A 72,089-nucleotide genomic window follows, 5' to 3' on the forward strand; every position below is an offset into this window, starting at 1 on the left:
CCGCACTCGTGAAGGTGGTAAATTACCTTTTAATGGCGTCAGACCAAGGCTCTGCATCTGTCCTCGTGCTCCTAGACCTTAGTGCTGCTTTTGACAACATCGATCAACACATTCTTTTGGAGAGATTAGAATCCCTAATTGGTCTACACGGACAAGAGTCCAACACCATCATTAAGTTTGCCGACGACACAAAAGTGGTAGGCCTGATCACCGACAACGATGAGACAGCCTATAGGGAGGAGGTCAGAGACCTGGCCGTGTGGTGCCAGGACAACAACCTCTCCCTCAACGTGACCAAGACAAAGGAGATGATTGTGGACTACAGGAAAAAAAAGAGGACTGAGCACGCCCCCATTCTCGTCGACGGGGCTGTAGTGGAACAGGTTGAGAGCTTCAAGTTCCTTGGTGTCCACATCACCAATGAACTATCATGGTCCAAACACACCAACACAGTCGTGAAGAGGGCACGACAACGCCTCTTCACCCTCAGGAGACTGAAAAGATTTGGCATGGGTCCTCAGATCCTCAAAGAATTCTACAGCTGCACCATCGAGAGCATCCTGACTGTTTGCATCACCGCCTGGTATGGCAACTGCTTGGCCTCCGACCGCAAGGCACTACAGAGGGTAGTGCGTACGGCCCAGTACATCACTGGGGCCAAGCTTCCTGTCATCCAGGACCTCTATACCAGGCGGTGTCAGAGGAAGGCCCTCAAAATTGTCAAAGACTCCAGCCACCCTAGTCATAGACTGTTCTCTCTGCTACCGCACGGCAAGCGGTACCGGAGTGCCAAGCCCCCCACCCCATCCTTTTACGCTGCTGCTACTCTGTTAATTATTTATGCATAGTCACTTTAACTCTACCCACATGTACATACAGTGGGGAAAACATTTATTTAGTCAGCCACCAATTGTGCAAGTTCTCTCACTTAAAAAGATGAGAGAGGCCTGTAATTTTCATCATAGGTACACGTCAACTATGACAGACAAAATGAGATTTTTTTTCTCCAGAAAATCACATTGTAGGATTTTTTATGAATTTATTTGCAAATTATGGTGGAAAATAAGTATTTGGTCAATAACAAAAGTTTCTCAATACTTTGTTATATACCCTTTGTTGGCAATGACACAGGACAAACGTTTTCTGTAAGTCTTCACAAGGTTTTCACACACTGTTGCTGGTATTTTGGCCCATTCCTCCATGCAGATCTCCTCTAGAGCAGTGATGTTTTGGGGCTGTCGCTGGGCAACACAGACTTTCAACTCCCTCCAAAGATTTTCTATGGGGTTGAGATCTGGAGACTGGCTAGGCCACTCCAGGACCTTTCACTGCTATGCGGACGACACACAGCTGTACATTTGGATGAAACATGGTGAAGCCCCAGAATGTCCTACCCTGGAAGCCTGTGTTTCAGACATAAGGAAGTGGATGGCGGCAAATGTTTTACTTTTAAACTCAGACAAAACAGATATGCTAGTTCTAGGTCCCAAGAAACAAAGAGATCTGCTGTAGGATCTGACAATTCATCTTGATGTCTGTCCAGTCGTCTCAAATAAAACTGTGAAGGACCTTGGCGTTACTCTGGACCCTGATCTCTCTTTTGATGAACATATCAAGAATATTTCAAGGACAGCTTTTTTCCATCTTCGTAACATTGCAAAAATCAGACACTTTTTGTCCAAAAATGATGCAGAAAAGCTAATCCATGCTTTTGTCACTTCTAGATTAGACTACTGCAATACTCTACTCTCCGGCTACCCAGATAAAGCACTAAATAAACTTCAGTTAGTGCTAAACACGGCTGCTAGAATCTGGACTAGAACCCCAAAATGTTTATCATATTCCTCCAGAGCCTCTCTACACTGGCTTCCTGTTAAGGCTAGGGCTGATTTCAAGGTTTTACTGCTAACCTACAAACATTACATGGACTTGCTCCTACCTACAGTGCCTTGCAAAAGTATACATCCCCCTTGGCGTTTTTCCTATTTTGTTGCATTACAACCTGTAATTTAAATAGATTTTTATTTGGATTTCATGTAATGGACATACACAAAATAGTCCAAATTGGTGAAGTGAAATGAAAAAAATTACTTGTTTCAAAAAATTCTAAAAAATAAATAACGGAAAAGTGGTTTGTGCATATGTATTCACCCCCTTTGCTATGAAGCCCCTAAATAAGATCTGGTGCAACCAATTACCTTCAGAAGTCGCATAATTAGTTAAATAAAGTCCACCTGTGTGCAATCTGGGGAGAAAAAAAAAATGTATGCACTAACTGTAAGTCGCTCTGGATAAGAGCGTCTGCTAAATGACTAAAATGTAAATGTAAATGTAAATCTAAGTGTCACATGATCTCAGTATATATACACCTGTTCTGAAAGGCCCCAGAGTCTGCAACACCACTAAGCAAGGGGCACCACCAAGCAAGCGGCACCATGAAGACCAAGGAGCTCTCCAAACAGGTCAGGGACAAAGTTGTGGAGAAGTACAGATCAGGGTTGGGTTATAAAAAACATCTGAAACTTTGAACATCCCATGGAGCACCATTAAATCCATTATTAAAAAATGGAAAGAATATGGCACCACAACAAACCTGCCAAGAGAGAGCCGCCCACCAAAACTCATGGACCAGGCAAGGAGGGCATTAATCAGAGAGGCAACAAAGAGACCAAAGATAACCCTGAAGGAGCTGCAAAGCTCCACAGCGGAGATTGGAGTATGTCCATAGGACCACTTTAAGCCGTACACTCCACAGAGCTGGGCTTTACGGAAGTGTTCAGAAAAAAGCCATTGCTTTAAGAAAATAATAAGCAAACATGTTTGGTGTTCGCCAAAAGCCATGTGGGAGACTGCCCAAACAAATGGAAGAAGTTACTCTGGTCAGATGAGACAAAAATTGAGCTTTTTGGCCATCAAGGAAAACGCTATGTCTGGCGCAAACCCAACACCTCTCATCACCCCGAGAACACCATCCCCACAGTCAAGCATGGTGGTGGCAGCATCATGCTGTGAGGATGTTTTTCATCGGCAGGGACTGGGAAATTGGTCAGAATTGAAGGAATGATGGATGGCGCTAAATTCAGGGAAATTCTTGAGGGAAACCTGTTTCAGTCTTCCAGAGATTTGAGACTGGGACGGAGGTTCACCTTCCAGCAGGACAATGACCCTAAGCATACTGCTAAAGCAACACTTGAGTGGTTTAAGGGGAAACATTTAAATGTCTTGGAATGGCCTAGTCAAAGCCCAGACCTTAATCCAATTCTATGGTATGACTCAAAGACTTAAAGATTGCTGTACACCAGCGGAACCCATCCAACTTGAAGGAGCTGGAGCAGTTTTGCCTTGAAGAATGGGCAAAAATCCCAGTGGCTAGATGTGCAAAACTTATAGAGACATACCCCAAGAGACTTGCAGCTGTAATTGCTGCAAAAGGTAGCTCTACAAAGTATTGACTTTGGGGGGGTGAATAGTTATGCACGCTCAAGTTCTCTGTGTTTTTGTCTTATTTCTTGTTTGTTTCACCCAAAACAATATTTGGCATCTTCAAAGTGGTAGGCATGTTGTGTAAATCAAATGATACAAACCCCCCAAAAATCAATTTTAATTCCAGGTTGTAAGGCAACAAAATAGGAAAAATGCCAAGGGGGGTGAATACTTTTGCAAGCCACTGTATCTCTCCAATTTGGTCCTGCGTACATACCTACACGTACGCTACGGTCACAAGACGCAGGCCTCCTTATTGTCCCTAGAATTTCTAAGCAAACAGCAGGAGGCGGGGCTTTCTCCTGTAGAGCTCCATTTTTATGGAATGGTCTGCCTATCCATGTGAGAGACGCAGACTCGGTCTCGACCTTTAAGTCTTTCCTGAAGACTCATCTCTTCAGTAGGTCCTATGATTGAGTGTAGTCTGGCCCAGGGGTGCGAAGGTGAACGGAAAGGCACTGAAGCGACAAACCACCCTTGCTGTCTCTTGCTGTCTCTGCCTGGCCGGCTCCCCTCTCTCCACTGGGATTCTCTGCCTCTGACCCTATTACGGGGGCTGAGTCACTGGCTTACTAGTGCTCTTCCATGCCGTCCCTAGGAGGGGTGCGCCACTTTGTTCTTGGCTTTTTTACGTTACACTCGACTTGAGTGGGTTGAGTCACTGACATTAGTCACTTGAGCCCCCTATCCGGTTTTGCGCCCCCTCGGACTTCTGCGGTGGAGGAGATCTTCGCGGGCTGTACTCAGCCTTTTCTCAGGGTAGTAAGTTGGTGGTCTGTTGATATCCCTCTAGTGGTGTGGCGGCTGTACTTTGGCAAAGTGAGTGGGGTTATATCCTGCCTGGTTGGCCCTGTCCGGGGGTATCGTCGGACGGGGCCCCAGTGTCTCCCGACCCCCCCCCCGTCTCAGCCTCCAGTATCTATGCTGCAATAGTCTATGTGCCATGGGGCTAGGGTCAGTCTGTTATATCTGGTGTTATTCTCCTGTCTTATCTGGTGTCCTGTGGGAATTTAAGTATGCTCCCTCTGGTTCTCGCTCTGTCCCTCCCCTCCCGGAGGACCTGAGCCCTAGGACCATGCCTCAGGACTACCTGGCCTGATGACTCCTGGCTGTCCCCAGTCCACCTGGTCCTCTCTCCCTCCCCTCCCGGAGGACCTGAGCCCTAGGACCATGCCTCAGGACTACCTGGCCTGATGACTCCTGGCTGTCCACAGTCCACCTGGTCGTGCTGCTGCTCCAGTTTCCACTCTTCTGCCTGCGGCTATGGAACCCTGACCTGTTGACCGGACGTGCTACCTTGTCCCGGACCTGCTGTTTTCAACTCTCTCTCTCTCTCTACCGCACCTGCTGTCTCGACCTCTGAATGCTCGGCTATGAAAAGCCAAGTGACATTTACTCCTGAGGTACTGACCTGTTGCACCCTCTACAACCACTGATTATTGTTTGACCCTGCTGGTCATCTATGAACGTTTGAACATCTTGAAGAACAATCTGGTCTTAAATGCCCATGAAATCGTATAATCTCCACCCGGCACAGCCAGAAGAGGACTGGCCACCCCTCAGAGCCTGGTTCCTCTCTAGGTTTCTTCTTAGGTTCCTGCCTTTCTAGGGAGTTTTTCCTAGCCACCGTGCTTCTACATCTGCATTGCTTGCTGTTTGGGGTTTTTAGGCTTGGTTTCTGTATAGCACTTTGTGACATCTGCTGATGTAAAAAGGGCTTTATAAATACATTTGATTGATTGATTGATTGAGTGTAGGCTTGACATTCGCTGGACCAGGGTTCGGGTCCCTGGTTGGGGCTACCCCCCCCCCAACTTCACAATAATCTAATATAGTTAAATATTTCTTTGACCTGGTTGACCACGGTCAGAGACACCTGTTGGCTCCCCCTGCTGGTCAAATCAACCGAGGGGGAAGCTTCACTCATGGCAACACAGAGGCTGCATGGTGCACTACTTTAGACCAGGGATCACACTCTTAGAAAAAAAGGTGCTGTCTAGAACCTAAAAGGGTTAATCGGCTGTCCCCATAGGAAAACCCTTTGAAGAACCATTTTTCTTTCCATGTAGAACCCTTTTGGTTCCAGGTAGAACTCTTCTGGGTTCCATGTAGAACCCTTTTCACAGAGGGTTCTAAATGGAACCAAAAAGGGTTCTACCTGGAACCAAAAAGAGCTACCTGGAATCAAAACAGGTTCTCCTATGGGGACAGCCGAATAACCTTTTTGGAACCCTTTTTTCTAAGAGTGCATCAGTCACCCAGTCAGCCAGTTAGTCAGTTAGTCAGCCAGTCAGCCAGTCAGTCAATCAGCGACCCACTCATTCAGCCATCATGCCAATAGTCCATGCTGAAAGGCATGTCTGTCTGGCAGTTCCTCACTCCTCTTGAGCAGAATAACAAGAGCAACAAAACGCTGACACAGGGTTCTGACAAAGGGGTCTGAGACAGGGTTCTGAGACAAGGTTCTGAGACAGGGTTCTGACACAGGGTTCTGAGACATGGTTCTGAGACAAAGTTCTGAGGCAAGGTTCTGAGACAGAGTTCTGAGACATGGTTCTGAGGCAAGGTTCTGAGACAGAGTTCTGAGACATGGTTCTGAGACAGAGTTCTGAGACAGGGTTCTGAGACAAGGTTCTGAGACATGGTTCTGAGACATGGTTCTGAGACATGGTTCTGAGACAGAGTTCTGAGACAGGGTTCTGAGACAAGGTTCTGAGACATGGTTCTGAGACAGGGTTCTGAGACAAGGTTCTGAGACAGAGTTCTGAGACATGGTTCTGACAAAGGGGTCTGAGACAGGGTTCTGAGACATGGTTCTGAGACAGGGTTCTGAGACAGGGTTCTGACACAGGGTTCTAAGATATGGATCTGAGACATGGTTCAGAGACAGGGTTCTGAGACAGGGTTCTGAGACAGGGTTCTGAAACATGGTTCTGAGACAGGGTTCTGAGACAGGGTTCTGAGACATGGTTCTGAGACACGGTTCTGAGACAGGGTTCTGAGACAGGGGTCTGAGACATGGTTCTGAGACATGGTTCTGAGACAAGGTTCTGAGACAAGGTTCTGAGACATGGTTCTGACAAAGGGGTCTGAGACAGGGTTCTGAGACAAGGTTCTGAGACATGGTTCTGACAAAGGGGTCTGAGACAGGGTTCTGAGACAGGGTTCTGAGACATGGTTCAGAGACAAGGTTCTGCCCTGCTAACACCACACCAATCAATACTGAACCAACGCCAGAGGACCGTTCCCCCTCCCCAAAATGCCAACCAACCCCACACTGATCAATACCTGACATGAAAGTAAAGCAACACCACCATCTCCTATATGCATCCCAAATGGTACCCTATTCCCCTTTATAGTGCACTACTGTTGACCATGGACCAGAGGGCTCTGGTCAAAAATAATGCAGTAACATTGGAAATAGGTTACCATTTGGGACGCGCCCTCCTCATCATTCCCTGTCCATCACAGGCTGGCTGTTGCTCCCTCCTCGTCATTCCCTGTCCATCACAGGCTGGCTGTTGCTCCCTCCTCGTCATTCCCTGTCCATCACAGGCTGGCTGTTGCTCCCTCCTCATCATTCCCTGTCCATCACAGGCTGGCTGTTGCTCCCTCCTCATCATTCCCTGTCCATCACAGGCTGGCTGTTGCTCCCTCCTCATCATTCCCTGTCCATCACAGGCTGGCTGTTGCTCCCTCCTCATCATTCCCTGTCCGTCACAGGCTGGCTGTTGCTCCCTCCTCATCATTCCCTGTCCATCACAGGCTGGCTGTTGCTCCCTCCTCATCATTCCCTGTCCGTCACAGGCTGGCTGTTGCTCCCTCCTCATCATTCCCTGTCCATCACAGGCTGGCTGTTGCTCCCTCCTCATCATTCCCTGTCCATCACAGGCTGGCTGTTGCTCCCTCCTCATCATTCCCTGTCCGTCACAGGCTGGCTGTTGCTCCCTCCTCATCATTCCCTGTCCATCACAGGCTGGCTGTTGCTCCCTCCTCATCATTCCCTGTCCGTCACAGGCTGGCTGTTGCTCCCTCCTCATCATTCCCTGTCCATCACAGGCTGGCTGTTGCTCCCTCCTCATCATTCCCTGTCCATCACAGGCTGGCTGTTGCTCCCTCCTCATCATTCCCTTTCCATCACAGGCTGGCTGTTGCCTTGCACTTTTTCAGACTATAGTTGAAGTCACAATACTGGATTTGTGATGACTTGGTAAAACTAATAAGTTTCCACTTTTTCAAATGCCACCCATGTTTTAACTGAACTATACTGTGGCAGGTAGCTTAGTGGTTAAGAGCGTTGTGCCAGTATCCGAAAGGTCGCTGGTTCTAATCCCCGAGCCGACTAGATGAAAAATCTGTCGATGTGCCCTTGAGCAAGGCACTTAACCCTGATTGCTCCTGTAAGTCGCTCTGGATAAGAGCGTCTGCTAAATGACTAAAATGTAAATGGTTAAAAAACTAAAGTCTCGCGGCTCTAACTTGAAATGTTCTCCCCAATGCTAAAGGTCATCTGTATCAGGAGATAATAGTGGTAGTCTGTATCAGGAGATAATAGTGGTAGTCGGTATCAGGAGATAATAGTGGTAGTCTGTATCAGGAGATAATAGTGGTAGTCTGTATCAGGAGATAATAGTGGTAGTCTGTATCAGGAGATAATAGTGGTAGTCTGTATCAGGAGATAATAGTGGTAGTCTGTATCAGGAGATAATAGTGGTAGTCTGTATCCCAGACAGGGCTCTGGTAAAAAGTAGCCTTCCTCAGCACACTCCCCCCCCAGTAGCCTTCCTCAGCACACTCCCCCCCCTTTCGTCAACTAACAACTCGCACTTGACTTTTTCCCCCCTTTCTAGCTCTGACTTTGCTGATAGCTACTTTATTGAGGAAAAATGTACTTACTACGACTGTGATATGTCGTTGTCCCACCTAGCTATCTTCAGATGAATACTCAGCTAAGAGGTGGAGTATTATGGTGTCAGCTAAGAGGTGGAGTATTATAGTGTCAGCTAAGAGGTGGAGTATTATGGTGTCAGCTAAGAGGTGGAGTATTATGGTGTCAGCTAAGAGGTGGAGTATTATGGTGTCAGCTAAGAGGTGGAGTATTATGGTGTCAGCTAGGAGGTGGAGTATTATGGTGTCAGCTAAGAGGTGGAGTATTATGGTGTCAGCTAAGAGGTGGAGTATTATGGTGTCAGCTAAGAGGTGGAGTATTATGGTGTCAGCTAAGAGGTGGAGTATTATGGTGTCAGCTAGGAGGTGGAGTATTATGGTGTCAGCTAAGAGGTGGAGTATTATGGTGTCAGCTAAGAGGTGGAGTATTATGGTGTCAGCTAAGAGGTGGAGTATTATGGTGTCAGCTAAGAGGTGGAGTATTATGGTGTCAGCTAAGAGGTGGAGTATTATGGTGTCAGCTAGGAGGTGGAGTATTATGGTGTCAGCTAAGAGGTGGAGTATTATGGTGTCAGCTAAGAGGTGGAGTATTATGGTGTCAGCTAAGAGGTGGAGTATTATGGTGTCAGCTAAGAGGTGGAGTATTATGGTGTCAGCTAAGAGGTGGAGTATTATGGTGTCAGCTAAGAGGTGGAGTATTATGGTGTCAGCTAGGAGGTGGAGTATTATGGTGTCAGCTAAGAGGTGGAGTATTATGGTGTCAGCTAAGAGGTGGAGTATTATGGTGTCAGCTAAGAGGTGGAGTATTATGGTGTCAGCTAAGAGGTGGAGTATTATGGTGTCAGCTAAGAGGTGGAGTATTATGGTGTCAGCTAAGAGGTGGAGTATTATGGTGTCAGCTAGGAGGTGGAGTATTATGGTGTCAGCTAAGAGGTGGAGTATTATGGTGTCAGCTAAGAGGTGGAGTATTATGGTGTCAGCTAAGAGGTGGAGTATTATTAGTGTCAGCTAAGAGGTGGAGTATTATGGTGTCAGCTAAGAGGTGGAGTATTATGGTGTCAGCTAAGAGGTGGAGTATTATGGTGTCAGCTAAGAGGTGGAGTATTATGGTGTCAGCTAAGAGGTGGAGTATTATTAGTGTCAGCTAAGAGGTGGAGTATTATGGTGTCAGCTAAGAGGTGGAGTATTATGGTGTCAGCTAAGAGGTGGAGTATTATTAGTGTCAGCTAAGAGGTGGAGTATTATGGTGTCAGCTAAGAGGTGGAGTATTATTAGTGTCAGCTAAGAGGTGGAGTATTATGGTGTCAGCTAAGAGGTGGAGTATTATGGTGTCAGCTAAGAGGTGGAGTATTATGGTGTCAGCTAAGAGGTGGAGTATTATGGTGTCAGCTAAGAGGTGGAGTATTATGGTGTCAGCTAAGAGGTGGAGTATTATGGTGTCAGCTAAGAGGTGGAGTATTATGGTGTCAGCTAAGAGGAAGTGGAAGTGGCGCACCTTATAGCCAGGTACATTTCTAAGGTATTGAATCGTTCAGAACTAACCTGCTCTGGGGCAGGCTAACTCAGGGCCAACTCCACTAACCTGAATGGAGTGTCTGAGCTGCAAGTTGAGGACCAATGAAATCAGATTCCCTCCCTCTTGCAAAGATTGCGTCATCATCCCCTTAATTTAAGAAAGATTTTAGCATGTAAATATTGGTGGAGCAAACCAAGATTTGCCCCACCAAGCCAGCAAAGCCACTACACAACACAACACTAAACAATACATTAATTGCACTATAACGCTGACAAACGGAGCCCACAAACTGTTAGGGCCTCCATAAAGCTGTCCCAACAGCAGAGCTTTCTTTTCAGCACCATGGAGTGAATCCTTACCACCGCTACACCTGGCTATCAGCGGAGCCTTGTCTGGCAGCGAAACAGTTCATTCAGCCTCATTTACTGCCTTTAAAAAAAACATAGCTGATATGGCTGACTTGCTTAAACAAATGTGGTTTCTACTGACAATTGAGATGTACAAACTATCGCATAAGGGGACGACAAGCGGATAAGAAGCAATCCGTAATTTCGATGAAGACATTCATGAGCGAGCTAAGACGGAGGTAGTCAATATAACTATTTGTTCAGCACTTTTGAAATGTACAGCGACAAAATTCAGAACATGGGCCGTTCTTACAGTGTTCTCCCTGTACACCAAGTCAGAACCGTAGGATAAATAAAGGGGGCATATAAGCAGACAATGAAAGCTCTTACAATATTCGATGATGACATTTCTCTAAAACAGACTATACTGTATTCTACATGTGCACCACCAAGTCAGAACAGTAGGCGAAATTAAGAGGGGAAATTACACCAAATTATTAGGGTGAGACACATGGGCTACTAACAGCTTCCTACACAACATACACTTAGTATTACTTTCTTAGCTACAGTATACAGTACCAGTCAAAAGTTTGGACACACCTACTCATTCAACAGTTTTTCTTTATTTTTACGCTGGGCCAAACCCTCCCCTAACCCAGACGACGCTGGGCCAAACCCTCCCCTAACCCGGACGACGCTGGGCCACCCCTCCCCTAACCCAGACCACGCTGGGCCAAACCCTCCCCTAACCCAGACGACGCTGGGCCAAACCCTCCCCTAACCCGGACCACGCTGGGCCAAACCCTCCCCTAACCCAGACGACGCTGGGCCAAACCCTCCCCTAACCCGGACGGCGCTGGGCCAAACCCTCCCCTAACCCGGACGACGCTGGGCCAAACCCTCCCCTAACCCGGACGACGCTGGGCCAAACCCTCCCCTAACCCGGACGACGCTGGGCCAAACCCTCCCCTAACCCGGACGACGCTGGACCAAACCCTCCCCTAACCCGGACGACGCTGGGCCAAACCCTCCCCTAACCCGGACGACGCTGGACCAAACCCTCCCCTAACCCGGACGACGCTGGGCCAAACCCTCCCCTATCCCGGACGACGCTGGGCCAAACTCTCCCCTAACCCGGACGACGCTGGGCCAAACCCTCCCCTATCCCGGACGACGCTGGGCCAAACCCTCCCCTAACCCGGACGACGCTGGGCCAAACCCTCCCCTAACCCGGACCACGCTGGGCCAAACCCTCCCCTAACCCGGACGGCGCTGGGCCAAACCCACCCCTAACCCGGACCACGCTGGGCCAAACCCTCCCCTAACCCGGACGACGCTGGGCCAAACCCTCCCCTCCCCTAACCCGGACCACGCTGGGCCAAACCCTCCCCTAACCCGGACCACGCTGGGCCAATTGTGCGCCGCCTCATGGATCTCCCGGTCACAGCCGGCTGTGACACAGCCTGGGATCGAACCCGGGGCTGCAGTTGCACTTAGCACTCATTGTTGAATTTGCGATTTCCAACTTGTTGTGTAATGTTTATGTCCAATGGCCGATGAGCACCGATACGTTTTATCTATAATTTCTCTTCATATGGCAAGGATTGAAAAGGATTTGCCAGTAGATTGTCAACGTGATTCATGATGATGACTGCTTGTCTCGCTTGCTAGCTAAGATTTTGAAAGTATGATGTTGACATGATCAGTCCAATCAAAGCTACGGTAGATATAACGTCATTTTATTTGTGGCCAATGACCTTGAGCCTTCTTGGACGGGCACTTCTAATGTAAGTCTATGGCAGCACCCAAGGGGCTTGAATTTTCGAGCTCTCCCTATAGATTTTGCGGTGATGTAGTGTCCCTATGAGTGACAGAACTGAGCCAATCACGGCGCAACTAGAGAACATTACCAACCCCTACGCTCTGTATTTTCCACTGGCTGCCCCTCCACCACAGAAAGCACTGAGCTGGCTGCCCCACCACCACAGAAAGCACTGAGCTAGGCTGAAACACCTGCATTTTGGAGTTGCTTTACTCAAGAAAGCAAAAAAGAGACCTTTTTATTAACTCAATGATTATTTATTTTTTACATTGTTTGCAAACTGATATGTGACAAGCAATAATACCAAAATAACATGCAAAACAGTCAACAATAAATAAATAATAATAATATATATATATTTTTTTTAGCTAAACAGGTGGGGCTGAATGACGCGTCACCAATGCGACTGATTAAATATTTTATTAATCAAATGTTTTTTGTGTTAAAAAATAGTCAAATATTAAAATACCTATCAAATTATTGAGTAATGACAGAATGTATTGGAAACTTCAAGCACAGTACTGACCTGTACTCTTCTTTGCCCACTGACAAAGAAATGATCAGTCTATCATTTTAATGGTAGGTTTATTTGAACAGTGAGAGACAGAATAACAACAAAAAAATCCAGAAAAACGCATGTCAAAAATATTATAAATTGATTTGCATTTTAATGAGGGAAATAAGTATTTGACCCCTCTGCAAAACATGACTTAGTACTTGGTGGCAAAACCCTTGTTGGCAATCACAGAGGTCAGACGTTTCTGGTAGTTGGCCACCAGGTTTGCACACATCTCAGGAGGGATTTTGTCCCACTCCTCTTTGCAGATCTTCTCCAAGTCATTAAGGTTTCGAGGCTGACGTTTGGCAACTCGAACCTTCAGCTCCCTCCACAGATTTTCTATGGGATTAAGATCTGGAGACTGGCTAGGCCACTCCAGGACCTTAATGTGCTTCTTCTTGAGCCACTCCTTTGTTGCCTTGGCCGTGTGTTTTGGGTCATTATCATGCTGGAATACCCATCCACGACCCATTTTCAATGCCCTGGCTGAGGGAAGGAGGTTCTCACCCAAGATTTGACGGTACATGGCCCCGTCCATCGTCCCTTTGATGCGGTGAAGTTGTCCTGTCCCCTTAGCAGAAAAACACCCCCAAAGCATAATGTTTCCACCTCCATGTTTGACGGTGGGGATGGTGTTCTTGGGGTCATAGGCAGCATTCCTCCTTCTCCAAACACGGCGAGTTGAGTTGATGCCAAAGAGCTCGATTTTGGTCTCATCTGACCACAACACTTTCACCAAGTTCTCCTCTGAATCATTCAGATGTTCACTGGCAAACTTCAGACCGTCCTGTATATGTGCTTTCTTGAGCAGGGGGACCTTGCGGGCGCTGCAGGATTTCAGTCCTTCACGGCGTAGTGTGTTACCAATTGTTTTCTTGGTGACTATGGTCCCAGCTGCCTTGAGATCATTGACAAGATCCTTCTGTGTAGTTCTGGGCTGATTCCTCACCGTTCTCATGATCATTGCAACTCCACGAGGTGAGATCTTGCATGGAGCCCCAGGCCGAGGGAGATTGACAGGTCTTTTGTGTTTCTTCCATTTGCGAATAATCGCACCAACTGTTGTCACCTTCTCACCAAGCTGCTTGGCGATGGTCTTGTAGCCCATTCCAGCCTTGTGTCGGTCTACAATCTTGTCCCTGACATCCTTGGAGAGCTCTTTGGTCTTGGCCATGGTGGAGAGTTTGGAATCTGATTGATTGATTGCTTCTGTGGACAGGTGTCTTTTATACAGGTAACAAACTGAGATTAGGAGCACTCCCTTTAAGAGTGTGCTCCTAATCTCAGCTCGTTACCTGTATAAAAGACACCTGGGAGCCAGAAATCTTTCTGATTGAGAGGGGGTCAAATACTTACTTCCCTCATTAAAATGCAAATCAATTTATAACATTTTTGACATGCATTTTTCTGGATTTGTTTGTTGTTATTCTGTCTCTCACTGTTCAAACAAACCTACCATTAAAATTATAGACTGATAATTTCTTTGTCAGTGGGCAAACGTACAAAATCAGCAGGGGATCAAATACTTTTTTCCCTCACTGTATATACTGACCTGTACTCTGATTGTCTCTATGGGTTATATACTGACCTGTACTCTGACTGTCTCTATGGGTTATATACTGACCTGTACTCTGGCTGTCTCTATGGGTTATATACTGACCTGTCCTCTGGCTGTCTCTATGCGTTATATACTGACCTGTACTCTGACTGTCTCTATGGGTTATATACTGACCTGTACTCTGACTGTCTCTATGGGTTATATACTGACCTGTACTCTGACTGTCTCTATGGGTTATATACTGAACTGTACTCTGACTGTCTCTATGGGTTATATACTGACCTGTACTCTGACTGTCTCTATGGGTTATATACTGACCTGTACTCTGGCTGTCTCTATGGGTTATATACTGACCTGTACTCTGACTGTCTCTATGGGTTATATACTGACCTGTCCTCTGACTGTCTCTATGGGTTATATACTGACCTGTACTCTGACTGTCTCTATGGGTTATATACTGACCTGTACTATGGCTGTCTCTATGGGTTATATACTGACCTGTACTCTGACTGTCTCTATGGGTTATATACTGACCTGTACTCTGACTGTCTCTATGGGTTATATACTGACCTGTACTCTGACTGTCTCTATGGGTTATATACTGACCTGTACTCTAACTGTCTCTATGGGTTATATACTGACCTGTACTCTGACTGTTTCTATGGGTTATATACTGACCTGTACTCTGACTGTCTCTATGGGTTATACTGTATACTGACCTGTACTCTGGCTGTCTCTATGGGTTATATACTGACCTGTACTCTGGCTGTCTCTATGGGTTATATACTGACCTGTACTCTGGCTGTCTCTATGGGTTATATACTGACCTGTACTCTGACTGTCTCTATGGGTTATATACTGACCTGTCCTCTGACTGTCTCTATGGGTTATATACTGACCTGTACTCTGACTGTCTCTATGGGTTATATACTGACCTGTACTATGGCTGTCTCTATGGGTTATATACTGACCTGTACTCTGACTGTCTCTATGGGTTATATACTGACCTGTACTCTGACTGTCTCTATGGGTTATATACTGACCTGTACTCTGACTGTCTCTATGGGTTATATACTGACCTGTACTCTGACTGTCTCTATGGGTTATATACTGACCTGTACTCTGACTGTCTCTATGGGTTATATACTGACCTGTACTCTAACTGTCTCTATGGGTTATATACTGACCTGTACTCTGACTGTTTCTATGGGTTATATACTGACCTGTACTCTGACTGTCTCTATGGGTTATACTGTATACTGACCTGTACTCTGGCTGTCTCTATGGGTTATATACTGACCTGTACTCTGGCTGTCTCTATGGGTTATATACTTACATGTACTCTGACTGTTTCTATGGGTTATATACTGACCTGTCCTCTGGCTGTCTCTATGGGTTATATACTGACCTGTACTCTGACTGTCTCTATGGGTTATATACTGACCTGTACTCTGACTGTCTCTATGGGTTATATACTGACCTGTACTCTGACTGTCTCTATGGGTTATATACTGACCTGTACTCTGACTGTCTCTATGGGTTATATACTGACCTGTACTCTGACTGTCTCTATGGGTTATATACTGACCTGTCCTCTGACTGTCTCTATGGGTTATATACTGACCTGTCCTCTGGCTGTCTCTATGGGTTATATACTGACCTGTACTCTGACTGTCTCTATGGGTTATATACTGACCTGTACTCTGACTGTCTATGGGTTATATACTGACCTGTACTCTGGCTGTCTCTATGGGTTATATACTGACCTGTCCTCTGACTGTCTCTATGGGTTATATACTGACCTGTCCTCTGGCTGTCTCTATGGGTTATATACTGACCTGTCCTCTGGCTGTCTCTATGGGTTATATACTGACCTGTCCTCTGGCTGTCTCTATGGGTTATATACTGACCTGTACTCTGACTGTCTCTATGGGTTATACCCTATACTGACCTGTACTCTGACTGTCTCTATGGGTTATATACTGACCTGTCCTCTGGCTGTCTCTATGGGTTATACTGTATACTGACCTGTACTCTGACTGTCTCTATGGGTTATATACTGACCTGTACTCTGACTGTCTCTATTGGTTATATACTGACCTGTACTCTGGCTGTCTCTATGGGTTATATACTGACCTGTACTCTGACTGTTTCTATGGGTTATATACTGACCTGTCCTCTGGCTGTCTCTATGGGTTATATACTGACCTGTACTCTGACTGTCTCTATGGGTTATATACTGACCTGTACTCTGACTGTCTCTATGGGTTATATACTGACCTGTACTCTGACTGTCTCTATGGGTTATATACTGACCTGTACTCTGACTGTCTCTATGGGTTATATACTGACCTGTACTCTGACTGTCTCTATGGGTTATATACTGACCTGTACTCTGACTGTCTCTATGGGTTATATACTGACCTGTACTCTGACTGTCTCTATGGGTTATATACTGACCTGTACTCTGACTGTCTCTATGGGTTATATACTGACCTGTCCTCTGACTGTCTCTATGGGTTATATACTGACCTGTACTCTGACTGTCTCTATGGGTTATATACTGACCTGTACTCTGACTGTCTATGGGTTATATACTGACCTGTACTCTGGCTGTCTCTATGGGTTATATACTGACCTGTCCTCTGACTGTCTCTATGGGTTATATACTGACTTGTCCTCTGGCTGTCTCTATGGGTTATATACTGACCTGTCCTCTGGCTGTCTCTATGGGTTATATACTGACCTGTCCTCTGGCTGTCTCTATGGGTTATATACTGACCTGTACTCTGACTGTCTCTATGGGTTATACCCTATACTGACCTGTACTCTGACTGTCTCTATGGGTTATATACTGACCTGTCCTCTGGCTGTCTCTATGGGTTATACTGTATACTGACCTGTACTCTGACTGTCTCTATGGGTTATATACTGACCTGTACTCTGACTGTCTCTATTGGTTATATACTGACCTGTACTCTGGCTGTCTCTATGGGTTATATACTGACCTGTACTCTGACTGTCTCTATGGGTTATATACTGACCTGTACTCTGGCTGTCTCTATGGGTTATATACTGACCTGTACTCTGACTGTCTCTATGGGTTATATACTGACCTGTACTCTGACTGTCTCTATGGGTTATATACTGACCTGTACTCTGACTGTCTCTATGGTTTATATACTGACCTGTACTCTGACTGTCTCTATGGGTTATATACTGACCTGTCCTCTGACTGTCTCTATGGGTTATATACTGACCTGTACTCTGACTGTCTCTATGGGTTATATACTGACCTGTACTCTGGCTGTCTCTATGGGTTATATACTGACCTGTACTCTGACTGTCTCTATGGGTTATATACTGACCTGTACTCTGGCTGTCTCTATGGGTTATATACTGACCTGTACTCTAACTGTCTCTATGGGTTATATACTGACCTGTACTCTGACTGTCTCTATGGGTTATATACTGACCTGTACTCTGACTGTCTCTATGGGTTATATACTGACCTGTACTCTGACTGTCTCTATGGGTTATACTGTATACTGACCTGTCCTCTGACTGTCTCTATGGGTTATATACTGAACTGTCCTCTGGCTGTCTCTATGGGTTATATACTGACCTGTACTCTGACTGTCTCTATGGGTTATACTGTATACTGACCTGTACTCTGACTGTCTCTATGGGTTATATACTGACCTGTCCTCTGACTGTCTCTATGGGTTATACACTGACCTGTACTCTGACTGTCTCTATGGGTTATATACTGACCTGTCCTCTGGCTGTCTCTATGGTTATATACTGACCTGTCCTCTGACTGTCTCTATGGGTTATACTGTATACTGACCTGTCCTCTGACTGTCTCTATGGGTTATATACTGACCTGTACTCTGACTGTCTCTATGGGTTATACTGTATACTGACCTGTACTCTGGCTGTCTCTGTGGGTTATATACTGACCTGTCCTCTTGACTGTCTCTATGTAGTTAGTTACAGTATACTGTAGTTTACTGTAATCTACACTACTGAACTATACTGAACTGAACTATACTGAACTATACTGAACTGAACTATACTGAACTGAACTATATAGTACTCTACTGTTTATACCCACTCTATATCCAGTCCCATTTGGCTGGAGACGTCCCATATGAAGGGCAGATACACCAGAGACATGCGGGGGTTTGGGAGAGAACCATGGCTTTGTACACTTGGTCCTTCCTGTTTCCTGTTTACTAAAACAGACCATTTAAAATAACATGACAACAAACACATTAAACATAAAACATTTATTTCTATACAAATATGGCACATGATCTGTACAGAAATCTTCTTCCTCCAATATTTAGTTTATGAGAGGACCAGTACCGGCCCAGCTAGCACAGAGCGTTGGGATGTGGTTCTGAATGGGTCTGCCATCCACGGATACGTTTCATCTGTTGCATATTAAGTGACAGACAAGAGTTTCAGACAAACAAAAGCTACATCCTCTTCAAAGAATTCAATCAGCCGTTTAGTGTGAGGGGGGAAAATCTAGTCAAGGCATTAAGGCCTTCATAACCAACTCCACCTTTAACATCTCATCATACAACCCCTCCAGGCTCTCCTACAGCGGTTCAGGATCAAACTAATGGACTGGTGTGTGTGTGTGTGTACGTGTGTTTAGTAGGGTTAAATGTCTGTCAAACCCCCTGCTTTTAGAGCTCTGTGTGTGTGTGTAGTTGTGTGTGTGTGTGTCTGCGTCGGTCTGTGTGTCTCAGTGTGTCTCTCTCAGAAGGTGCTCTGTAGCAGACAGTGACAGCCGCAGCCTGTAGGACATTCGTCCTGTGTTCTGAACCACTCCATCATGTGGGAGGTGTGTCCCCCGTGACCGCAGCTCAGACAGAAGTTAGAGGAACCTCGTACAGCCACGTGACAGATGGCACACTGGAAGGTGAACCGCTTACACACAGCACACTGAGTCCCCCGCGCCTGGCTACGACAATGGTAGCAGTACACACCAAACTCTGAAGAGAGAGGGGGAGGAGGAGAGGGGGTGGATGGAGAGAGGAGGGAGGAGAGGGGGAGAGGAGGGAGGAGGAGAGAGGAGGGAGGAGAGGGGGTGGATGGAGAGGGGAGGGAGGAGAGGGGGAGGAGGAGGAGAGGGGGTGGATGGAGAGAGGAGGGAGGAGAGGGGGAGGAGGGAAGTTGGAGAGGAGGAGGAGGAAGAGGAGGAGAGGGGGTGTGGATGAAGAGAGGAGGGAAGTTAGAGAGGGGGAGGAGGAGGAGGAGGAGAGGGTGTGGATGGAGAGAGGAGGAGGAGGAGGAGGGGAAGGAGGAGGAGGAGGAGAGGGTGTGGATGGAGAGAGGGGGGAAGTTAGAGAGGGGGAGGAGGAGGAGAGGGGGAGGGTGTTGATGGAGAGAGGAGAAGTTAGAGAGGGAGGAGGAGGAGGAGGAGGAGGAGGAGGTGGAAAGGGGGAGGATGTGGATGGAGAGAGGAAACAAATGGAGTCAGTTCAGATTCAATTCAAAGCTCAGAGTTTATCTCTATCGATGATCTCTCTCAGTGAAAATATAACTCTTCGGGCTCGATTCCTCCGTATCGCGGGAGTTCAGCGCTATAGCGTGATTTAAATTTAAAGGCAATGTTCCCGCTTTTGCGAAGACTGCATTCACGGTAAACGCTCCATATGTCAGCTCAATCGTAAATTACCATTCCATTTTAATTGTGATATAGCGGTGAACTTCCGCGATACGTATTGAATGGAGCCCTTCCTTTCTATCTGAGGGGTTTATTATAGAGTTGGGGTCAATTCCATTTCAATTCAGTCAATTCAGGAAGCAAACTGAAATTCCAATGAAATGTTTTCTCATTGAGAAGCGTTGAGCAGAATTGGAATAGAAAGGCCTGTTTATTTCCTGAATTGACCCGACCCTGGTAAACTATCTATCCAGGAGACTCACCGATGCCTTTGTGAGGTTCAGGAGGACAGGAAGTGAACTTGAGGACCTCTGCTCTCTTTTCCTTCAGACCCCAGCGATGGAGGATCTCCCCGTAACACTTCTTAAAGTCATCGAACTGCAGCGTGTTCGCCGGGTCCAGCAGCCTGGGAGGAGAGAGAGAGAACCATACATCTAGAGCACTTCTGCCCTATGTTCCTATTGCTGCTGGTTTACAACTGGTCCTAGGTAAGATGGCCGACATTGCTGTTCCATTCTGATGCAGACATCAGCCTCTCTGTTGTTCCACTGCATGTCTATGAAGAACACATTGGGTTGTCTTTTATATGTGTTTTCTAACATCTAATTCCGGACAACTCAATGACCTTTTATTCATGTCGTGCTGTTCCCTCTCTCGCTCGCGGGGGTCTGAGTAAACCTGGTTGGCATAGCGATAGTCGTCAGGCGAGGATTCCCCCAAGGGAGGGACGTGTTCCGGGTCTCGACCTGATGAGACAGAGAGAGAGATCTCCGTTTTACACTGATGTCGTTGACGCTGGGTATCTATGGAGAATATCAGCAGATTTGACTGTATGTTCCTCAGGCCAGCTGCAGGTTAGAGTCAAATCATGACTCTCTACAGGCGCCCGAACCATCCTGAAAGGGGACTGGTGATGATAACTTTATTCCCTATACAGCACACCACTGTTGGACAAAAATAGCACACTTCATTATAGGGAATAGGGTGCAGGCTCTGACCTAAAGTAGTGCACTAGATACACTATATACACAGCAGTATGTGGACACCCCTTCATATTAGTGGATTCTAATAGGGGTGCACTATATATACAGCAGTATGTGGACACCCCTTCATATTAGTGGATTCTAATAGAGATGCACTATATATACAGCAGTATGTGGACACCCCTTCATATTAGTGGATTCTAATAGAGATACACTATATATACAGCAGTATGTGGACACCCCTTCATATTAGTGGATTCTAATAGGGGTGCACTATATATACAGCAGTATGTGGACACCCCTTCATATTAGTGGATTCTAATAGAGATGCACTATATATACAGCAGTATGTGGACACCCCTTCATATTAGTGGATTCTAATAGGGGTGCACTATATATACAGCAGTATGTGGACACCCCTTCATATTAGTGGATTCTAATAGAGATGCACTATATATACAGCAGTATGTGGACACCCCTTCATATTAGTGGATTCTAATAGAGATGCACTATATATACAGCAGTATGTGGACACCCCTTCATATTAGTGGATTCTAATAGAGATACACTATATATACAGCAGTATGTGGACACCCCTTCATATTAGTGGATTCTAATAGAGGTGCACTATATATACAGCAGTATGTGGACACCCCTTCATATTAGTGGATTCTAATAGAGATACACTATATATACAGCAGTATGTGGACACCCCTTCATATTAGTGGATTCTAATAGAGATACACTATATATACAGCAGTATGTGGACACCCCTTCATATTAGTGGATTCAGCTATTTCAGCCACACCCGTTGCTGACAGGTGTATAAAATCGAGCACACCGCCATAGACAAACATTGGCAGTAGAATGGCCTTACTGAAGAGCTCAGTGACTTTCAACATTGCACAGTCATACATTTACATTTACGCCAGAGCAGCGAACAGTTTTGACTGGGCTGAGCGGGTCATAGGATGCCACCTTTCCAACAAGTCAGTTCGTCAAATTTCTGCCCTGCTAGAGCTGCCCCGGTCAACTGTAAGTGCTGTTGCTGTGAAGTGGAAACGTCTAGGAGCAACAACGGCTCAGCCGCGAAGTGGTAGGCCACACAAGCTCACAGAACGGGACCGCCAAGTGCTGAAGCGCGTAGTTTTATCACTTGTGTGCTGAATCGCGGCTGCTCGGCCATGGGTTTCCATGGCAGCCGCACACAAGCCTCAGATCACCATGCACAATGCCAATGTTCCAACATCTAGTGGAAAGCCTTCCCAGAAGAGTGGAGGCTGTTATAGCAGCAAAGGGGGGGACCAACTCCATATTAATGGATGTGATTTTGGAACGAGTTGTTCAACGAGCAGGTGTCCACATACTTTTGGTCATGTAGTGTACTAGTGAGTAGGGTGCTGGCCTCAGAGTCTTCTGGGGTCATACTGTATGTTTCTTTATGGGTTACATACCGACGCTCCAGGTGGTGACGGAGTCTGAGGTGCTGGAACAGGAGCCTGACGTCACAGAGCTGGACGTGTAACTGGGCTGGAGAGACAGAGAGAGACAGAGAGAGAGAGAGAGAGAGAGAGAGAGAGAGACAGAGACAGAGACAGAGACAGAGACAGAGAGAGAGAGAGAGAGAGAGAGAGAGAGACAGAGAGACAGAGAGACAGAGAGACAGAGAGATAGAGAGAGAGAGAGAGAGAGAGAGAGAGAGAGAGAGAGAGAGAGAGAGAGAGAGAGAGAGAGAGAGAGAGAGAGAGAGAGAGAGAGAGAGAGAGACAGAGACAGAGACAGAGACAGAGACAGAGACAGAGACAGAGAGAGAGAGAGAGAGAGAGAGAGAGAGAGAGAGAGAGAGAGAGAGACAGAGACAGAGACAGAGACAGAGACAGAGACAGAGACAGAGACAGAGACAGAGACAGAGACAGAGAGAGAGAGAGAGAGAGAGAGAGAGAGAGAGAGAGAGAGAGAGAGAGAGAAAGAGGAGAGAGAGAGAGAAAGAGAGAGAGAAAGAGGAGAGCGAGAGCGAGAGCGAATACATTTGAAAAACATTTTCAGACTGATGTATCGTGAGTGATGAGGGGGGAACAGAGAAGAGACTTACGTATCGTGAGTGATGAGGGGGGAACAGAGAAGAGACTTACGTATCGTGAGTGATGAGGGGGGAGGAAGGTGGAGCGCGGGGGGTGGTGTTGTCCATACAGAGAGAAGTCGTCCTGAGAACAGCCCTGGGTCCTGAACACACTACACAGCATGGCTACCGACTGGACATCACTCATCAGGCTGTAGTGGTTTAGGCTGGGGAGGAGGGGATAGAGACAGACCTGAGAACAGCCCTGGGTCCTGAACACACTACACAGCATGGCTACCGACTGGACATCACTCATCAGGCTGTAGTGGTTTAGGCTGGGGAGGAGGGGACAGAGACAGACCTGAGAACAGCCCTGGGTCCTGAACACACTACACAGCATGGCTACCGACTGGACATCACTCATCAGGCTGTAGTGGTTTAGGCTGGGGAGGAGGGGACAGAGACAGACCTGAGAACAGCCCTGGGTCCTGAACACACTACACAGCATGGCTACCGACTGGACATCACTCATCAGGCTGTAGTGGTTTAGGCTGGGGAGGAGGGGACAGAGACAGACACTAACTGGCTTATTCCCTCCAGTATATACAGGAAGTAGCCTTGTCTGAGACACAATGACACATAATGGCCCCCATCTCCTGTTTCTGTAGTGAGACAGCTTGATGTACCAGTACACCCCCTGGACAGGACACTAGTCTATCTCCTGTTTCTGTAGTGAGACAGCTTGATGTACAGTACACCCCCTGGACAGGACACTAGTCTATCTCCTGTTTCTATAGTGAGACAGCTTGATGTACCAGTACACCCCCTGGACAGGACACTAGTCTATCTCCTGTTTCTGTAGTGAGGCAGCTTGATGTACCAGTACACTCCCTGGACAGGACACTAGTCTATCTCCTGTTTCTGTAGTGAGACAGCTTGATGTACCAGTACACCCCCTGGACAGGACACTAGTCTATCTCCTGTTTCTGTAGTGAGACAGCTTGATGTACAGTACACCCCCTGGACAGGACACTAGTCTATCTCCTGTTTCTGTAGTGAGACAGCTTGATGTACAGTACACCCCCTGGACAGGACACTAGTCTATCTCCTGTTTCTGTAGTGAGACAGCTTGATGTACCAGTACACTCCCTGGACAGGACACTAGTCTATCTCCTGTTTCTGTAGTGAGACAGCTTGATGTACCAGTACACCCCCTGGACAGGACACTAGTCTATCTCCTGTTTCTGTAGTGAGACAGCTTGATGTACAGTACACCCCCTGGACAGGACACTAGTCTATCTCCTGTTTCTGTAGTGAGACAGCTTGATGTACCAGTACACCCCCTGGACAGGACACTAGTCTATCTCCTGTTTCTGTAGTGAGACAGCTTGATGTACAGTACACCCCCTGGACAGGACACTAGTCTATCTCCTGTTTCTGTAGTGAGACAGCTTGATGTACCAGTACAACCCCTGGACAGGACACTAGTCTATCTCCTGTTTCTGTAGTGAGACAGCTTGATGTACAGTACACCCCCTGGACAGGACACTAGTCTATCTCCTGTTTCTGTAGTGAGACAGCTTGATGTACAGTACACCCCCTGGACAGGACACTAGTCTATCTCCTGTTTCTGTAGTGAGACAGCTTGATGTACCAGTACACCCCCTGGACAGGACACTAGTCTATCTCCTGTTTCTGTAGTGAGACAGCTTGATGTACAGTACACCCCCTGGACAGGACACTAGTCTATCTCCTGTTTCTGTAGTGAGGCAGCTTGATGTACAGTACACCCCCTGGACAGGACACTAGTCTATCTCCTGTTTCTGTAGTGAGACAGCTTGATGTACAGTACACCCCCTGGACAGGACACTAGTCTATCTCCTGTTTCTGTAGTGAGACAGCTTGATGTACCAGTACACCCCCTGGACAGGACACTAGTCTATCTCCTGTTTCTGTAGTGAGACAGCTTGATGTACAGTACACCCCCTGGACAGGACACTAGTCTATCTCCTGTTTCTGTAGTGAGGCAGCTTGATGTTCAGTACACCCCCTGGACAGGACACTAGTCTATCTCCTGTTTCTGTAGTGAGACAGCTTGATGTACAGTACACCCCCTGGATAGGACACTAGTCTATCTCCTGTTTCTGTAGTGAGACAGCTTGATGTACAGTACACCCCCTGGACAGGACACTAGTCTATCTCCTGTTTCTGTAGTGAGACCGCTTGATGTACCAGTACACCCCCTGGACAGGACACTAGTCTATCTCCTGTTTCTGTAGTGAGACAGCTTGATGTACCAGGACACCCCCTGGACAGGACACTAGTCTATCTCCTGTTTCTGTAGTGAGACAGCTTGATGTACCAGTACACCCCCTGGACAGGACACTAGTCTATCTCCTGTTTCTGTAGTGAGACAGCTTGATGTACAGTACACCCCCTGGACAGGACACTAGTCTATCTCCTGTTTCTGTAGTGAGACAGCTTGATGTACCAGTACACCCCCTGGACAGGACACTAGTCTATCTCCTGTTTCTGTAGTGAGACAGCTTGATGTACCGTACACCCCCTGGACAGGACACTAGTCTATCTCCTGTTTCTGTAGTGAGACAGCTTGATGTACAGTACACCCCCTGGACAGGACACTAGTCTATCTCCTGTTTCTGTAGTGAGACAGCTTGATGTACCAGTACACCCCCTGGACAGGACACTAGTCTATCTCCTGTTTCTGTAGTGAGACAGCTTGATGTACCAGTGTAGTGAGACAGCTTGATGTACAGTACACCCCCTGGACAGGACACTAGTCTATCTCCTGTTTCTGTAGTGAGACAGCTTGATGTACCAGTACACCCCCTGGACAGGACACTAGTCTATCTCCTGTTTCTGTAGTGAGACAGCTTGATGTACAGTACACCCCCTGGACAGGACACTAGTCTATCTCCTGTTTCTGTAGTGAGACAGCTTGATGTACCAGTACACCCCCTGGACAGGACACTAGTCTATCTCCTGTTTCTGTAGTGAGACAGCTTGATGTACCGTACACCCCCTGGACAGGACACTAGTCTATCTCCTGTTTCTGTAGTGAGACAGCTTGATGTACAGTACACCCCCTGGACAGGACACTAGTCTATCTCCTGTTTCTGTAGTGAGACAGCTTGATGTACCAGTACACCCCCTGGACAGGACACTAGTCTATCTCCTGTTTCTGTAGTGAGACAGCTTGATGTACCAGTGTAGTGAGACAGCTTGATGTACAGTACACCCCCTGGACAGGACACTAGTCTATCTCCTGTTTCTGTAGTGAGACAGCTTGATGTACAGTACACCCCCTGGACAGGACACTAGTCTAAGTGAGACAGCTTGATGTACCAGTCCACCCCCTGGACAGGACACTAGTCTATCTCCTGTTTCTGTAGTGAGAGAGCTTGATGTACCAGTACACCCCCTGGACAGGACACTAGTCTATCTCCTGTTTCTGTAGTGAGACAGCTTGATGTACAGTACACCCCCTGGACAGGACACTAGTCTATCTCCTGTTTCTGTAGTGAGACAGCTTGATGTACCAGTACACCCCCTGGACAGGACACTAGTCTATCTCCTGTTTCTGTAGTGAGACAGCTTGATGTACAGTACACCCCCTGGACAGGACACTAGTCTCTCTCCTGTTTCTGTAGTGAGACAGCTTGATGTACCAGTACACCCCCTGGACAGGACACTAGTCTATCTCCTGTTTCTGTAGTGAGACAGCTTGATGTACAGTACACCCCCTGGACAGGACACTAGTCTATCTCCTGTTTCTGTAGTGAGACAGCTTGATGTACCAGTACACCCCCTGGACAGGACACTAGTCTATCTCCTGTTTCTGTAGTGAGACAGCTTGATGTACCAGTACACCCCCTGGACAGGACACTAGTCTATCTCCTGTTTCTGTAGTGAGACAGCTTGATGTACAGTACACCCCCTGGACAGGACACTAGTCTATCTCCTGTTTCTGTAGTGAGGCAGCTTGATGTACAGTACACCCCCTGGACAGGACACTAGTCTATCTCCTGTTTCTGTAGTGAGACAGCTTGATGTACCAGTACACCCCCTGGACAGGACACTAGTCTATCTCCTGTTTCTGTAGTGAGACAGCTTGATGTACCAGTACACCCCCTGGACAGGACACTAGTCTATCTCCTGTTTCTGTAGTGAGACAGCTTGATGTACCAGTACACCCCCTGGACAGGACACTAGTCTATCTCCTGTTTCTGTAGTGAGGCAGCTTGATGTACAGTACACCCCCTGGACAGGACACTAGTCTATCTCCTGTTTCTGTAGTGAGACAGCTTGATGTACCAGTACACCCCATGGACAGGACACTAGTCTATCTCCTGTTTCTGTAGTGAGACAGCTTGATGTACCAGTACACCCCCTGGACAGGACACTAGTCTATCTCCTGTTTCTGTAGTGAGACAGCTTGATGTACAGTACACCCCCTGGACAGGACACTAGTCTATCTCCTGTTTCTGTAGTGAGACAGCTTGATGTACAGTACACCCCCTGGACAGGACACTAGTCTATCTCCTGTTTCTGTAGTGAGACAGCTTGATGTACCAGTACATCCCCTGGACAGGACACTAGTCTATCTCCTGTTTCTGTAGTGAGACAGCTTGATGTATCAGTACACCCCCTGGACAGGACACTAGTCTATCTCCTGTTTCTGTAGTGAGACAGCTTGATGTACCAGTACACCCCCTGGACAGGACACTAGTCTATCTCCTGTTTCTGTAGTGAGGCAGCAGGACACCCCCTGGACAGGACACTAGTCTATCTCAGGGCCCACAGGACTCTGGCTAAAGGTAGTGTGCTAACCAGGAAACAGGAAATAGGGTGCCACAGAGATAATAAAAGTGTTAGCTCAGAGATGAATCTAAGGCAGCAGAGTTATACATTTCACTCAGAAAAGATCACAACTAGAAGGTTAAAGAGGAAAAACATCAGTACTTTATTATCTAATATTATTAGTGAAGACAAATGTGAGGTTTTAATATCCCATAATGGGTGATAATAATCCTCTGGTAGATCGGGGGTCAAACTCCATTCCTGGAGGTATGTTTCTGCTGGTCTTTGGCTCTGGTAGATCAGGGGTCAAACTCCATTCCTGGAGGTATGTTTCTGCTGGTCTTTGGCTCTGGTAGATCAGGGGTCAAACTCCATTCCTGGAGGTATGTTTCTGCTGGTCTTTGGCTCTGGTAGATCAGGGGTCAAACTCCATTCCTGGAGGCATGTTTCTGCTGGTCTTTGGCTCTGGTGGATCAGGGGTCAAACTCCATTCCTGGAGGTATGTTTCTGCTGGTCTTTGGCTCTGGTAGATCAGGGGTCAAACTCCATTCCTGGAGGTATGTTTCTGCTGGTCTTTGGCTCTGGTAGATCAGGGGTCAAACTCCATTCCTGGAGGTATGTTTCTGCTGGTCTTTGGCTCTGGTAGATCAGGGGTCAAACTCCATTCCTGGAGGTATGTTTCTGCTGGTCTTTGGCTCTGGTAGATCAGGGGTCAAACTCCATTCCTGGAGGTATGTTTCTGCTGGTCTTTGGCTCTGGTAGATCAGGGGTCAAACTCCATTCCTGGAGGTATGTTTCTGCTGGTCTTTGGCTCTGGTAGATCAGGGGTCAAACTCCATTCCTGGAGGTATGTTTCTGCTGGTCTTTGGCTCTAGTAGATCAGGGGTCAAACTCCATTCCTGGAGGTATGTTTCTGCTGGTCTTTGGCTCTGGTAGATCAGGGGTCAAACTCCATTCCTGGAGGTATGTTTCTGCTGGTCTTTGGCTCTGGTGGATCAGGGGTCTAACTCCATTCCTGGAGGTATGTTTCTGCTGGTCTTTGGCTCTGGTAGATCAGGGGTCAAACTCCATTCCTGGAGGTATGTTTCTGCTGGTCTTTGGCTCTGGTAGATCAGGGGTCAAACTCCATTCCTGGAGGTATGTTTCTGCTGGTCTTTGGCTCTGGTAGATCAGGGGTCAAACTCCATTCCTGGAGGTATGTTTCTGCTGGTCTTTGGCTCTGGTAGATCAGGGGTCAAACTCCATTCCTGGAGGTATGTTTCTGCTGGTCTTTGGCTCTGGTAGATCAGGGGTCAAACTCCATTCCTGGAGGTATGTTTCTGCTGGTCTTTGGCTCTGGTAGATCAGGGGTCAAACTCCATTCCTGGAGGTATGTTTCTGCTGGTCTTTGGCTCTGGTAGATCAGGGGTCAAACTCCATTCCTGGAGGTATGTTTCTGCTGGTCTTTGGCTCTGGTAGATCAGGGGTCAAACTCCATTCCTGGAGGTATGTTTCTGCTGGTCTTTGGCTCTGGTAGATCAGGGGTCAAACTCCATTCCTGGAGGTATGTTTCTGCTGGTCTTTGGCTCTGGTAGATCAGGGGTCAAACTCCATTCCTGGAGGTATGTTTCTGCTGGTCTTTGGCTCTGGTAGATCAGGGGTCAAACTCCATTCCTGGAGGTATGTTTCTGCTGGTCTTTGGCTCTGGTAGATCAGGGGTCAAACTCCATTCCTGGAGGTATGTTTCTGCTGGTCTTTGGCTCTGGTAGATCAGGGGTCAAACTCCATTCCTGGAGGCATGTTTCTGCTGGTCTTTGTCTGCGTTTACACAGGCAGCCCAATTCTGACCTGTTGCCTAATCATTGTTCTTTTGACCATTCAGATCAGATCTTTAACCAATTATTGGGCAAAATGATCACAATTGGTCTGCCTGTGTAAACGCAGCCTTAGTGATTTTCCTTTCAGTGTGTCCAATTGAGACCTAGACAACCAGGTGAGGGGAGTTCTTAACTAGTCAATTAACTTAATTGATTAAACAAGTACAAGGGAGGAGTGACACTCGGTGCTCCGGGAACTGAGTATAACAGCACTGTGGTAGAGGATGAAGAGCTGCCTGTCATTCACAGTAGGGGATATGTGCTGTATATATACACTGAGTATACCTTTTACCTTTTACCTTTTAGTCATTTAGCAGACGCTCTTATCCAGAGCGACTTACAGTTAGTGAATACATCTTTTTTTTATACTGGCCCCCCGTGGGAATCAAACCCACAACCCTGGCGTTGCAAACGCCATGCTCTATCAACTGAGCTACATCCCTGCCGGCCATTCCCTCCCCTACCCTGGACGACGCTGGGCCAATTGTGCGCCGCCCATGAGTCTCCCGGTCGCGGCCGGCTGCGACAGAGCCTGGATTCGAACCAGGATCTCTAGTGGCACAGTTAACACTGCGATGCAGTGCCTTAGACCACTGCGCCACTCAGGAGACAAAGTCTATATATACAAAACATTAAGAACACCTAATACTGAATGTCAATGGAAAGAGCAGGTGTTCATAATGTTTTGTTCACTCACAGTGGTCATCTGTAGCTCAGCTGGTAGAGCACGGCGCTTGTAACGCCAGGGTAGTGGGTTCGATCCCCGGGACCACCCATACACAAAAAATATGTATGCACGCATGACTGTAAGTCGCTTTGGATAAAAGCGTCTGCTAAATGGCATATTATTATTATTATTATTATTATTATTATTATTATTATCAGTATAGTATATTTGCCTGCTACTCACAGAGTCTCCAGCAGGTGGCGGCCAAACGGGTGTCTGGCCCAGGGAGCGTCTGCATCAGGGTCTGAGTCAGAATCAGGACTGAGTTCTAGACTGGTGGCAGCCGAGGCCAGGGCCCACACCTACAGAACCCAGAGTTAATACAGGGCCCATACCTACAGAACCCAGAGTTAATACAGGGCCCACACCTACAGAACCCAGAGTTAATACAGGGCCCACACCTACAGAACCCAGAGTTAATACAGGGCCCACACCTACAGAACCCAGAGTTAATACAGGGTCCATACCTACAGAACCCAGAGTTAATACAGGGCCCACACCTACAGAACCCAGAGTTAATACAGGGCCCACACCTACAGAACCCAGAGTTAATACAGGGCCCACACCTACAGAACCCAGAGTTAATACAGGGCCCACACCTACAGAACCCAGAGTTAATACAGGGCCCACACCTACAGAACCCAGAGTTAATACAGGGCCCACACCTACAGAACCCAGAGTTAATACAGGGCCCACACCTACAGAACCCAGAGTTAATACAGGGTCCACACCTACAGAACCCAGAGTTAATACAGGGCCCACCTACAGAACCCAGAGTTAATACAGGGCCCACACCTACAGAACCCAGAGTTAATACAGGGTCCACACCTACAGAACCCAGAGTTAATACAGGGCCCACACCTACAGAACCCAGAGTTAATACAGGGCCCACCTACAGAACCCAGAGTTAATACAGGGTCCACACCTACAGAACCCAGAGTTAATACAGGGCCTACACCTACAGAACCCAGAGTTAATACAGGGTCCACACCTACAGAACCCAGAGTTAATACAGGGTCCACACCTACAGAACCCAGAGTTAATACAGGGTCCACACCTACAGAACCCAGAGTTAATACAGGGCCCACACCTACAGAACCCAGAGTTAATACAGGGTCCACACCTACAGAACCCAGAGTTAATACAGGGCCCACACCTACAGAACCCAGAGTTAATACAGGGTCCACACCTACAGAACCCAGAGTTAATACAGGGCCCACACCTACAGAACCCAGAGTTAATACAGGGCCCACCTACAGAACCCAGAGTTAATACAGGGCCCACACCTACAGAACCCAGAGTTAATACAGGGCCCACACCTACAGAACCCAGAGTTAATACAGGGCCCACACCTACAGAACCCAGAGTTAATACAGGGTCCACACCTACAGAACCCAGAGTTAATACAGGGTCCACCTACAGAACCCAGAGTTAATACAGGGCCCACACCTACAGAACCCAGAGTTAATACAGGGCCTACAGAACCCAGAGTTAATACAGGGCCCACACCTACAGAACCCAGAGTTAATACAGGGCCCACACCTACAGAACCCAGAGTTAATACAGGGTCCACACCTACAGAACCCAGAGTTAATACAGGGTCCACACCTACAGAACCCAGAGTTAATACAGGGTCCACACCTACAGAACCCAGAGTTAATACAGGGTCCACACCTACAGAACCCAGAGTTAATACAGGGCCCACACCTACAGAACCCAGAGTTAATACAGGGCCCACACCTACAGAACCCAGAGTTAATACAGGGTCCACACCTACAGAACCCAGAGTTAATACAGGGCCCACACCTACAGAACCCAGAGTTAATACAGGGCCCACACCTACAGAACCCAGAGTTAATACAGGGCCCACACCTACAGAACCCAGAGTTAATACAGGGCCCACACCTACAGAACCCAGAGTTTAGTGTTGTCTCTCTGATCAGACCTACCTTAGCCATGTCTCTGATCAGACCTACCTTAGCCATGTCTCTGATCAGACCTACCTTAGCCATGTCTCTGTCTCTCTGATCAGACCTACCTTAGCCATGTCTCTGTCTCTCTGATCAGACCTACCTTAGCCATGTCTCTGTCTCTCTGATCAGACCTACCTTAGCCATGTCTCTGATCAGACCTACCTTAGTCATGTCTCTGTCTCTCTGATCAGACCTACCTTAGCCATGTCTCTGATCAGACCTACCTTAGCCATGTCTCTGTCTCTCTGATCAGACCTACCTTAGTCATGTCTCTGATCAGACCTACCTTAGCCATGTCTCTGATCAGACCTACCTTAGCCATGTCTCTGATCAGACCTACCTTAGCCATGTCTCTGATCAGACCTACCTTAGCCATGTCTCTGATCAGACCTACCTTAGCCATGTCTCTGTCTCTCTGATCAGACCTACCTTAGCCATGTCTCTGTCTCTCTGATCAGACCTACCTTAGCCATGTCTCTGATCAGACCTACCTTAGCCATGTCTCTGATCAGACCTACCTTAGCCATGTCTCTGTCTCTCTGATCAGACCTACCTTAGCCATGTCTCTGTCTCTCTGATCAGACCTACCTTAGCCATGTCTCTGATCAGACCTACCTTAGCCATGTCTCTGTCTCTCTGATCAGACCTACCTTAGCCATGTCTCTGATCAGACCTACCTTAGTCATGTCTCTGTCTCTCTGATCAGACCTACCTTAGTCATGTCTCTGTCTCTCTGATCAGACCTACCTTAGCCATGTCTCTGATCAGACCTACCTTAGCCATGTCTCTGATCAGACCTACCTTAGCCATGTCTCTGATCAGACCTACCTTAGCCATGTCTCTGTCTCTCTGATCAGACCTACCTTAGCCATGTCTCTGTCTCTCTGATCAGACCTACCTTAGCCATGTCTCTGATCAGACCTACCTTAGCCATGTCTCTGATCAGACCTACCTTAGCCATGTCTCTGATCAGACCTACCTTAGCCATGTCTCTGATCAGACCTACCTTAGCCATGTCTCTGTCTCTCTGATCAGACCTACCTTAGCCATGTCTCTGTCTCTCTGATCAGACCTACCTTAGTCATGTCTCTGTCTCTCTGATCAGACCTACCTTAGCCATGTCTCTGATCAGACCTACCTTAGCCATGTCTCTGATCAGACCTACCTTAGTCATGTCTCTGTCTCTCTGATCAGACCTACCTTAGCCATGTCTCTGATCAGACCTACCTTAGCCATGTCTCTGATCAGACCTACCTTAGCCATGTCTCTGATCAGACCTACCTTAGCCATGTCTCTGTCTCTCTGATCAGACCTACCTTAGCCATGTCTCTGATCAGACCTACCTTAGCCATGTCTCTGATCAGACCTACCTTAGCCATGTCTCTGATCAGACCTACCTTAGCCATGTCTCTGTCTCTCTGATCAGACCTACCTTAGCCATGTCTCTGTCTCTCTGATCAGACCTACCTTAGCCATGTCTCTGTCTCTCTGATCAGACCTACCTTAGTCATGTCTCTGATCAGACCTACCTTAGCCATGTCTCTGATCAGACCTACCTTAGCCATGTCTCTGATCAGACCTACCTTAGCCATGTCCCTGCGCCCCACCACCAGAGCTGCTGCTGCATTCTTCTGACACGTGTCCTGTATGTCATTCACATTCAGACTGCAGAGGGAGAAACAGACAACACATTACAGATGTTTCAAGAAATGTTGGGCAAAGCATTATATTATAATATTAAGATGTCTTGAACCAGGCACAGCCTAGTTAGCAACATGTTGGGTAAAGCATTATATTATAATATTAAGATGTCTTGAGCCAGGTACAGCAACATGTTGGGTAAAGCATTATATTATAATATTAAGATGTCTTGAGCCAGGCACAGCAACATGTTGGGTAAAGCATTATATTATAATATTAAGATGTCTTGAGCCAGGCACAGCCTAGTACAGCAACATGTTGGGTAAAGCATTATATTATAATATTAAGATGTCTTGAGTCAGGCACAGCAACATGTTGGGTAAAGCATTATTATTATAATATTAAGATGTCTTGAACCAGGCACAGCCTAGTACAGCAACATGTTGGGTAAAGCATTATATTATAATATTAAGATGTCTTGAGCCAGGCACAGCAACATGTTGGGTAAAGCATTATATTATAATATTAAGATGTCTTGAGCCAGGCACAGCAACATGTTGGGTAAAGCATTATATTATAATATTAAGATGACTTGAGCCAGGCACAGCCTAGTACAGCAACATGTTGGGTAAAGCATTATATTATAATATTAAGATGTCTTGAGCCAGGCACAGCAACATGTTGGGTAAAGCATTATATTATAATATTAAGATGTCTTGAGCCAGGCACAGCCTAGTACAGCAACATGTTGGGTAAAGCATTATATTATAATATTAAGATGTCTTGAGTCAGGCACAGCAACATGTTGGGTAAAGCATTATATTATAATATTAAGATGACTTGAGCCAGGCACAGCCTAGTACAGCAACATGTTGGGTAAAGCATTATATTATAATATTAAGATGACTTGAGTCAGGCACAGCCTAGTACAGCAACATGTTGGGTAAAGCATTATATTATAATATTAAGATGTCTTGAGCCAGGCAGAGCAACATGTTGGGTAAAGCATTATATTATAATATTAAGATGTCTTGAGCCAGGCACAGCAACATGTTGGGTAAAGCATTATATTATAATATTAAGATGACTTGAGCCAGGCACAGCCTAGTACAGCAACATGTTGGGAAAAGCATTATATTATAATATTAAGATGACTTGAGCCAGGCACAGCCTAGTACAGCAACATGTTGGGAAAAGCATTATATTATAATATTAAGATGACTTGAGCCAGGCACAGCAACATGTTGGGTAAAGCATTATATTATAATATTAAGATGACTTGAGCCAGGCACAGCCTAGTACAGCAACATGTTGGGTAAAGCATTATATTATAATATTAAGATGTCTTGAACCAGGCACAGCAACATGTTGGGTAAAGCATTATATTATAATATTAAGATGTCTTGAACCAGGCACAGCCTAGTACAGCAACATGTTGGGTAAAGCATTATATTATAATATTAAGATGTCTTGAGTCAGGCACAGCAACATGTTGGGTAAAGCATTATATTATAATATTAAGATGTCTTGAGCCAGGCACAGCAACATGTTGGGTAAAGCATTATATTATAATATTAAGATGACTTGAGCCAGGCACAGCCTAGTACAGCAACATGTTGGATAAAGCATTATATTATAATATTAAGATGTCTTGAGTCAGGCACAGCCTAGTACAGCAACATGTTGGGTAAAGCATTATATTATAATATTAAGATGACTTGAACCAGGCACAGCCTAGTACAGCAACATGTTGGGTAAAGCATTATATTATAATATTAAGATGACTTGAACCAGGCACAGCCTAGTACAGCAACATGTTGGGTAAAGCATTATATTATAATATTAAGATGTCTTGAGCCAGGCACAGCCTAGTACAGCAACATGTTGGGTAAAGCATTATATTATAATATTAAGATGTCTTGAGTCAGGCACAGCAACATGTTGGGTAAAGCATTATATTATAATATTAAGATGACTTGAGCCAGGCACAGCCTAGTACAGCAACATGTTGGGTAAAGCATTATATTATAATATTAAGATGACTTGAGTCAGGCACAGCCTAGTACAGCAACATGTTGGGTAAAGCATTATATTATAATATTAAGATGTCTTGAGCCAGGCAGAGCAACATGTTGGGTAAAGCATTATATTATAATATTAAGATGTCTTGAGCCAGGCACAGCAACATGTTGGGTAAAGCATTATATTATAATATTAAGATGACTTGAGCCAGGCACAGCCTAGTACAGCAACATGTTGGGAAAAGCATTATATTATAATATTAAGATGACTTGAGCCAGGCACAGCAACATGTTGGGTAAAGCATTATATTATAATATTAAGATGACTTGAGCCAGGCACAGCCTAGTACAGCAACATGTTGGGTAAAGCATTATATTATAATATTAAGATGTCTTGAACCAGGCACAGCCTAGTACAGCAACATGTTGGGTAAAGCATTATATTATAATATTAAGATGTCTTGAGTCAGGCACAGCCTAGTACAGCAACATGTTGGGAAAAGCATTATATTATAATATTAAGATGACTTGAGCCAGGCACAGCCTAGTACAGCAACATGTTGGGTAAAGCATTATATTATAATATTAAGATGACTTGAGCCAGGCACAGCAACATGTTGGGTAAAGCATTATATTATAATATTAAGATGTCTTGAGTCAGGCACAGCCTAGTACAGCAACATGTTGGGAAAAGCATTATAATATAATATTAAGATGTCTTGAGCCAGGCATAGCCTAGTACAGCAACATGTTGGGTAAAGCATTATATTATAATATTAAGATGTCTTGAGCCAGGCACAGCCTAGTACAGCAACATGTTGGGTAAAGCATTATATTATAATATTAAGATGACTTGAACCAGGCACAGCAACATGTTGGGTAAAGCATTATATTATAATATTAAGATGACTTGAACCAGGCACAGCCTAGTACAGCAACATGTTGGGTAAAGCATTATATTATAATATTAAGATGTCTTGAGCCAGGTACAGCAACATGTTGGGTAAAGCATTATATTATAATATTAAGATGTCTTGAGTCAGGCATAGCCTAGTACAGCAACATGTTGGGTAAAGCATTATATTATAATATTAAGATGTCTTGAACCAGGCACAGCAACATGTTGGGTAAAGCATTATATTATAATATTAAGATGTCTTGAGTCAGGCACAGCAATATGTTGGGAAAAGCATTATATTATAATATTAAGATGACTTGAGTCAGGCACAGCAATATGTTGGGTAAAGCATTATATTATAATATTAAGATGTCTTGAGCCAGGCACAGCAACATGTTGGGTAAAGCATTATATTATAATATTAAGATGTCTTGAACCAGGCACAGCCTAGTACAGCAACATGTTGGGTAAAGCATTATATTATAATATTAAGATGTCTTGAACCAGGCACAGCCTAGTACAGCAACATGTTGGGTAAAGCATTATATTATAATATTAAGATGACTTGAGCCAGGCACAGCCTAGTACAGCAACATGTTGGGTAAAGCATTATATTATAATATTAAGATGTCTTGAACCAGGCACAGCAACATGTTGGGTAAAGCATTATATTATAATATTAAGATGTCTTGAACCAGGCACAGCCTAGTACAGCAACATGTTGGGTAAAGCATTATATTATAATATTAAGATGACTTGAACCAGGCACAGCCTAGTACAGCAACATGTTGGGTAAAGCATTATATTATAATATTAAGATGTCTTGAGCCAGGCACAGCAACATGTTGGGTAAAGCATTATATTATAATATTAAGATGACTTGAACCAGGCACAGCCTAGTATAGCAACATGTTGGGTAAAGCATTATAATATAATATTAAGATGTCTTGAGTCAGGCACAGCAACATGTTGGGTAAAGCATTATATTATAATATTAAGATGACTTGAACCAGGCACAGCCTAGTACAGCAACATGTTGGGTAAAGCATTATATTATAATATTAAGATGTCTTGAGTCAGGCACAGCAACATGTTGGGTAAAGCATTATATTATAATATTAAGATGACTTGAGCCAGGCACAGCCTAGTACAGCAACATGTTGGGTAAAGCATTATATTATAATATTAAGATGTCTTGAACCAGGGACAGCCTAGTACAGCAACATGTTGGGTAAAGCATTATATTATAATATTAAGATGTCTTGAGTCAGGCACAGCAACATGTTGGGTAAAGCATTATATTATAATATTAAGATGACTTGAGCCAGGCACAGCCTAGTACAGCAACATGTTGGGTAAAGCATTATATTATAATATTAAGATGACTTGAGCCAGGCACAGCCTAGTACAGCAACATGTTGGGTAAAGCATTATATTATAATATTAAGATGACTTGAACCAGGCACAGCCTAGTACAGCAACATGTTGGGTAAAGCATTATATTATAATATTATGATGTCTTGAGTCAGGCACAGCAACATGTTGGGTAAAGCATTATATTATAATATTAAGATGTCTTGAGCCAGGCACAGCCTAGTACAGCAACATGTTGGGTAAAGCATTATATTATAATATTAAGATGTCTTGAGCCAGGCACAGCCTAGTACAGCAACATGTTGGGTAAAGCATTATATTATAATATTAAGATGTCTTGAACCAGGCACAGCCTAGTACAGCAACATGTTGGGTAAAGCATTATATTATAATATTAAGATGACTTGAACCAGGCACAGCCTAGTACAGCAACATACATTGAAATCTTTAAGGAGGCTCATATTCAGTGGTCTCAAAATAACCTACATGTATGTCTCCCCAGGGTTAGGGTTATGGTTAGGAACTCACGTTAGTCTCCCCCAGGGTTAGGGTTATGGTCAGGAACCCACATGTATGTCTCCCCCAGGGTTAGGGTTATGGTCAGGAACTCACGTTAGTCTCCCCAGGGTTAGGGTTATGGTCAGGAACTCACGTTAGTCTCCCCCAGGGTTAGGGTTATGGTCAGGAACTCACGTTAGTCTCCCCCAGGGTTAGGGTTATGGTCAGGAACTCACGTTAGTCTCCCCCAGGGTTAGGGTTATGGTCAGGAACTCACATGTATGTCTCCCCCAGGGCTTTGTGAACGGGCAGCAGACAGGAGATCCCCTGGATGATGACTTTCCCCGCCAGCTTTATGGGTCTGTTACCGTAGTCTGCTCCCTCACGCTTTGTCTTGAACCGACGAGATTTCTGACAGACAGGAAAAAGACACAAAATCACAGAACTGACCATAGATCAGGGCTATAGGGACCCTGGTGTTGTAGTGAGACCCCACCCGGGTTCAAACAGTATTCAAAATAATGTAATGTACTTTATCTGTGTGTGATTGAGCGCGCCTGGCTAAATGGACCAATAAAATAGTCCCAAAATGGCAAACCCCGCCCATCTGAGACTCCAGACAGGCTAGAGCAAACGCTCAAAGTATTTGAAAGATTTAAAATAGTATTTGAACACAGGTCTGGTGTAGACTAGACCTCCTCCCTGCTGTCAGGATATCTGATCCCAGGTCTGGTGTAGACTCTAGACCTCCTCCCAGCTGTCAGGATATCTGATCCCAGGTCTGGTGTAGACTATAGACCTCCTCCCTGCTGTCAGGATATCTGATCCCAGGTCTGGTGTAGACTATAGACCTCCTCCCTGCTGTCAGGATATCTGATCCCAGGTCTGGTGTAGACTCTAGACCTCCTCCCTGCTGTCAGGATATCTGATCCCAGGTCTGGTGTAGACTCTAGACCTCCTCCCTGCTGTCAGGATATCTGATCCCAGGTCTGGTGTAGACTCTAGACCTCCTCCCTGCTGTCAGGATATCTGATCCCAGGTCTGGTGTAGACTCTAGACCTCCCTGCTGTCAGGATATCTGATCCCAGGTCTGGTGTAGACTCTAGACCTCCTCCCAGCTGTCAGGATATCTGATCCCAGGTCTGGTGTAGACTAGACCTCTCTGCTGTCAGGATATCTGATCCCAGGTCTGGTGTAGACTCTAGACCTCCTCCCTGCTGTCAGGATATCTGATCTCAGGTCTGGTGTAGACTCTAGACCTCCCTGCTGTCAGGATATCTGATCCCAGGTCTGGTGTAGACTCTAGACCTCCCTGCTGTCAGGATATCTGATCCCAGGTCTGGTGTAGACTCTAGACCTCCCTGCTGTCAGGATATCTGATCCCAGGTCTGGTGTAGACTCTAGACCTCCTCCCTGCTGTCAGGATATCTGATCCCAGGTCTGGTGTAGACTCTAGACCTCCCTGCTGTCAGGATATCTGATCCCAGGTCTGGTGTAGACTCTAGACCTCCCTGCTGTCAGGATATCTGATCCCAGATCTGGTGTAGACTCTAGACCTCCTCCCTGCTGTCAGGATATCTGATCCCAGGTCTGGTGTTGACTCTAGACCTCCTCCCTGCTGTCAGGATATCTGATCCCAGGTCTGGTGTAGACTCTAGACCTCCTCCCCGCTGTCAGGATATCTGATCCCAGGTCTGGTTTAGACTCTAGACCTCCTCCCTGCTGTCAGGATATCTGATCCCAGGTCTGGTGTAGACTCTAGACCTCCTCCCTGCTGTCAGGATATCTGATCCCAGGTCTGGTGTAGACTCTAGACCTCCTCCCTGCTGTCAGGATATCTGATCCCAGGTCTGGTGTAGACTCTAGACCTCCTCCCTGCTGTCAGGATATCTGATCCCAGGTCTGGTGTAGACTCTAGACCTCCTCCCTGCTGTCAGGATATCTGATCCCAGGTCTGGTGTAGACTAGACCTCCCTGCTGTCAGGATATCTGATCCCAGGTCTGGTGTAGACTCTAGACCTCCTCCCTGCTGTCAGGATATCTGATCCCAGGTCTGGTGTAGACTCTAGACCTCCTCCCTGCTGTCAGGATATCTGATCCCAGGTCTGGTGTAGACTCTAGACCTCCTCCCTGCTGTCAGGATATCTGATCCCAGGTCTGGTGTAGACTCTAGACCTCCTCCCTGCTGTCAGGATATCTGATCCCAGGTCTGGTGTAGACTCTAGACCTCCTCCCTGCTGTCAGGATATCTGATCCCAGGTCTGGTGTAGACTCTAGACCTCCTCCCTGCTGTCAGGATATCTGATCCCAGGTCTGGTGTAGACTCTAGACCTCCCTGCTGTCAGGATATCTGATCCCAGGTCTGGTGTAGACTCTAGACCTCCTCCCTGCTGTCAGGATATCTGATCCCAGGTCTGGTGTAGACTAGACCTCCTCCCTGCTGTCAGGATATCTGATCCCAGGTCTGGTGTAGACTCTAGACCTCCTCCCTGCTGTCAGGATATCTGATCCCAGGTCTGGTGTAGACTCTAGACCTCCTCCCTGCTGTCAGGATATCTGATCCCAGGTCTGGTGTAGACTCTAGACCTCCTCCCCGCTGTCAGGATATCTGATCCCAGGTCTGGTGTAGACTCTAGACCTCCTCCCTGCTGTCAGGATATCTGATCCCAGGTCTGGTGTAGACTCTAGACCTCCCTGCTGTCAGGATATCTGATCCCAGGTCTGGTGTAGACTATAGACCTCCTCCCTGCTGTCAGGATATCTGATCCCAGGTCTGGTGTAGACTCTAGACCCCCTCCCTGCTGTCAGGATATCTGATCCCAGGTCTGGTGTAGACTCTAGACCTCCTCCCAGCTGTCAGGATATCTGATCCCAGGTCTGGTGTAGACTCTAGACCTCCTCCCCGCTGTCAGGATATCTGATCCCAGGTCTGGTGTAGACTCTAGACCTCCTCCCTGCTGTCAGGATATCTGATCCCAGGTCTGGTGTAGACTCTAGACCTCCCTGCTGTCAGGATATCTGATCCCAGGTCTGGTGTAGACTATAGACCTCCTCCCTGCTGTCAGGATATCTGATCCCAGGTCTGGTGTAGACTCTAGACCCCCTCCCTGCTGTCAGGATATCTGATCCCAGGTCTGGTGTAGACTCTAGACCTCCTCCCTGCTGTCAGGATATCTGATCCCAGGTCTGGTGTAGACTCTAGACCTCCTCCCTGCTGTCAGGATATCTGATCCCAGGTCTGGTGTAGACTCTAGACCTCCCTGCTGTCAGGATATCTGATCCCAGGTCTGGTGTAGACTCTAGACCTCCTCCCAGCTGTCAGGATATCTGATCCCAGGTCTGGTGTAGACTCTAGACCTCCTCCCTGCTGTCAGGATATCTGATCCCAGGTCTGGTGTAGACTCTAGACCTTCCTGCTGTCAGGATATCTGATCCCAGGTCTGGTGTAGACTCTAGACCTCCTCCCTGCTGTCAGGATATCTGATCCCAGGTCTGGTGTAGACTCTAGACCTCCTCCCTGCTGTCAGGATATCTGATCCCAGGTCTGGTGTAGACTCTAGACCTCCTCCCAGCTGTCAGGATATCTGATCCCAGGTCTGGTGTAGACTAGACCTCCCTGCTGTCAGGATATCTGATCCCAGGTCTGGTGTAGACTCTAGACCTCCTCCCTGCTGTCAGGATATCTGATCCCAGGTCTGGTGTAGATTAGACCTCCCCGCTGTCAGGATATCTGATCCCAGGTCTGGTGTAGACTCTAGACCTACCTGCTGTCAGGATATCTGATCCCAGGTCTGGTGTAGACTCTAGACCTCCTCCCTGCTGTCAGGATATCTGATCCCAGGTCTGGTGTAGACTCTAGACCTACCTGCTGTCAGGATATCTGATCCCAGGTCTGGTGTAGACTCTAGACCTCCTCCCTGCTGTCAGGATATCTGATCCCAGGTCTGGTGTAGACTCTAGACCTCCTCCCTGCTGTCAGGATATCTGATCCCAGGTCTGGTGTAGACTAGACCTCCTCCCAGCTGTCAGGATATCTGATCCCAGGTCTGGTGTAGACTCTAGACCTCCTCCCTGCTGTCAGGATATCTGATCCCAGGTCTGGTGTGTAGACTCTAGACCTCCTCCCTGCTGTCAGGATATCTGATCCCAGGTCTGGTGTAGACTCTAGACCTCCTCCCTGCTGTCAGGATATCTGATCCCAGGTCTGGTGTAGACTAGACCTCCCTGCTGTCAGGATATCTGATCCCAGGTCTGGTGTAGACTCTAGACCTCCTCCCTGCTGTCAGGATATCTGATCCCAGGTCTGGTGTAGACTAGACCTCCCTGCTGTCAGGATATCTGATCCCAGGTCTGGTGTAGACTCTAGACCTCCTCCCTGCTGTCAGGATATCTGATCCCAGGTCTGGTGTAGACTCTAGACCTCCTCCCTGCTGTCAGGATATCTGATCCCAGGTCTGGTGTAGACTCTAGACCTCCTCCCTGCTGTCAGGATATCTGATCCCAGGTCTGGTGTAGACTAGACCTCCTCCCTGCTGTCAGGATATCTGATCCCAGGTCTGGTGTAGACTAGACCTCCTCCCTGCTGTCAGGATATCTGATCCCAGGTCTGGTGTAGACTCTAGACCTCCTCCCTGCTGTCAGGATATCTGATCCCAGGTCTGGTGTAGACTAGACCTCCTCCCTGCTGTCAGGATATCTGATCCCAGGTCTGGTGTAGACTCTAGACCTCCTCCCTGCTGTCAGATATCTGATCCCAGGTCTGGTGTAGACTCTAGACCTCCTCCCTGCTGTCAGGATATCTGATCCCAGGTCTGGTGTAGACTAGACCTCCTCCCTGCTGTCAGGATATCTGATCCCAGGTCTGGTGTAGACTATAGACCTCCCTGCTGTCAGGATATCTGATCCCAGGTCTGGTGTAGACTCTAGACCTCCCTGCTGTCAGGATATCTGATCCCAGGTCTGGTGTAGACTCTAGACCTCCTCCCTGCTGTCAGGATATCTGATCCCAGGTCTGGTGTAGACTAGACCTCCCTGCTGTCAGGATATCTGATCCCAGGTCTGGTGTAGACTAGACCTCCTCCCTGCTGTCAGGATATCTGATCCCAGGTCTGGTGTAGACTCTAGACCTCCTCCTGCTGTCAGGATATCTGATCCCAGGTCTGGTGTAGACTCTAGACTCCTCCCTGCTGTCAGGATATCTGATCCCAGGTCTGGTGTAGACTCTAGACCTCCTCCCTGCTGTTGATGTTGTTGCCAGCAATCACACAACCTTACCTGAAGTGTTAAGCATTTGTTACTAAAAGCATTTGCCACCATTGAAGTTACAAAGACAGAGAGACACAGAGAGAGAGAGAGAGAGAGAGAGAGAGAGAGAGAGACAGAGACAGAGACAGAGACAGAGACAGAGACAGAGACAGAGAGAGAGACAGAGAGAGAGACAGAGAGAGAGACAGAGAGACAGAGACAGAGAGAGAGAGAGAGAGAGAGAGAGAGAGAGAGAGAGAGAGAGAGAGAGAGATTGAGCATGATAAAACATGGTTATCCATGCAGGTTATAGTGACTTAGTGACATCATGCAGGGTACAGAGAGGAGAACGGAGTGACAGGAGAGACCCGGAAGAAAGCCCAAGAGGAGAGAGGAGGAGAGAGAGGAGGAGAGAGAGGAGGAGAGAGGAGAGGAGGAGAGAGGAGAGGAGGAGAGAGAGAGAGGAGGAGAGAGAGAGGAGGAGAGAGAGAGGAGGAGAGAGAGAGGAGGAGAGAGAGGAGGAGAGAGAGAGGAGGATAGAGAGGAGGATAGAGAGGAGTAGAGAGAGAGGAGGAGAGAGAGGAGGAGAGAGAGAGGCGGAGAGAGAGGCGGGAGAGAGAGGAGGAGAGAGAGGAGGAGGAGAGAGAGGAGGAGAGAGAGGAGGAGGAGAGAGAGGAGGAGAGAGAGGAGGAGAGAGAGAGGCGGTGAGAAGAGGGAGGAGAGAGAGAGGAGGATAGAGAGGAGGAGAGAGAGGAGGAGAGAGAGAGGAGGAGAGAGAGAGGCGGTGAGAGAGGAGGAGAGAGAGAGGAGAGAGAGAGGAGGATAGGAGGAGAGAGAGAGGAGGAGAGAGAGGAGAAGAGAGAGGAGAAGAGAGAGAGGAGGAGAGAGAGGAGGAGAGAGAGGAGGAAGAGAGAGGAGGAGAGAGAGGAGGAGGAGAGAGAGGAGGAGAGAGAGGAGGAGAGAGAGGAGGAGAGAGAGAGGCGGTGAGAGAGGAGGAGAGAGAGAGGAGGATAGAGAGGAGGAGAGAGAGGAGGAGAGAGAGAGAGGAGGAGAGAGAGAGGCGGTGAGAGAGGAGGAGAGAGAGAGGAGAGAGAGAGGAGGATAGAGAGGAGGAGAGAGAGGAGGAGAGAGAGGAGGAGAGAGAGAGGAGGTGAGAGAGAGGCGAGAGAGAGAGAGAGGAGGAGATAGAGAGGAGAGAGCGAGGCGGTGAGAGAGGCGAGGAGGAGAGAGAGAGGAGGAGAGAGCGAGGCGGTGAGAGAGGCGAGGAGGAGAGAGAGAGGAGGAGAGAGAGAGGCGGAGAGAGAGAGGAGAGAGAGAGGAGAGAGCGAGGAGAGAGCGAGCGGGTGAGAGGGATGGACGGAAGGAGGGCGTGAAAGCCAAATACCGGGCAGTCATGAATGGACCAGCGGCGAAGGCCAGACTGAGGAGGCTTCTGATTGGTGGAGATAGAGTGGACCAACCACAGCACAGAGGTGGGAAGGGGAGGCATGCCAGTCAGCGGCACAGCCAACACACAGGGAAGGGAGAGGAGGGGAGGGATGGGGGACAGGGAGGGGATGAAAGGGGGGACAGGGAGGGGATGAAAGGGGGGACAGGGAGGGGAGGGATGGAGGACAGGGAGGGGATGAAAGGGGGGACAGGGAGGGGATGAAAGGGGGGACAGGGAGGGGAGGGATGGGGGACAGGGAGGGGAGGGATGGTGGACAGGGAGGGGAGGGATGGGGGACAGGGAGGGGAGGGATGGTGGACAGGGAGGGGGAGGGGAGGGGGGGGACAGGGAGGGGAGGGATGGGGGGACAGGGAGGGGAGGGATGGGGGACAGGGAGGGGAGGGATGGGGAACAGGGAGGGGAGGGATGGGGGGACAGGGAGGGGAGGATGGGGGGACAGGGAGGGGAGGGATGGGGAACAGGGAGGGGAGGGATGGTGGACAGGGAGGGGAGGGAAGGGGGACAGGGAGGGGAGGGATGGGGGACAGGGAGGGGAGGGGAGGGAGACAGGGAGGGGATGAAAGGGGGGACAGGGAGGGGATGAAAGGGGGGACAGGGAGGGGAGGGATGGTGGACAGGGAGGGGAGGAAGGGGGACAGGGAGGGGATGAAAGGGGGGACAGGGAGGGGAGGGATGGAGGACAGGGAGGGGAGGGATGGGGGACAGGGAGGGGAGGGAAGGGGGACAGGGAGGGGGAGGGATGGGGGACAGGGAGGGGAGGGATGGTGGACATGGAGGGGAGGGAAGGGGGGACAGGGAGGGGATGAAAGGGGGGACAGGGAGGGGAGGGATGGAGGACAGGGAGGGGATGAAAGGGGGGGACAGGGAGGGGAGGGATGGGGGACAGGGAGGGGAGGGGAGGGATGGAGGACAGGGAGGGGAGGGAAGGGGGACAGGGAGGGGAGGGATGGAGGACAGGGAGGGGAGGGATGGAGGACAGGGAGGGGAGGGAAGGGGACAGGGAGGGGAGGGATGGGGAACAGGGAGGGGAGGGATGGGGGACAGGGAGGGGATGAAAGGGGGGACAGGGAGGGGATGAAAGGGGGGACAGGGAGGGGAGGGAAGGGAGAGGAGGGGAGGGATGGTGGACAGGGAGGGGAGGGAAGGGGGACAGGGAGGGGAGGGAAGGGGGACAGGGAGGGGAGGGATGGGGGGACAGGGAGGGGAGGGAAGGGGGACAGGAGGGGAGGGATGGGGACAGGGAGGGGGAGGGATGGCGGGACAGGGAGGGGAGGGATGGGGGACAGGGAGGGGAGGGATGGTGGCCAGGAGGGGAGGGATGGGGGACAGGGAGGGGAGGGATGGGGGGACAGGGAGGGGGAGGGATGGGGGACAGGGAGGGGAGGGATGGGGGGGACAGGGAGGGGAGGGATGGGGGACAGGGAGGGGAGGGATGGGGGGACAGGGAGGGGAGGGATGGGGGACAGGGAGGGGAGGGATGGGGGGACAGGGAGGGGAGGGATGGGGGACAGGGAGGGAGGGATGGAGGACAGGGAGGGGAGGGATGGGGGACAGGGAGGGGAGGGATGGGGGACGACAGGGAGGGAGGGATGGGGGACAGGGAGGGGAGGGATGGGGGACAGGGAGGGGAGGATGGGGGGACAGGGAGGGGAGGGATGGGGGACAGGGAGGGATGGATGGGGGACAGGGAGGGGAGGGATGGGGGACAGGGAGGGGATGAAAGGAGGACAGAAAACAACCATGAAGCTAAACACATCAACCACAAGGAGCAGAGAGCAGAATGGGAATGAATAACCTAGGTAGTTACTAGTTACAGTATAATGAATGACCTAGGTAGCTACTAGTTACTAGTTACAGTATAATGAATGACCTAGGTAGTTACTAGTTACAGTATAATGATTAACCTAGGTAGTTACTAGTTACAGTATAATGAATGACCTAGGTAGTTACTAGTTACAGTATAATGAATAACCTAGGTAGTTACTAGTTACAGTATAATGAATGACCTAGGTAGCTACTAGTTACTAGTTACAGTATAATGAATGACCTAGGTAGTTACTAGTTACAGTATAATGATTAACCTAGGTAGTTACTAGTTACAGTATAATGAATGACCTAGGTAGCTACTAGTTACTAGTTACAGTATAATGAATGACCTAGGTAGTTACTAGTTACAGTATAATGATTAACCTAGGTAGTTACTAGTTACAGTATAATGAATGACCTAGGTAGTTACTAGTTACAGTATAATGAATAACCTAGGTAGTTACTAGTTACAGTATAATGAATGACCTAGGTAGCTACTAGTTACTAGTTACAGTATAATGAATGACCTAGGTAGTTACTAGTTACAGTATAATGATTAACCTAGGTAGTTACTAGTTACAGTATAATGAATGACCTAGGTAGCTACTAGTTACTAGTTACAGTATAATGAATGACCTAGGTAGTTACTAGTTACAGTATAATGATTAACCTAGGTAGTTACTAGTTACAGTATAATGAATGACCTAGGTAGTTACTAGTTACTAGTTACAGTATAATGAATAACCTAGGTAGTTACTAGTTACAGTATAATGAATGACCTAGGTAGCTACTAGTTACTAGTTACAGTATAATGAATGACCTAGGTAGTTACTAGTTATAGTTACAGTATAATGAATAACCTAGGTAGTTACTAGTTACTAGTTACAGTATAATGAATGACCTAGGTAGTTACTAGTTACTAGTTACAGTATAATGAATGACCTAGGTAGTTACTAGTTACTAGTTACGTATAATGAATGACCTAGGTAGTTACTAGTTACAGAATAATGAATGACCTAGGTAGTTACTAGTTACAGTATAATGAATGACCTAGGTAGTTACTAGTTACAGTATAATGAATGACCTAGGTAGTTACTAGTTACAGAATAATGAATGACCTAGGTAGTTACTAGTACAGTATAATGAATGACCTAGGTAGTTACTAGTTACAGTATAATGAATGACCTAGGTAGTTACTAGTTATAGTTACAGTATAATGAATAACCTAGGTAGTTACTAGTTACTAGTTACAGTATAATGAATGACCTAGGTAGTTACTAGTTACAGAATAATGAATGACCTAGGTAGTTACTAGTTACAGTATAATGAATGACCTAGGTAGTTACTAGTTACAGTATAATGAATGACCTAGGTAGTTACTAGTTACAGTATAATGAATGACCTAGGTAGTTACTAGTTACTAGTTACAGTATAATGAATGACCTAGGTAGGTACTAGTTACAGTATAATGAATGACCTAGGTAGTTACTAGTTACAGTATAATGAATGACCTAGGTAGTTACTAGTTACAGTATAATGAATGACCTAGGTAGTTACTAGTTACAGTATAATGAATGACCTAGGTAGTTATACTATGAGGGTTGGTAGTAGCAACATTTACTATGAAACAAAAATAAATTATATAAAGAATGATAGTAAAAAGCTTTGGAGCAACAAACACTGACACTACACATCCAAGTATATCTGACCAAATTATGAAAGACAAGCATTGTACTTTTGAATTCCGTTAAGTCAGTGTGGAAGAGGTGAAATCATTATTGTCTATCAACAATGACAAGCCACTGGGGTCTGACAACTTGGATGGAAAATTACTGAGGATAATAGACGATTTATTTTGCCACTCCTATTTGCCATATCTTTAATTTAAGCCTACTAGAAAGTGTGAGCCCTCAGGCCTGGAGGGAAGCAAAAGTCATTCCGCTACCTAAGAATAGTAAAGCCCCCTTTACTGGCTCAAATAGCCGACCAATCAGCCTGTTACCAGTAAACTTTTGGAAAAATTGTGTTTGACCAGATACAATGCTATTTTACAGTAAACAAATTGACAACAGACTTTCAGCACGCTTATAGGGAAGGGCATTCAACAAGCACAGCAAATGACTTATGAGAAATTGATGATCAAAATATTGTGGGGGCGTTTTGTTAAACTTCAGTGCGGCTTTTCACATTATCGATCATAGTCTGCTTCTGGAAAAACGTATGTGTTATGGCTTTACACCCCCTGCTATATTGTGGATAAAGAGTTACCTGTCTAACAGAACACAGAGGGTGATCTTTAATGGGAGCCTCTCCAACATAATCCAGGTAGAATCAGGAATTCCCCAGGGCAGCTGTCTAGGTCCCTTACATTATTCAATCTTTACTATCGACATGCCACTGGCTTTGAGTAAAGCCAGTGTGTCTATGTATGTGGATGACTCAACACTATACACGTCAGCTACTACAGCGACTGAAATGACAGCAACACTTAACAAAGAGCTGCAGTTAGTTTCAGAATGGGTGGCAAGGAATAAGTTAGTCTTAAATATTTCTAAAACTAAAAGTATTGTATTTGGGTCAAATCATTCACTAAACCCTAAACTTAAACTAAATATTGTAATGAATAATGTGGAAATGGAGCAAGTCGAGGTGACTAAAGTCCTTGGAGTAACCCTGGATTGTAAACTGTCATGGTCAAAACATACTTATACAACAGTAGCTAAGATGGGGAGAAGTATGTCCATAATAAAGCGCTGCTCTGCATTCTTAACAACACTATCAACAAGGCAGGTCCTACAGGCCCTAGTTTTGTCACACCTGGACTACTGTTCAGTAGTGTGGTCAGGTGCCACAAAGAGGGACTTGGGAAAATTACAATTGGCTCAGAACAGGGCAGCACGGCTGGCCCTTAAAAGTACACGGAGAGCTAACATGAATGATATTTATGTCAATCTCTCATGGCTCAAAGTGGAAGAGAGATTGACTTCATCACTACTTGTTTTTGTAAGTGTTGACAAGCTGAATGTACTGAGCTGTCTGTTTGCAATACTAGCACACAGCTCGGACAACCATGCATACCCCACAAGACATGCCACCAGAGGTCTCTTCACAGCCCCCAAGTCCAGAACAGACTATGGGAGGCGCACAGTACTACATAGAGTGCATTTGGACGGTGGTCGGGAGAGGTTGTGTTTTCTCTAGCAGGAGGTAAGCTTGGCTTCTTATATGGTGTTGAGTAAAGCTTAAACCATGTATTTAGATTGTAGGTAGGTATTGTAGTTAGGTATTATAGGTAGTTTACTTAGGTAGTTATTGTAGGTTATTGTAGGTTATTGTAGGTAAGTATTGTATTCGGCGGACCCCGGCGAAGCACGAGGCTAGCTAACCCACTACTTGGACCAACAAAGCTAGCTAGCTAGCGGGTAGCTACTGGTAACTTTTAGCAACTGTGGTTAGTTGTTTCCAATGTTATTTCACGCTTAAGAGTACCTGTGATTGAGCCAGCTAGCTGCCTACCATTCAGCTGTTTTTCTAACCTCATTATCCGAGGCATTAACGTTAGGTGGTTGGTAGCTGCTGTACTTAATTACAGCTACTGATTGCAGTCTGCCACCCAGACAGCTGGCGTCGGGTAAGTTTGGCTTTATACATAGCTTGGGCTTTGTCGAGTAAGGCTTAAACTATGTATTTAGATTGTAGTTAGGTATTATAGGTAGGCATCGTGGGCTGTATATTATTAGGTATTATAGGTAGGCATCGTGGGCTGTTGTGGGTAGTTGTTGTATGTAGTTATTGTAGGTTACTTTTGTATTCGGCGGTGCCGGGTGTAGCACGAAACTAGCTAGCTAACTCACCTCCTGGACTAGCTGCCGAGTAGCTATTAGCAACGGTAGCAACTAAATACAATATCCTTTTAGCCAGCTACATTCGTTCGCAGCGACGCCGTTTTTCAAACAAAGTCAACACAGCAGCCATTGCTAGCTAGCCAACACTACCAGCTAGCTGTACTATGGTAGCTAAATACAATATCTTTGTGCTAGCTAGCCAACGTTTAATTATTGCTGCGTTATGAAAGAACTAGACACGGACACGAATTATCTGTTTAGTGTGTTAACACACTATTGGTAGTTTGTTGTAACCAAGTTGTCACGCCCTGGCTCTGGGGACACTGTTATGTTGAGCCAGGGTGTGTAATTCTATGTTTGTATTTCTATGTTGGCCTGAGTGACTCCCAATCAGAGGCAACGAGTGTCAGCTGGTTGTCTCTGATTGGGAGCCATATTTAACTGTCTGTCTTTCACTTTGTGTTTGTGGTTTCTTGTTCTTATTTGGTTTGTGTTCAAACCGTAGACATCACGTTTTTCGTCTGTTGTTTTGATCGTGTGATCAGTATAATAATAAATATAATGTTCGCATTCAACGCTGCGCCTTGGTCTCTCCCTGACGATCGTGACACAAGTATTGGTGCTAAACTGTGTGTTATTGGATGCTAGCATGCTAGTTAGCTATGGCGTCATAGTTAGCTAGCTGAATAAAGTAAGTTGAGTCTATTCCTTGAAACATTGAACCGCTGTAGTTTACAACAATTCAAATTTCTAAAGTGGAAGTTGGGAGAGTTTTATTCGGGTGGTTCAGTGAAACAATTATAGTTTCTGAGGTGGAAGTTGGGAGAGTTATATTTATTTGGTGAGGGAGGACCTGCTCTCTCCTTTCCCAGATGTTTAGTTCATTTCATTCCGATCTCCTCTGCATTATTGTAGCCATCTGCTACAGCCTGTCAACTATGCCTCTGCCTATCCCTGTTCTCTCCTCTCCGCACAGGCTACACAAACGCCTCACACCGCGTGGCTGCTGCCTCTCTAACCTGGTGGTCCCTGCACGCACCACACACCTGGAGTTCCAGGTCTCAGGCAGCCTCTGGAACTGCCGTTCTGCTGCCAACAAGGCTGACTTCATCCCAGCCTATGCTACCCTCCAGTCCCTCGACTTCCTGGCGCTGACGGAAACATGGATTACCACTGAAAACACTGCTACTCCTACTGCTCTCTCGTCGTCTGACCATGTGTTCTCGCATACCCCGAGAGCATCTGGTCAGAGGGGTGGTGGCACAGGAATCCTCATCTCCCAAGTGGTCATTCTCAATTTTTCCCCTAACCCATCTGTCTATCTCCTCATTTGAATTCCACGCTGTCACAGTCACTAGCCCATTTAAGCTTAATATCCTTGTCATCTATCGCCCTCCAGGTTCCCTTGGAGAGTTCATCAATGAGCTTGACGCCTTGATAAGCTCCTTTCCTGAGGATGGCTCACCCTTCACAGTTTTGGGGGATTTCAACCTCCCTACGTCTACATTTGACTAATTTCTCTCTGCCTCCTTCTTTCCACTCCTCTCCTCTTTTGACCTCACCCTCTCACCGTCCCCCCCTACTCACAAGGCAGGCAATACGCTTGACCTCATCTTCACTAGATGCTGCTCCTCTACTAATCTCACTGCAACTCCCCTCCATGTCTCCGACCACTACTTTGTGTCCTTTTCTCTCTCGCTCTCCTCCAACACTACTCACTCTGCCCCTACACAGATGGTAACGCGCCGCCGCAACCTTCGCTCTCTCTCTCCCACTACTCTCTCCTCTTCCATCCTATCATCTCTTCCCTCTGCTCAATCCTTCTCCCTCCAATCTCCTGATTCTGCCTCCTCAACCCTCCTCTCCTCCCTTTCTGCATCCTTTGACTCCCTGTGTCCCCTATCCTCCCGGCCGGCTCGGTCCTCCCCTCCAGCTCCGTGGCTTGATGACTCATTGCGAGCTCACAGAACAGAGCTCCGGGCAGCTGAGCGGAAATGGAAGAAAACTAAACTCCCTGCCGACCTGGCATCTTTTCACTCCCTCCTCTCTACATTTTCTTCATCTGTTTCTGCTGCTAAGGCTACTTTCTACCACTCTAAATTCCAAGCATCTGCCTCTAACCCTAGGAAGCTCTTTGCCACATTTTCCTCCCTGCTGAATCCTCCCCCCCCCCCCCCCCTCCTCCCTCTCTGTGGATGACTTCGTCAACCACTTTGAAAAGAAGGTTGACGACATCCGATCCTCGTTTGTTAAGTCTAATGACACTGCTGGTCCTGCTCACACTGCCCTACCCTATGCTTTGACTTCTTTCTCCCCTCTCTCCCCAGATAAAATCTTGCGACTAGTGACTGCAGGCCGCCCAACAACCTGCCCGCTTGACCCCATCCCCTCCTCTCTTCTCCAGACCATCTCCAGTGACCTTCTCCCCTACCTCACCTCGCTGATCAACTCATCCTTGACCGCTGGCTATGTCCCTTCCGTCTTCAAGAGAGCGAGAGTTGCACCCCTTCTCAAAAAACCAACACTCGATCCCACTGATGTCAACAACTACAGACCAGTATCCCTTCTTTCTTTTCTTTCCAAAACTATTGAGCGTGCCGTCTTTAGCCAACTCTCTTGCTATCTCTCTCAGAATGACCTTCTTGATCCAAACCAGTCAGGTTTCAGGACTGGTCATTCAACTGAGACTGCTCTTCTCTGTGTCACGGAGGCTCTCCGCACTGCTAAAGCTAACTCTCTCTCCTCTGCTCTTGTCCTTCTAGACCTGTCTGCTGCCTTTGATACTGTGAACCATCAGATCCTCCTCTCCACCCTCTCCGAGCTGGGCATCTCCGGCGCGGCTCACTCCTGGATTGCGTCCTACCTGACCGGTCGCTCCTACCAAGTGGCGTGGCGAGAAGCTGTCTCCGCACCACGTGCTCTCACCACTGGTGTCCCCCAGGGCTCAGTTCTAGGCCCTCTCCTTTTCTCCCTATACACCAAGTCACTTGGCTCTGTCATATCCTCACATGGCCTCTCCTATCATTGCTACGCTGACGATACACAACTAATCTTCTCCTTTCCCCCTTCTGATAACCAGGTGGCGAATCGCATCTCTGCATGTCTGGCAGACATATCAGTATGGATGACGGATCACCACCTCAAGCTGAACCCTGGCAAGACGGAGCTGCTCTTCCTCCCGGGGAAGGACTGCCCGTTCCATGATCTCGCCATCACGGTTGACAACTCCGTTGTGTCCTCCTCCCAGAGTGCGAAGAGCCTTGGCGTGACCCTGGACAACACCCTGTCGTTCTCCGCTAACATCAAGGCGGCGACCCGATCCTGCAGGTTCATGCTCTACAACATTCGGAGAGTACGACCCTGCCTTACACAGGAAGCGGCACAGGTCCTAATCCAGGCACTTGTCATCTCCCGTCTGGATTACTGCAACTCGCTGTTGGCTGGGCTCCCTGCCTGTGCCATTAAACCCCTACAACTCATCCAGAATGCCGCAGCCCGTCTGGTGTTCAACATTCCCAAGTTCTCTCACGTCACCCCCCTCCTCCGCACACTCCACTGGCTTCCAGTTGAAGCTCGCATCCGTTACAAGACCATGGTGCTTGCCTATGGAGCAGTGAGGGGAACGGCACCTCCGTACCTTCAGGCTCTGATCAGTCCCTACACCCAAACGAGGGCATTGCGTTCATCCACCTCTGGCCTGCTGGCTCCCCTTCCTCTGCGGAAGCATAGTTCCCGCTCAGCCCAGTCAAAACTGTTCGCTGCTCTGGCACCCCAATGGTGGAACAAGCTCCCTCACGACGCCAGGACAGCGGAGTCACTCACCACCTTCCGGAGACATTTGAAACCCCACCTCTTTAAGGAATACCTGGGATAGGATAAAGTAATCCTTCTACCCCCCCAAAAAAAAAAAATAATAATAATAATTTGTAAAGTGGTTATCCCACTGGCTATAGGGTGAATGCACCAATTTGTAAGTCGCTCTGGATAAGAGTGTCTGCTAAATGACGTAAATGTAAATGTAATAGAGCCATGACTACATGGAACTCTATTCCACATCAGGTAACTGATGCAAGCAGTAGAATCAGATTTTTTTTTAAACAGGTAAAAATACACCTTATGGAACAGCGGGGACTGTGAAGAGACACACACAGGTACAGACACATGCACACACACACAAGCGCTAGCACACACACTCTACACACATACATTGTGATATTATTGTATGGTGGTATTATACATTTTGTATTGTAGATATGTAGTGGTGTAATAATGTTATATGATGTACTGTTTTATCTTTTGTCTTGTGTGTGATGTAAGTGTCTTAATGTGTTTGGACCCCAGGAAGAGTAGCTGCTGCCTTGGCAGGAACTAATGGGGATCCATAATAAACCCCAGGAAGAGTAGCTGCTGCCTTGGCAGGAACTAATGGGGATCCATAATAAACCCCAGGAAGAGTAGCTGCTGCCTTGGCAGGAACTAATGGGGATCCATAATAAACCCCAGGAAGAGTAGCCGCTGCCTTGGCAGGAACTAATGGGGATCCATAATAAACCCCAGGAAGAGTAGCTGCTGCCTTGGCAGGAACTAATGGGGATCCATAATAAACCCCAGGAAGAGTAGCTGCTGCCTTGGCAGGAACTAATGGGGATCCATAATAAACCCCAGGAAGAGTAGCTGCTGCCTTGGCAGGAACTAATGGGGATCCATAATAAATACCAATACAAACGGTCACTGTCATTTTCCTGACACATATCCTTCCCTACCGTGACATAACCTGTACCAATCCCCCCTTCTCTGTGTGTGTGTGTTGTGTGTGTGTGTGTGTTGTGTGTGTCCTGTGCTCCCCAGTGTGTATGTTGTGTGTGTGTGTTGTGTGTGTGTGTTGTGTGTGTGTGTTGTGTGTGTCCTGTGCTCCCCAGTGTGTGTGTGTTGTGTGTGTTTCTTGTGTGTGTCCTGTTCTCCCCAGTGTGTGTGTGTTGTGTGTGTGTTGTGTGTCCTGTGCTCCCCAGTGTGTGTGTGTTGTGTGTGTGTTGTGTGTGTCCTGTGCTCCCCAGTGTGTGTGTGTGTTGTGTGTGTGTTGTGTGTGTCCTGTGCTCCCCAGTGTGTGTGTTGTGTGTGTCCTGGGCTCCCCAGTGTGTGTGTGTGTTGTGTGTGTGTTGTGTGTGTCCTGTGCTCCCCAGTGTGTGTGTGTGTTGTGTGTGTGTTGTGTGTGTCCTGGGCTCCCCAGTGTGTGTGTTGTGTGTGTCCTGGGCTCCCCAGTGTGTGTGTTGTGTGTGTCCTGGGCTCCCCAGTGTGTATGTTGTGTGTGTGTGTGTGTGTGTTGTGTGTGTCCTGTGCTCCCCAGTGTGTGTGTCTCACCCGTTCTTTGTAGTAGAATGAGGATATGGAGACGTGGTCCTTGTCAGTGTGGGTGGGGCTTCCACCGTACAGCCTCAGAGAGCTCTGAGACTCACTACGCATTTTCATAGGAGTCAGGACAACACTGTGGTACGCAGACAGGGCCGACAAGGACCTGGGGACACACACAGGCAGGTCAACACACAGGACAACACTGTGGTACGCAGACAGGGCCGACAAGGACCTGGGGACACACACAGGCAGGTCAACACACAGGACAACACTGTGGTACGCAGACAGGGCCGACAAGGACCTGGGGACACACACAGGCAGGTCAACACACAGGACAACACTGTGGTACGCAGACAGAGCCGACAAGGACCTGGGGACACACACAGGCAGGTCAACACACAGGACAACACTGTGGTACGCAGACAGAGCCGACAAGGACCTGGGGACACACACAGGCAGGTCAACAGGACAACACTGTGGTACGCAGACAGGGCCGACAGGGACCTGGGGACACACACAGGCAGGTCAACACACAGGACAACACTGTGGTACGCAGACAGGGCCGACAAGGACCTGGGGACACACACAGGCAGGTCAACACACAGGACAACACTGTGGTACGCAGACAGGGCCGACAGGGACCTGGGGACACACACAGGCAGGTCAACACACAGGACAACACTGTGGTACGCAGACAGGGCCGACAGGGACCTGGGGACACACACAGGCAGGTCAACACACAGGACAACACTGTGGTACGCAGACAGGGCCGACAAGGACCTGGGGACACACACAGGCAGGTCAACACACAGGACAACACTGTGGTACGCAGACAGGGCCGACAGGGACCTGGGGACACACACAGGCAGGTCAACACACAGGACAACACTGTGGTACGCAGACAGGGCCGGCAGGGACCTGGGGACACACACAGGCAGGTCAACACACAGGACAACACTGTGGTACGCAGACAGGGCCGACAGGGACCTGGGGACACACACAGGCAGGTCAACACACAGGACAACACTGTGGTACGCAGACAGGGCCGACAAGGACCTGGGGACACACACACAACAGGTCAACACACACACACACACACACACACACACAACAGGTCAACACACAGGACAACACTGTGGTACGCAGACAGGGCCGACAGGGACCTGGGGACACACACAGGCAGGTCAACACACAGGACAACACTGTGGTACGCAGACAGGGCCGACAAGGACCTGGGGACACACACAGGCAGGTCAACACACAGGACAACACTGTGGTACGCAGACAGGGCCGACAGGGACCTGGGGACACACACAGGCAGGTCAACACACACACACACACACAACAGGTCAACACACACACACACACACACACACACAACAGGTCAACACACACACACACACAACAGGTCAACACACACACACACACACACACACACAACAGGTCAACACACACACACAACAGGTCAACACACACACACACACACACACACACACACACACACACACACAACAGGTCAACACACACACACACACACAACAGGTCAACACACACACACACACACAACAGGTCAACACACACACACACACACAACAGGTCAACACACACACACACACACACACACACACACACACACCCACCTATCAGTGTAGCAGTATAAAGTGTACCTGGGTGTGGGTTCAGTGGGTGGTACAGAGCGATGCATGGTGATGGGTCTGGTGAAGTACACCAGGCAGCCGGTGCCACAGAAGCGAGCCCCGGAGGTACGAGGGAAGGGGATGTTGGCATCCTGGTAGGAGCCGTAGGTGTTGGTGACCCGGGGGAAAGCTGGCAGTGCAGGGGTCACGGGGTTAGAGAGGACGTATGGGTTGACAGCACTACCATCCTCCTGGGTCTATGGAGCGAGAACAGAGGATACATACTGTTATGGGACAGCCCCTCGTATCCTACTTGGACAGCCCCTCCTATCCTACTTGGACAGCCCCTCGTATCCAGCTGGGACAGCCCCTCCTATCCTACTTGGACAGCCCCTCGTATCCCACTGGGACAACCCCTCCTATCCTACTTGGACAGCCCGTCCTATCCTACTTGGACAGCCCGTCATATCCTACTTGGACAGCCCCTCCTATCCTACTTGGACAGCCCCTCCTATCCTACTTGGACAGCCCCTCCTATCCTACTTGGACAGCCCCTCCTATTCCACTTGGACAGCCCCTCCTAACCTACTTGGACAGCCCCTCCTATCCTACTTGGACAGCCCCTCGTATCCCGCTTGGACAGCCCCTCTTATCCTACTTGGACAGCCCCTCGTATCCCGCTTGGACAGCCTTGGAGAGAAGTGCAAGTTGGTGGCACTGACTGGCCGTCTCAGTCACGTACAGGCCTGTCTAAGACTATATGTGGCCTTCAGATTGTAGGCCTGTATAAGACTATAAGTGGCCTTCAGATTGTAGGCCTGTATAAGACTATAAGTGGCCTTCAGATTGTAGACCTGTCTAAGACTATAAATGGCCTTCAGATTGTAGGCCTGTCTAAGACTATAAGTGGCCTTCAGATTGTAGGCCTGTATAAGACTATAAGTGGCCTTCAGATTGCAGGCCTGTATAAGACTATAAGTGGCCTTCAGATTGCAGGCCTGTATAAGACTATAAGTGGCCTTCAGATTGCAGGCCTGTATAAGACTATAAGTGGCCTTCAGATTGTAGGCCTGTCTAAGACTATAAGTGGCCTTCAGATTGTAGACCTGTATAAGACTATAAATGGCCTTCAGATTGTAGGCCTGTATAAGACTATAAGTGGCCTTCAGATTGTAGACCTGTCTAAGACTATAAGTGGCCTTCAGATTGTAGGCCTGTCTAAGACTATAAGTGGCCTTCAGATTGTAGACCTGTATAAGACTATAAGTGGCCTTCAGATTGCAGGCCTGTATAAGACTATAAGTGGCCTTCAGATTGTAGGCCTGTCTAAGACTATAAGTGGCCTTCAGATTGCAGGCCTGTATAAGACTATAAGTGGCCTTCAGATTGCAGGCCTGTATAAGACTATAAGTGGCCTTCAGATTGCAGGCCTGTATAAGACTATAAGTGGCCTTCAGATTGCAGGCCTGTATAAGACTAGATCAAAGCAACTGGTCTGTTTCAGCTGTTATGGGCAGCCTAGCTGTGTGGAGAACAAGTTGCTTTCTGTATCCATGAGCAATGTTCCCTCTAATGTTTTGGGGCACTGAGCAAATTTTAGGTCTTGTGAGCGGAACTTGAAAGTTGTGAGAATGTTGTGCAACTTCCGGTGCGCGTTTCCAGTGAACACTGAGGCTGTACCCTGACAGTTTTAGACAGTAGCCAACAGGCTGTATCCTGACAGTTTTAGACAGTAGCCAACAGGCTGTATCCTGACAGTTTTAGACAGTAGCCAACAGGCTGTATCCTGACAGTTTTAGACAGTAGCCAACAGGCTGTACCCTGACAGTTTTAGACAGTAGCCAACAGGCTGTATCCTGACAGTTTTAGACAGTAGCCAACAGGCTGTATCCTGACAGTTTTAGACAGTAGCCAACAGGTTGTATCCTGACAGTTTTAGACAGTAGCCAACAGGCTGTACCCTGACAGTTTTAGACAGTAGCCAACAGGCTGTACCCTGACAGTTTTAGACAGTAGCCAACAGGCTATATCCTGACAGTTTTAGACAGTAGCCAACAGGCTGTACCCTGACAGTTTTAGACAGTAGCCAACAGGCTGTATCCTGACAGTTTTAGACAGTAGCCAACAGGCTGTATCCTGACAGTTTTAGACAGTAGCCAACAGGCTGTATCCTGACAGTTTTAGACAGTAGCCAACAGGCTGTATCCTGACAGTTTTAGACAGTAGCCAACAGGCTGTACCCTGACAGTTTTAGACAGTAGCCAACAGGCTGTATCCTGACAGTTTTAGACAGTAGCCAACAGGCTGTATCCTGACAGTTTTAGACAGTAGCCAACAGGCTGTATCCTGACAGTTTTAGACAGTAGCCAACAGGCTGTACCCTGACAGTTTTAGACAGTAGCCAACAGGCTGTACCCTGACAGTTTTAGACAGTAGCCAACAGGCTGTACCCTGACAGTTTCAGACAGTAGCCAACAGGCTGTACCCTGACAGTTTTAGACAGTAGCCAACAGGCTGTATCCTGACAGTTTTAGACAGTAGCCAACAGGCTGTACCCTGACAGTTTTAGACAGTAGCCAACAGGCTGTATCCTGACAGTTTTAGACAGTATCCAACAGGCTGTATCCTGACAGTTTTAGACAGTAGCCAACAGGCTGTATCCTGACAGTTTTAGACAGTAGCCAACAGGCTATATCCTGACAGTTTTAGACAGTAGCCAACAGGCTGTACCCTGACAGTTTTAGACAGTAGCCAACAGGCTGTATCCTGACAGTAGCCAACAGGCTGTATCCTGACAGTAGCCAACAGGCTATATCCTGACAGTTTTAGACAGTAGCCAACAGGCTGTACCCTGACAGTTTTAGACAGTAGCCAACAGGCTGTACCCTGACAGTTTTAGACAGTAGCCAACAGGCTGTACCCTGACAGTTTTAGACAGTAGCCAACAGGCTGTATCCTGACAGTAGCCAACAGGCTGTATCCTGACAGTAGCCAACAGGCTGTATCCTGACAGTTTTAGACAGTAGCCAACAGGCTGTATCCTGACAGTTTTAGACAGTAGCCAACAGGCTGTACCCTGACAGTTTTAGACAGTAGCCAACAGGCTGTACCCTGACAGTTTTAGACAGTAGCCAACAGGCTGTACCCTGACAGTTTTAGACAGTAGCCAACAGGCTGTATCCTGACAGTTTTAGACAGTAGCCAACAGGCTGTACCCTGACAGTTTTAGACAGTAGCCAACAGGCTGTACCCTGACAGTTTTAGACAGTAGCCAACAGGCTGTATCCTGACAGTTTTAGACAGTAGCCAACAGGCTGTACCCTGACAGTTTTAGACAGTAGCCAACAGGCTGTATCCTGACAGTTTTAGACAGTAGCCAACAGGCTGTATCCTGACAGTTTTAGACAGTAGCCAACAGGCTGTATCCTGACAGTTTTAGACAGTAGCCAACAGGCTGTATCCTGACAGTTTTAGACAGTAGCCAACAGGCTGTATCCTGACAGTTTTAGACAGTAGCCAACAGGCTGTATCCTGACAGTTTTAGACAGTAGCCAACAGGCTGTACCCTGACAGTTTTAGACAGTAGCCAACAGGCTGTATCCTGACAGTAGCCAACAGGCTGTATCCTGACAGTAGCCAACAGGCTGTACCCTGACAGTTTTAGACAGTAGCCAACAGGCTGTACCCTGACAGTTTTAGACAGTAGCCAACAGGCTGTACCCTGACAGTTTTAGACAGTAGCCAACAGGCTGTATCCTGACAGTAGCCAACAGGCTGTATCCTGACAGTAGCCAACAGGCTGTACCCTGACAGTTTTAGACAGTAGCCAACAGGCTGTACCCTGACAGTTTTAGACAGTAGCCAACAGGCTGTATCCTGACAGTTTTAGACAGTAGCCAACAGGCTGTACCCTGACAGTTTTAGACAGTAGCCAACAGGCTGTACCCTGACAGTTTTAGACAGTAGCCAACAGGCTGTACCCTGACAGTTTTAGACAGTAGCCAACAGGCTGTACCCTGACAGTTTTAGACAGTAGCCAACAGGCTGTATCCTGACAGTTTTAGACAGTAGCCAACAGGCTGTATCCTGACAGTTTTAGACAGTAGCCAACAGGCTGTATCCTGACAGTTTTAGACAGTAGCCAACAGGCTGTATCCTGACAGTTTTAGACAGTAGCCAACAGGCTGTACCCTGACAGTTTTAGACAGTAGCCAACAGGCTGTATCCTGACAGTTTTAGACAGTAGCCAACAGGCTGTATCCTGACAGTTTTAGACAGTAGCCAACAGGCTGTATCCTGACAGTTTTAGACAGTAGCCAACAGGCTGTATCCTGACAGTTTTAGACAGTAGCCAACAGGCTGTATCCTGACAGTTTTAGACAGTAGCCAACAGGTTATTGTGGCTATCTGAGCATAATGTAGGAGTCACAACAAAACCAATGGAGAAAATCCCTTAACATTTTCACATGGAAATATCTTTTGATATCTATGATATAGCCTACAGTAGCCTCTATGTGGTGTTCAGTGCAGGCCTACATTGCATGAGACGTTTTTACATGATGAAGGGCTTGACATTAATTAATGATTTTTTTACTTGGTCTGTAACACCAGGGGCCAAATAGGTGACTGTAAATTACATTGTATTGTGTTGTATGATGCAAGAAACCACTTTACAAAATAAAATGCATTATTACCATACAGAGAATTAGACAATGTAGGCTACCCTGCTGCCTATTGGCGTATTTGCATATTCAAGCCTGCCTAAAAATACAACACTGCCCCTTTAATTAAGAAAGACATACGCTTTTTACCTGACTGGCGTTTTAAAGACAGCTTGAAAAGTAGCCTACACGTTTTGTGCTCTTTAAGGAAGCAGTAACTCCCCATTGCCGACCGGTACTTCTCTATAACTCGCTAACTAGCACTCTGAACTGATCTGAAAAGCGTTTTCACTGGTGGGTGATTGAAAGACCCGCTCGTGGGCTACCCCCGTCAATAGAATTCTCCTCCGTGGCGCTCCGGCTCTGCCTCCAACAACATCACACACTCAATCCTGCAACGTTAGATTTGTTTTGTTTTGTTGCTTTGAAAAGGGGTTGATATAATATTGATTCGATCACAGAAAAAAAAAACATTGATCTATACAGAGTAAACTAATTGGGGGAACTCAGTGAAGTTCAATCTCTTGCGTCTCTGTGCGGCATTGGCATTTCTCCCGGAGGAGGCGCGTGGCCGTGCACGTGCACAGATTAGAGGGAGCATTGTCCATGAGTGTCCTTGTATCCAAGAACTTTGAAATGTTTGAATCTTTCTTGATGTGATTTACATTTTAGTCATTTTAGCAGACGCTCTTATCCAGAGCGACTTACAGTTAGTGAGTGCATACATTTTTCATACTGGCCCCCCCCCCGTGGGAATCGAACCCACAACCCTGGCGTTGCAAACGCCATGCTCTACCAACTGAGCTACACGGGGCCACATGTGATGTGTGGATAAAGTATTTAAACGGTGTGTTTCTCACCATGTACGACTCTAGACAGGACACCAGCTGTGTGTTTCTCACCATGTACGACTCTAGACAGGACACCAGCTGTCTGTTCTCACCATGTACGACTCTAGACAGGACACCAGCTGTCTGTTCTCACCATGTACGACTCCAGACAGGACACCAGCTGTCTGTTCTCACCATGTACGACTCTAGACAGGACACCAGCTGTCTGTTCTCACCATGTACGACTCCAGACAGGACACCAGCTGTCTGTTCTCACCATGTACGACTCTAGACAGGACACCAGCTGTCTGTTCTCACCATGTACGACTCTAGACAGGACACCAGCTGTCTGTTCTCACCATGTACGACTCTAGACAGGACATCAGCTGTCTGTTCTCACCATGTACGACTCTAGACAGGACACCAGCTGTCTGTTCTCACCATGTACGACTCTAGACAGGACACCAGCTGTCTGTTCTCACCATGTACGACTCTAGACAGGACACCAGCTGTCTGTTCTCACCATGTACGACTCTAGACAGGACACCAGCTGTCTGTTCTCACCATGTACGACTCTAGACAGGACACCAGCTGTCTGTTCTCACCATGTACGACTCTAGACAGGACACCAGCTGTCTGTTCTCACCATGTACGACTCTAGACAGGACACCAGCTGTCTGTTCTCACCATGTACGACTCTAGACAGGACACCAGCTGTCTGTTCTCACCATGTACGACTCCAGACAGGACACCAGCTGTCTGTTCTCACCATGTACGACTCCAGACAGGACACCAGCTGTCTGTTCTCACCATGTACGACTCTAGACAGGACACCAGCTGTCTGTTCTCACCATGTACGACTCTAGACAGGACACCAGCTGTCTGTTCTCACCATGTACGACTCTAGACAGGACACCAGCTGTCTGTTCTCACCATGTACGACTCTAGACAGGACACCAGCTGCCTGTTCTCACCATGTACGACTCTAGACAGGACACCAGCTGTCTGTTCTCACCATGTACGACTCTAGACAGGACACCAGCTGCCTGTTCTCACCATGTACGACTCCAGACAGGACACCAGCTGTCTGTTCTCACCATGTACGACTCTAGACAGGACACCAGCTGCCTGTTCTCACCATGTACGACTCTAGACAGGACACCAGCTGTCTGTTCTCACCATGTAGGACTCTAGACAGGACACCAGCTGTCTGTTCTCACCATGTACGACTCTAGACAGGACACCAGCTGTCTGTTCTCACCATGTACGACTCCAGACAGGACACCAGCTGCCTGTTCTCACCATGTACGACTCTAGACAGGACACCAGCTGCCTGTTCTCACCATGTACGACTCTAGACAGGACACCAGCTGCCTGTTCTCACCATGTACGACTCTAGACAGGACACCAGCTGTCTGTTCTCACCATGTACGACTCTAGACAGGACACCAGCTGTCTGTTCTCACCATGTACGACTCTAGACAGGACACCAGCTGTGTGTTTCTCACCATGTACGACTCTAGACAGGACACCAGCTGTCTGTTCTCACCATGTACGACTCTAGACAGGACACCAGCTGTCTGTTCTCACCATGTACGACTCCAGACAGGACACCAGCTGTCTGTTCTCACCATGTACGACTCTAGACAGGACACCAGCTGTCTGTTCTCACCATGTACGACTCTAGACAGGACACCAGCTGTCTGTTCTCACCATGTACGACTCTAGACAGGACACCAGCTGTCTGTTCTCACCATGTACGACTCCAGACAGGACACCAGCTGTCTGTTCTCACCATGTACGACTCTAGACAGGACACCAGCTGTCTGTTCTCACCATGTACGACTCTAGACAGGACACCAGCTGTCTGTTCTCACCATGTACGACTCTAGACAGGACACCAGCTGTCTGTTCTCACCATGTACGACTCTAGACAGGACACCAGCTGTCTGTTCTCACCATGTACGACTCTAGACAGGACACCAGCTGTCTGTTCTCACCATGTACGACTCTAGACAGGACACCAGCTGTCTGTTCTCACCATGTACGACTCTAGACAGGACACCAGCTGTCTGTTCTCACCATGTACGACTCTAGACAGGACACCAGCTGTCTGTTCTCACCATGTACGACTCTAGACAGGACACCAGCTGTCTGTTCTCACCATGTACGACTCCAGACAGGACACCAGCTGTCTGACGCACGGTTCCAGGCAGTTCTGATTCCTCTTGACCTTCTGCAGCGACGTGTCGGTCAGGAGCTACACAGAGAAGATCCCACCGTGAGGAGAGAGAGCGGCTCACACACACACAGACGTGATACACACACACACATACACAGACGTGATACACACACACACACACACACACACACACAGACGTGATACACACACACACAGACGTGATACACACACACACACACACACAGACGTGATACACACACACACATACACAGACGTGATACACACACACACACACACACACACACACACACACACACACACACACACACAGACGTGATACACACACACACAGACGTGATACACACACACACACAGACGTGATACACACACACACATACACAGACGTGATACACACACACACACACACACACACACACACAGACGTGATACACACACACACACACACAGACGTGATACACACACAGACACACAGACGTGATACACACACACACACACACACACACACAGACGTGATATACACACACACACAGACGTGATACACACACACACAGACGTGATACACACACATACACACACACAGACGTGATACACACACATACACACACACACACACACACACAGACACACAGACGTGATACACACACACACAGACGTGATACACACACACACAGACGTGATACACACACATACACACACACAGACGTGATACACACACATACACACACACACACACACAGACGTGATACACACACACACAGACACAGACGTGATACACACACACACACACACACACACACACACAGACGTGATACACACACACACACACACACACACAGAGACACTAGCACCCACAGATGTGATACACACACACGGTTACCTTTTGTATCTTGGTCCTCATGGCGATGGGGATGGTGGTGGGGGAGATGAACTGGAAGGACGGAGCAGCGTTGTTGGGGTAGTGAGAAGGGAACTTCACCACCAGGTGGACCTGGTTGGTCCCGAACAGGGCCGACACCACACAGCTACGGTTCACTGCATCCATCTAGAGTCCCAAACAATCACACCACAAAACCGCATTGGTAGTTCATAGAACAAAGAAAGATGGGAAGCAGGAAACAACGCTGGGACACAAAGTGACGCCGTGTCAGAGTTTGGTAGATTTTGTTCTATTGAACATGACACCATAATAAAGCCTTTCTAATGGTATGAAGAGTGTAGTGATGCCACCATAATAAAGCCTTTCTAATGGTATGAAGAGTGTAGTGATGCCACCATAATAAAGCCTTTCTAATGGTATGAAGAGTGCAGTGATGCCACCATAATAAAGCCATTCTAATGGTATGAAGAGTGTAGTGATGACACCATAATAAAGCCTTTCTAATGGTATGAAGAGTGTAGTGATGACACCATAATAAAGCCTTTCTAATGGTATGAAGAGTGTAGTGATGACACCATAATAAAGCCATTCTAATGGTATGAAGAGTGTAGTGATGACACCATAATAAAGCCTTTCTAATGGTATGAAGAGTGTAGTGATGACACCATAATAAAGCCATTCTAATGGTATGAAGAGTGTAGTGATGACACCATAATAAAGCCATTCTAATGGTATGAAGAGTGTAGTGATGACACCATAATAAAGCCATTCTAATGGTATGAAGAGTGTAGTGATGCCACCGTAATAAAGCCATTCTAATGGTATGAAGAGTGTAGTGATGACACCATAATAAAGCCATTCTAATGGTATGAAGAGTGTAGTGATGACACCATAATAAAGCCATTCTAATGGTATGAAGAGTGTAGTGATGACACCATAATAAAGCCATTCTAATGGTATGAAGAGTGTAGTGATGCCACCGTAATAAAGCCATTCTAATGGTATGAAGAGTGTAGTGATGACACCATAATAAAGCCATTCTAATGGTATGAAGAGTGTAGTGATGACACCATAATAAAGCCATTCTAATGGTATGAAGAGTGTAGTGATGCCACCATAATAAAGCCATTCTAATGGTATGAAGAGTGTAGTGATGCCACAGTAATAAAGCCATGCTAATGGTATGAAGAGTGTAGTGATGCCACCGTAATAAAGCCATTCTAATGGTATGAAGAGTGTAGTGATGACACCATAATAAAGCCATTCTAATGGTATGAAGAGTGTAGTGATGACACCATAATAAAGCCATTCTAATGGTATGAAGAGTGTAGTGATGCCACCGTAATAAAGCCATTCTAATGGTATGAAGAGTGTAGTGATGACACCATAATAAAGCCTTTCTAATGGTATGAAGAGTGTAGCGATGCCACCGTAATAAAGCCTTTCTAATGGTATGAAGAGTGTAGCGATGACACCATAATAAAGCCTTTCTAATGGTATGAAGAGTGTAGCGATGACACCATAATAAAGCCATTCTAATGGTATGAAGAGTGTAGTGATGCCACCATAATAAAGCCATTCTAATGGTATGAAGAGTGTAGCGATGACACCATAATAAAGCCATTCTAATGGTATGAAGAGTGTAGTGATGACACCATAATAAAGCCATTCTAATGGTATGAAGAGTGTAGTGATGACACCATAATAAAGCCATTCTAATGGTATGAAGAGTGTAGTGATGACACCATAATAAAGCCATTCTAATGGTATGAAGAGTGTAGTGATGACACCATAATAAAGCCATTCTAATGGTATGAAGAGTGTAGTGATGACACCATAATAAAGCCATTCTAATGGTATGAAGAGTGTAGTGATGACACCATAATAAAGCCATTCTAATGGTATGAAGAGTGTAGTGATGACACCATAATAAAGCCATTCTAATGGTATGAAGAGTGTAGTGATGACACCATAATAAAGCCATTCTAATGGTATGAAGAGTGTAGTGATGACACCATAATAAAGCCATTCTAATGGTATGAAGAGTGTAGTGATGACACCGTAATAAAGCCATTCTAATGGTATGAAGAGTGTAGTGATGCCACCGTAATAAAGCCATTCTAATGGTATGAAGAGTGTAGTGATGACACCATAATAAAGCCATTCTAATGGTATGAAGAGTGTAGTGATGACACCATAATAAAGCCATTCTAATGGTATGAAGAGTGTAGTGATGACACCATAATAAAGCCATTCTAATGGTATGAAGAGTGTAGTGATGCCACCGTAATAAAGCCATTCTAATGGTATGAAGAGTGTAGTGATGACACCGTAATAAAGCCATTCTAATGGTATGAAGAGTGTAGTGATGACACCGTAATAAAGCCATTCTAATGGTATGAAGAGTGTAGTGATGCCACCATAATAAAGCCTTTCTAATGGTATGAAGAGTGTAGTGATGCCACCATAATAAAGCCTTTCTAATGGTATGAAGAGTGCAGTGATGCCACCATAATAAAGCCTTTCTAATGGTATGAAGAGTGTAGTGATGACACCATAATAAAGCCATTCTAATGGTATGAAGAGTGTAGTGATGCCACCATAATAAAGCCATTCTAATGGTATGAAGAGTGTAGTGATGCCACCATAATAAAGCCATTCTAATGGTATGAAGAGTGTAGTGATGACACCATAATAAAGCCATTCTAATGGTATGAAGAGTGTAGTGATGACACCATAATAAAGCCATTCTAATGGTATGAAGAGTGTAGTGATGACACCATAATAAAGCCATTCTAATGGTATGAAGAGTGTAGTGATGACACCATAATAAAGCCATTCTAATGGTATGAAGAGTGTAGTGATGACACCATAATAAAGCCATTCTAATGGTATGAAGAGTGTAGTGATGACACCATAATAAAGCCATTCTAATGGTATGAAGAGTGTAGTGATGACACCATAATAAAGCCATTCTAATGGTATGAAGAGTGTAGTGATGACACCATAATAAAGCCATTCTAATGGTATGAAGAGTGTAGTGATGCCACCATAATAAAGCCATTCTAATGGTATGAAGAGTGTAGTGATGCCACCATAATAAAGCCTTTCTAATGGTATGAAGAGTGTAGTGATGCCACCATAATAAAGCCTTTCTAATGGTATGAAGAGTGTAGTGATGCCACCATAATAAAGCCTTTCTAATGGTATGAAGAGTGCAGTGATGCCACCATAATAAAGCCATTCTAATGGTATGAAGAGTGTAGTGATGACACCATAATAAAGCCTTTCTAATGGTATGAAGAGTGTAGTGATGACACCATAATAAAGCCATTCTAATGGTATGAAGAGTGTAGTGATGACACCATAATAAAGCCTTTCTAATGGTATGAAGAGTGTAGTGATGACACCATAATAAAGCCATTCTAATGGTATGAAGAGTGTAGTGATGACACCATAATAAAGCCATTCTAATGGTATGAAGAGTGTAGTGATGACACCATAATAAAGCCATTCTAATGGTATGAAGAGTGTAGTGATGCCACCGTAATAAAGCCATTCTAATGGTATGAAGAGTGTAGTGATGACACCGTAATAAAGCCATTCTAATGGTATGAAGAGTGTAGTGATGACACCATAATAAAGCCATTCTAATGGTATGAAGAGTGTAGTGATGCCACCGTAATAAAGCCATTCTAATGGTATGAAGAGTGTAGTGATGACACCGTAATAAAGCCATTCTAATGGTATGAAGAGTGTAGTGATGACACCATAATAAAGCCATTCTAATGGTATGAAGAGTGTAGTGATGCCACCGTAATAAAGCCATTCTAATGGTATGAAGAGTGTAGTGATGACACCATAATAAAGCCTTTCTAATGGTATGAAGAGTGTAGTGATGCCACCGTAATAAAGCCTTTCTAATGGTATGAAGAGTGTAGCGATGACACCGTAATAAAGCCTTTCTAATGGTATGAAGAGTGTAGTGATGACACCATAATAAAGCCATTCTAATGGTATGAAGAGTGTAGCGATGCCACCATAATAAAGCCATTCTAATGGTATGAAGAGTGTAGTGATGCCACCATAATAAAGCCATTCTAATGGTATGAAGAGTGTAGTGATGCCACCATAATAAAGCCATTCTAATGGTATGAAGAGTGTAGTGATGCCACCATAATAAAGCCATTCTAATGGTATGAAGAGTGTAGTGATGACACCATAATAAAGCCATTCTAATGGTATGAAGAGTGTAGTGATGACACCATAATAAAGCCATTCTAATGGTATGAAGAGTGTAGTGATGACACCATAATAAAGCCATTCTAATGGTATGAAGAGTGTAGTGATGACACCATAATAAAGCCATTCTAATGGTATGAAGAGTGTAGTGATGACACCATAATAAAGCCATTCTAATGGTATGAAGAGTGTAGTGATGACACCATAATAAAGCCATTCTAATGGTATGAAGAGTGTAGTGATGACACCATAATAAAGCCATTCTAATGGTATGAAGAGTGTAGTGATGACACCATAATAAAGCCATTCTAATGGTATGAAGAGTGTAGTGATGCCACCATAATAAAGCCATTCTAATGGTATGAAGAGTGTAGTGATGACACCATAATAAAGCCATTCTAATGGTATGAAGAGTGTAGTGATGCCACCATAATAAAGCCATTCTAATGGTATGAAGAGTGTAGTGATGCCACCATAATAAAGCCATTCTAATGGTATGAAGAGTGTAGTGATGCCACCATAATAAAGCCATTCTAATGGTATGAAGAGTGTAGTGATGCCACCATAATAAAGCCATTCTAATGGTATGAAGAGTGTAGTGATGACACCATAATAAAGCCATTCTAATGGTATGAAGAGTGTAGTGATGACACCATAATAAAGCCATTCTAATGGTATGAAGAGTGTAGTGATGCCACCATAATAAAGCCATTCTAATGGTATGAAGAGTGTAGTGATGCCACCATAATAAAGCCATTCTAATGGTATGAAGAGTGTAGTGATGACACCATAATAAAGCCTTTCTAATGGTATGAAGAGTGTAGTGATGACACCATAATAAAGCCATTCTAATGGTATGAAGAGTGTAGTGATGACACCATAATAAAGCCATTCTAATGGTATGAAGAGTGTAGTGATGACACCATAATAAAGCCATTCTAATGGTATGAAGAGTGTAGTGATGACACCATAATAAAGCCTTTCTAATGGTATGAAGAGTGTAGTGATGACACCATAATAAAGCCATTCTAATGGTATGAAGAGTGTAGTGATGCCACCATAATAAAGCCATTCTAATGGTATGAAGAGTGTAGTGATGACACCATAATAAAGCCATTCTAATGGTATGAAGAGTGTAGTGATGACACCATAATAAAGCCATTCTAATGGTATGAAGAGTGTAGTGATGACACCATAATAAAGCCATTCTAATGGTATGAAGAGTGTAGTGATGCCACC

General features: G+C 46.9%; 5 long non-coding RNA genes across 14 annotated transcripts; 2 read left to right on the forward strand and 3 right to left on the reverse strand.

Moving 5' to 3' along the window:
• The first annotated feature begins 27,691 nt into the window (after positions 1–27,691).
• Positions 27,692–29,794, forward strand: LOC311120829. The gene is made up of 3 exons (XR_014612203.1): positions 27,692–28,139; positions 28,196–28,545; positions 28,602–29,794. It is a non-coding gene; the product is annotated as an uncharacterized lncRNA (long non-coding RNA).
• A 1,997-nt stretch (positions 29,795–31,791) lies between these two features.
• Positions 31,792–33,862, reverse strand: LOC311120828. Of its 7 annotated transcripts, none has more exons than XR_014612196.1 (4): positions 33,800–33,862; positions 33,018–33,737; positions 32,468–32,920; positions 31,792–32,432 (listed from the first exon to the last, which is right to left on the reverse strand). It is a non-coding gene; the product is annotated as an uncharacterized lncRNA (long non-coding RNA). The 7 variants fall into 7 exon arrangements; XR_014612197.1 differs by having other exon boundaries at positions 33,018–33,346; positions 33,382–33,839; XR_014612198.1 differs by having other exon boundaries at positions 32,468–32,788; positions 32,859–32,920; positions 33,018–33,839.
• Positions 33,863–39,877: 6,015 nt separating this feature from the next.
• On the reverse strand, positions 39,878–40,303 carry LOC311120830. Its single transcript, XR_014612204.1, has 3 exons — positions 40,263–40,303; positions 39,966–40,213; positions 39,878–39,916 (listed from the first exon to the last, which is right to left on the reverse strand). It is a non-coding gene; the product is annotated as an uncharacterized lncRNA (long non-coding RNA).
• Positions 40,133–41,899, forward strand: LOC311120827. The gene is made up of 4 exons (XR_014612195.1): positions 40,133–40,193; positions 40,451–41,425; positions 41,634–41,734; positions 41,839–41,899. It is a non-coding gene; the product is annotated as an uncharacterized lncRNA (long non-coding RNA).
• Positions 41,900–42,180: 281 nt separating this feature from the next.
• On the reverse strand, positions 42,181–43,833 carry LOC311120826. Of its 4 annotated transcripts, none has more exons than XR_014612191.1 (4): positions 43,586–43,833; positions 42,825–43,435; positions 42,319–42,770; positions 42,181–42,268 (listed from the first exon to the last, which is right to left on the reverse strand). It is a non-coding gene; the product is annotated as an uncharacterized lncRNA (long non-coding RNA). The 4 variants fall into 4 exon arrangements; XR_014612192.1 differs by lacking the exon at positions 42,181–42,268 and adding an exon at positions 42,274–42,318 and having other exon boundaries at positions 42,617–42,770; XR_014612193.1 differs by lacking the exon at positions 42,181–42,268 and having other exon boundaries at positions 42,619–42,668; positions 42,719–42,770.
• Between the last annotated feature and the right edge of the window lie 28,256 nt (positions 43,834–72,089).

The sequence above is a fragment of the Coregonus lavaretus genome (genome assembly GCF_964263955.1).
Source record: "Coregonus lavaretus genome assembly, contig: HAP1_SCAFFOLD_1617, whole genome shotgun sequence".
Taxonomy (NCBI): Eukaryota; Metazoa; Chordata; class Actinopteri; order Salmoniformes; family Salmonidae; genus Coregonus; species Coregonus lavaretus.